The sequence below is a fragment of the Falco cherrug genome, chromosome 1 (genome assembly GCF_023634085.1).
Source record: "Falco cherrug isolate bFalChe1 chromosome 1, bFalChe1.pri, whole genome shotgun sequence".
NCBI classification, from domain to species: domain Eukaryota; kingdom Metazoa; phylum Chordata; class Aves; order Falconiformes; family Falconidae; genus Falco; species Falco cherrug.
Genome location: NC_073697.1, coordinates 35,964,327 through 36,035,873, shown reverse-complemented (window position 1 = coordinate 36,035,873; position 71,547 = coordinate 35,964,327). Strand labels below are relative to the sequence as shown.

Sequence of the window (71,547 nt, the reverse complement as noted above, 5' to 3'; positions counted from 1 at the left end):
AATCCCTCATTTGAAGTAACCTTGGCTGAGATAGCATTAACTTAACCTTAGTTATGTTAACTTTGAGCCTCATGACCAGTAGAAAGGCATCTCTGGAGGGGGGAACTGGGGTTCTGGGTGCCTCTCCCCACTCCTGGTGGAAAGGGTAACAGAACTCAGTGTCTGTGGTTAGGTGGTCTGGCAAGGCGGACCTTACCAGAATTTTATGCTGCTGAGAGGAACAATAATAATTTTAGAGCAAAAAAATTAGTATCTGGCCATCACCTATGTGAATGATGGTGGCCAAAGCATATTTAGGGGACAAATCTGAGAATTAGGAGAGGGACTGTTAAGGTGATACATAAAATCTTAAGTATATAGACCCATTGGCTGAAATTTAATGCTTTCATTTCTGTACTAACTTTACCATACTAACATTACTTTAGAATTAATTAGCACAGCTTGTTAGCCTTTCCCCTTCTTTAAATGATGCACTTTTTCAGAATGTGTTTATTTTTTTCCTAATTCTTACATATATTTTATTAACGCTTTATTGAGAGCTGCCATGTACGTGTTTTGCTAGTGCTAGCAAAGCAAAGAGGAATAATAAGGACTGGAAAAGCTACGGGCCAGATGGCACATGGAGAAATGATGGTGGGAATACACTCTTTGGGTTTGAAATGTGGGTCTTTGGGAGAGGAAGAGCAGGGAAGGGGGAATGCTGGCAAGTGTGCCGTCTCCCTAGAAAGTAGGAAGGACCAGAACATAAGAACATCTGATGCTGCAGCTCCTGCAAATGTAAGAGAGAGCAGTGGGAGATTTCTTCTTATTAGCCTTTAACATGAGATCCGTAGCGCCTGTTCATATAATATCCTTTTCATACAGATACTAAGAATGCAATTTAGATCACTTGGGGTTTATTTAACAAAGGAACAAAGCAAAATAAAAACAAACCTCTCCCAGATTGTGAGGAAAGTGTTTAACTTTCAACAGTTAAGGCATGACCGAAAAGAAGGAACAGAGAAACCCCTCACCTAGCTATTCTGAACCAAGTGTGCACAGCAGCCTCTCCCCAGATGTGTACCCTGTGCAGAACCAGCCTGAGAATGAATTTCATTGTAATCCTCTTTGCTCAGTTCCAGGCTATGATTTGATTTCAAAATTAAACCAAATTAAAAGACTACTCTGCTCAAGTGCCCAGTTATTTCAATGCTTCTCTTCAGATATCTCTGGTCTTTCTACAGCTAGGATTCACAGCTTTTCTGGCCGCTTAAAAATAGTAACAAGTAGATAGTTTCAGATTATGTATGAATTGGCTGGGAAATACTGTTGTTGCTTATACTTGTTCTCATGATCCTGCTGAAATACAACCTTATTTACGTGCAGCTCTCGCTGCAGGCTGAAAGTGTGCTTTTGAAATAGCTCTTGCTCTGTGGCCAAAGTGAGTTGCAGTATTTGCCTTTCTGCTGGGAGAGCTCTACTTAAATATCTGGTACAACCATCCAGTGAATATATTATGCAAAGTAATTGAAAATTAACATGGACAGTGACTTAGAATGTCCAGGCATCAGGTTTGAACAGCAAAAGGATTTAGTTGATCCATTTCAATGTAGAATATTGATTAACCTACTTTTGTTGTTTCTGGTATAAGCCCAGAAGCTGGTATTGCCTTCAGACTCACTACCTGTACATCCATTGCTGATTAGCTGGTGAAAGTAACTGCAGACCCTGTTGAGCAACTACTTATTTGAGATCCTTCTATCTGAGCACATAGCCTGTAACTTACGACAACAGAGACATAGATGTTTGAAATAATGCCCTACAATGTCAGTTTCTTTCATTAAGTATAAAAGATAATCTAGGCAACAGGTTTTGCTGTGTAGGTAACTGTACACATGGCAAGTATTTAAATCTGATCAGATGATTCACATCCTTGTAAGTTAAATTATTAAAATACTTTTTTTTTTTTTATGTCTTATTTTAAACCCAAAGAACTGCAGATGATTTGATGTAATAAGCTCTGGTTAGAAAGTATCCTGTCTCCAGGATAGCAAAATAGCAAAGACTTATTTGTTCTGCCCCAAGAAAATACATGTTTTGTTTTCTGGAATGTACACCAGTAATGGCACAAAATGAATTTGGCTGATGGGCAGGGCCACAGCTTAAATGTCTCCTGTACTTCTCTTTGAGCTGTTACTGAGTGTGGAGGTAACTGCATGTAACTCAGGTATGGGCCAGTAAACAAGGCTTAATAATTTTTACTCTGTCTTTCGTACAAATTCCTTCACCCAAAATAATGTCTATGAATATATAAGCAAAGTTCAGCAATGAGAGCGAGCATGATGACAATGGTAAGCCCACTGTTACTCATGTATGGCCTTGTAAAGCTGAACTATATCTACAGATGTACAGCCTTCCTGCACTTTGTTCCAAAGACAAAATGTCTTGTGACTATATTACTGTGGGGAATAATTTTTTAAACCAAAACCCCAGCCCTGGGAAATACCTTCATGGAAACCTGTAGACATTTCCAAATAAGAAACTTGATGTTCAGGTGCCCTTGCCCTAAAGCATGTAGGATTCTTCAAATTAATCACAGTATCCCCAGAGCTAGTTTGATCAAGTCCAGAGACTGGGCACTTGGCATTGCTCCTTTAAAGATAAAATATGCCTTAATTTATTATTTTTTTTTTGTTAACCAAGGAGGGGTAGGGAGAATATGCTTCTTTATTTTTCTTTTGATTCACTAAGAAAAGAAGCCAGGAGAGGGGACGGTCATGAGAATTAAAGCCAGAGAGCTGGTTCTGTGCTGCACGGCAGTACTATACTGTGGCCCTGCTCCAAGGTGGACCAGGCTGCTGTAGCGAAGGTGACTGTAGGAGTTGTGCCTGATTTATCACAGACGCTGGAAAGAGATTAAAAAATAGGGGGACAGGGAAAAATAGGCTCTCAGTGAATGCTGCCTTGAGATCCCTCTTTTGGGGTGTTTTCACTCCTGTAGATGAGGGAAATGGCAAAGTATGCAAATGCCAGTGCTCTCATTCAGATGTTTATATTCATAATATCTTATGTTAAATAATTTGGAAGACCTGTGGCCAGCTTTCCAGGAGTACTAAGCCCTCATGAGTACTGCTGAAATTGTTCAGTGCTGATTTTCAGAATCTATGTATTTAAGATCCAGTTTTTCACAGAACTATGTATGTTAAGATGGTCTTACAAATTTATGACTGCTCCTGATCTGAATTTTTGGTTTCTCTATAAGGATAAAAATACCAGTAATCTCATGGGTCTTAATAGCAAGGTGGTATGAAAATAAATCTGCAAAGCACTCCATTAAACCGAGTATGAGGGAGAAAGGTGGAAGTGCATATAAAAACATGAAGTTCATACTTCTGTATTCAAAGCAGGGCTTGGGTAACGTGCCTCTGTGTAATACTTAAACATACAATGAATGTTGAAGACATAAAAAATGCAGTATTACAATTTCATCAAATAAGACAGGAGCCGTGTTGAAAATCTAATGTAGGATAATAGAATTAAAGCTGGGTAAAAATAGATTTGCACAGAGAGGCAGGTGATAGGGTAGGTTGCATGAATTCAGGCAATATTATTCTGGCAGTTCCAAGCTTAACCTGGTCAGCCTTAACATTTGTTAAGTATCCTCTGGGGGGATACAATTTATGCAATGTTTTCCTATTTTGCTCAAAGTGCTGTGAAGAGTTAGCTTTGCTTTTAAGTAAAATAATTTGAATGTTTAGATTCAGGAAAGTAAGGGTGCTTTCAAGCAGAAGCTGGTATACATGATAAGAACCCCGTCATTCTTTGGCATACTTTGTAGTTGTAATGAACCATTTTGCAGTTCTGTCACAGATTCTCTAACACCTAAATGCACAAAATCTTTGTTGATGTTGAAATGTATGATACTATCACTAACACTCATAGAACAAATCTATATACCTTTGAAATATCTAACTATCCCTGTATGGTAGTAGGCCCAGAATTCTGAATATGCTGTTTGGATGCCTTAAATTCCACTTTTGCACAGAGGTGCTGAATCTGAGAGATTTGATACCCATAAGGAATAAACAGCAAAGTCTGAATTGGGAAAGCTTCTGAGTTTCTTTGAAAATAACTCCAACCATATCCTAGCTCCGTTTGAAAAGAGGGATCCTCTCAATCCCTCCTCTTTCTGTGTCCTTTTGCCTATGGAGAGAAAACCTATACACAGAATCCAGATGAGAGCTACATTGCCTTCCTTCCAGTCTTCCATTTAGAATGAACAGGGGCACCTTACTGTCCTCACCCATGCACTAGTCTAGACAAAGCCAACATATCTACATCTGGTGTGGCTCTCAAGAAGGAAATTAGGGAAATTGTTCATTTCCCATTCACCAGCATGAATGACTAATATTCAGCGTGGAGAGGGGAGGTGCGTTGTCCTTTATTTGTATTCCTGTAGTGCCTTTAAATTCTAAACATTGGCTGTGAACTAAACTTGTTTGTTGGTCCATAGACACCATGAAAAAGGGTACTGTGTAAAACTACAGGATTTGAGCAATAAATATACTATGATCTTGGAAATTATGTGGGTTTTTTGAGGCTGCACATTTGCCTAAGTTCTTCACTATAGAAATTTTGGCAATTTCTTTTGTCATTTTAGGAATACTATGTCTATATAGAGAAAAGATCCAATTACTCTGCAATGTGTATGGAGTGCTTTCCTGGCTGTGATTTTGGCACATGATATGGGAAGTATAACTCTACAGTTCTCTTGATTCTATGTCCCAGTGAAGTCAATATAAAGCTTTTATTGATTCCAGTGCCTCAGGATCTGGATCAGCGTTTTCAAAATTTAGCTTCAGAAAATTAAACATGTATTCTTACAAATAAAGCTTAGAGGACTGTGGATAGTAGTATTTGTGTAAATCCAGACCATGTTTCATCTCTTTCAGTTTCATTTCCGTGCACAGTGTACGCAGCATATTCCTTGGTAGTTACACACACATAACAGCCTTTTAAATTTGCTGGTATCATTTCACTCTCTCATAAACACAAGTTTCCTTGTGAAAGCAATTAATGAAAGTGACATTACATTGCAGAATCTTAGCTGTTGAAGAGATAAGAAGAAAGCTGCAAGATAGATACGTTAATATCATTCTTGAAGCAGAATGAAAATCTCAGCTTCAGCAATGTCAACAAAAACATGTTTCTTCTCAGATTTAATTTCCATGAGAAACTATGTTAAATTAAAACCTTCCAGTGCAGTGTCCTTCCATTTTTTGCATTTTTACTACCTAGAGATCAAACAGTTTGACACAGCAAAAATTCTAGTGAGTTAGGCAGAAATGCTGATTGGTCTGTTGGCTGGTGGCCGGGGGAATGTTATGACCGAGTAATTATGTGTTCTGGACAGATGTATTAACCAGGCTTCGAGCTGGAGCCACTGGATATTATTTTAGTCATAAGACTAGAGGAACTGAATCATTTTCAAAGAGCTGGCTGGCTGACACTGCTTTAGTGATGCCTGTTCCAATGATTCTTTGGCAACAACTTCCAACACTGCACTTATGACACAGTAAACAAAAACTACATTAAAGGTTTGTTTTTTAATCATAAAGAAGTTGAACATTTCCACTGCACTTTTTTGCTATTTATCAAGAAGCACTGAAGGCTATTGTAAAGCTTCCACCCTTGTTTCTCTTACCAAAGAAGGGGAGCTGTTTAGCAAAACTGTTTTAGATCTGGTGATAGTAAGAATACTTCAGAATTCAAGGTTTTTATCAATTAATTGACTTCTTATCGCTAAACCTTCTGTGTCATATTTGTTTATTCACTCACTTTGTGAGGTGAGAAAGAATGGGGGATTTTTTTGGACTGACAAGTAGAATGAGGGAGGTATTCATTGTCAGCTTCGAGTTAACAAGAGGGTGAGATTTCTCCTGTTCTGGTAAGTAATAACATTATTTTGCAAGATCCTGGAAAATTATATTGATAGGTGCAAAAAGAAGTTGGATGGAAAAAGAAATCTGTATGAAATGCATCTTCACTAAAAAAAAATGTAACTTTTACATGCAAAAGGGCATAATGTGTGCATATTGTAATATTTAATCTGTTCTAAATGTGATACTTGAGATATTTCATCGGGATTTGTCACCTGGTAACCAGCCATTTAAAAGGCCTTTGAGCTTTGAAGAGAAGTTGTTTTATTCATTACTAAGCCACTTGATTCTTGCAACTAATTTGCAAATGCACATTGCCAAGGACGAGGGTTTTTTTGGACGGGTGTTTGATGTTTTTTGTAGTTCTGATTCCTTCACTGGTTCTTTCCCGAGGACACAACATAGAACAAGAGCAGCCCTTCAGAACGAAGCGGGAAAGAGTCTGTTGTTTTGATTTCTTTCTGCAGTGATGGATTATGAATGTAAACTGTTATGTAAGGTCATTTTGAACATTGCCCTGGAGGCAGTATGTCAAGTGAAGCATAGCAAACAAGTCAAAGTTTCTCTTCCTTGGAGTCGAAATGGGTTTAAATGAAGAAGGCTCTTTTCTGCCCTCAGATTCTGAGGGCACGGTATCTGACTGGAAAAATACAGATATGTACCTAGAGCCCTGGAAGCTGGTTATAGGAGTCTTGAGAAGTTTTATTTTTAGGTTTCCTACTTGTTCAGTTGGCTGTGGTAAATGGCAGGCTCTCTGTGCTCCAGGTTCACCCTGCGTAAAACACAGGTGATAAAGTAGTGGGGCTGACAACAGCTACCACGGTGCTAAATGTCTGAGGCTTGTGTTTTGTTTGGTTTGGGAGTGGTATGAACAGATGAACAGTAAAAACTGATGAGAGAAAGTGTGCTATGGAAAAATGCAGAAGAGGAGATCAAAATTCTTCTTTCAGAATTGTGCAGGGGTAAATTCTCCTGTTCCTCGATGATTCATGGTGTCTTTTGATGGTTCTGTGCATGTTGCAGTGCCTTTATAATTTGTAGACCCTGACCAATTATGAAGGAGCAATTTGGCCTGCGTGTTTGTCTTCCACCCAGCTTCTGTTGGCAAAAGAGGGGTTTGTCTGCAAACTCCCTCCCCATATACCTCAACTGCCAAAACTCTGGAGTCAGCTTGCTAAGACAGTGAAAGAGGGAAGAGTGAGACACTGATTATGTATTTGTTCCCTTTCTTCACCGGGGTAGCCTAGTGTTTCAGAAAAGCATAATGTTTCTCTCTGAAAGAGGAAAAGAAAGGGAAAGAGATAGTAAATGGGTTCAATGTGCAAATACTTTATAATTGCTTTTGTTTTCTTAATATTTTTATAAACTGTAACTTGTTGCCAGTGCAACATCAAATATTGCAGAGTTCTACATATTTCCTAGCTTGATGGAAACAGCAAACAGCAGATGAACAGATGCTTCTCCAACAGGGAACCACTGAAGGCAGAATCAAGGGTTCCTTACATGCTTCTGTTACATTGCCAGTTCAGCAATGAACTTGGTCAGTGCTCTGGTTTGGGTCTTTCAAGTACCTTTCTTGTCCTTAAAAGACTTGAAAGAAAGTAATTTTTTTTTTTTCCTTCTCAGAATCATGGAAGGGAATCAGAAAAGCATACATTTAATTTTCTAAATAAGACTTTGTATTTATGTGCATCCATGTATCTCTGTCTGGGTGTGTGCATAATTTATTCAGATTATAATCTGAGAGTGATTCATTGGAAGAACAACAGACAAAAATTAAAGCTCCAAGTGGCACTTCTAAATTTGTTCCAAACTCACAATGTGTCTAGGAGTCTGGCCAAGGTCTGAAAAAGTCTTCAAGAGCTGCTTTCTTCACTGGGCCAATCAAAACCACCCCAAGTCAATAGGAGAGTCTCCTTTTGCATTTGCCTGATTTGGAATGGGCCCAGTGGATCCAACAGGTTGTTGTGGTGAGAAGCTAAATTACTGCATATGCATAAACGAAACCCTGCTGTCATACATGTCTAAATTATGCTCATTTAAATCCCCAGGACATGTATGAACGCTCAACAACCATTAATCCTTATCTGCCATAATGAGCTTAAGTTGTGAGCTAAGGTCTCTGGAAGATTTATGCAAGTTTCTTCTTTTCCTTAACTGAAAAAAATTGGCTTTTTTTTTTTTAAAGAGTAGTAATAATAATAAAAAATTAATCCTTCTGGTTTAGTTGTGATTCAGTTACATCTGAGATATTAACACTGAAGTATACAACCCAGACACTGAGGTCTCATGAGGCAAATACGTTAATGGTTTATAGATTGCAATAGCTATTATCCCATTTACTCTCAGAACAAGCTAAGAGATATAAAAAATGAATGGTACAATGAATAAATCTACTGTAACCTAGACTGAAAGTTTTCTAAAGATGAAAAGTGGAAGGTCATGGGACTTCAGGCTGACACTCTTTTAATAAAGTGTGTTGACAATTGTGTCAGGCAACTATAATCCTTAGACTACAACTATACATGATCCTATAAATTGCTGTAAATGGAAATAAGCAGTGGTGCTTATGGGGATTGGCTTAGTTTACACAAAGCAAAATAACCCACTGAAGGTACAAATGAAGGCCATCAATTTTTCCCTTCAGTTAATTTCTTTAAAGTGTGTATATACTAGTAAAACTATGAAATCAAAATTAGAAATATATTTTGCATTGGATACATGGGCGCACATACAGAAATGAGATAGTTAAATGCTCTCAAGCACTGGGACCAGCAATCCACAATTTTTTTGATTTTGAATGGTAAATGGTCCACTAATATAATCCTAGGAGATGAGAACCAACAGGATATTTAGAGAGAAATCACTGAGAAATGACGTTTCTCCTCTTTGATATTTGGAAATCAGCGGGAGGTAGGAACTGTTACCTTGAAAGAAATGAAATCCTGCTCACCTGCAAATTGGTGCCATCTTTCCTCCTTCATTCACAGCAACTGTTTGATCCTGGCTGGCTTATAATTTTAGTTTTATAAAAATAAATACTACATTCAGTACTGTCCTTAAGAAAAGATGGAGCGTTTTCATCTCGTCCACTGCAGGCGGCTGAAGTAAAGTGTCACCTCTGTTTGCCGTGCTGTGTGTGCTAGCTGTAACACACAGGTTAGTTTGCCATCTGGCTGGTGGTAGGTTGCTTTTGAGTGATTAGATTAGGTGTGTGATTTGTTTTGCCCTGCTATATTGGGACTGGGCATTTTTTATTTTTGTTCTGGTTTTTGGCTGGGGTTTTTATTTGTTCGATTTGGTTGTTTTTGAGTACAAGAACAACTAGGAAGGTCATGCCACTTTTAAATACGTACACAGCAAAAGCAGAGTCTGATTTACAATTTTTGGGAGTATATAAAGTGAGAATAAATTAATTTTCAATGTTGCTACATGGGCACTATATTTATACTCAGAAGGCCACCATGCAAGTATTTGTGTTTTCTCACAAACTGGATCACTTTCATACTGGCAAGACTCCTGATACAAATACATTATGGATACAAAGGAAAGCAGACTTTGAATGCAAATATTTTGTTTTGCTTTCAAAACAAAATAAAAAATACAAATCCTAGCGCTAGTGGGTTGGGGATGAGGATGTTTACAGGATAATTTGAGTGGGGACTAAAACAAAAGGAGTGTTTTCATAATTTCTGATCAATAGATGTTTGTACAGCACCATGAAGATGAGAGCATGTTAAGTATTATTAATTAATATTCTTTCAAGATATTTATAAGATATTTATAATATTTATGTATTTGTGACAACAAAAAAGTTTCAATATAAAAGTGAATTATCCCAGAAAAAATGCCAAGCTTTTGATCTGCTTATACATCACATCACTGCAAGCCTTTTCCTTTCAACCTAGAGTTACATTCAAAAGCAGACAGATATACAGCTGACGTTTCAAACTGAACGACACTACGATAAACTAGGGTTTCTCTAGAAGATAAAATACATCATAAATCGGTGTAACACTTACCTCATTTTAAATATTACTGTCTCCTTTTATCAGGTAACACTATATAACCTCCCCTTACCTCCTTTCTTCCCATATTTTATTTGGTATATTAATTCTGAACAATGATCACAACCAGAATTTTTTTTAATTAAAATCAAATATATGGCTTTAGAGGCTTAGGTTATCTGATAAAAATATTTTAATTAAAAAGATACCAAGTCTTTTGATTCCCTGATGAATTGATAATAATTGAAACGTACAGTGTTAATTTTAATCTGCAGCCAGTTGTTTAAATAAATAATTCTTAGCCTTCTTCAAAGTCAAAAATTAAGAAGTAAAAATAAATCCCTTAAAGGGAAGGGGAATTTCTGGCCCAATGGACTTTTTTATTGTAGATTGTCAAAAAATCACCCATTATTAGAAAAAGCTTGTTATATTTACTTATAAAGTTATTTTGTTTTGTTTTGTTTTTCTAAGGATAAGGAATTACTTGTCTGACTACAGTACCTGAGTTGTTCCTACTTTCATGGCATTCTACAGGAACATTACATCTCTTACAAATATATTTGCTTTACAAAATGCTGGCTCCATCATGATCAACTGGGAACCAGATTTGCCTGAAGTGAGGATTCCCCCCAGGCCTTGCCCAGAGTATGCAGGCAACAAGGACATATTTCAAACCAAGAAAGCTATTTGCATGTCCCAAATAGGGTTGTTGTGTAGCAGCTCTGCAATGCCCTGTTAGAACAATATGGTTTAAGGAGAGGGTAGGAAATAACATTCTAACACCTCAAGAAAAAAATCAAGAGCATACAAAACCAGGAAAGAGAAAGTAAACATTGATTTTTAATTTTTTTAAATTTTTATTATTAATACTGTAAACCACTATCAGAACATTTTTCTCAGGTATTTTTGAGAACTTCTGGGTCAAACTTCTATTTGAAAATATACTTCAGTACAAGCTTTTTAAGATGGATCAGAAGTTTAGGAGTAGTTCATTATTATTTTGAATTGACACCCAGTGTAACATGATTTTGAAAATTGGGACTGAAACCAAAGTATAGCTTTTGAGTGGCAGCTACCATGTAAGAATTTCTATATAAGAAAAGTTGGAAATGCAAGATACATGTGCATAAGTTACTGAAGCATTTTTTTCCCCTTTGAGACTGTTCTATTTAATTAGATATTAATTCCAGGTGGGATGTCACCTGGAATTCTTTCATTTAGAATGATTGATTTTTAAGATCTAATCTATTTTTATAAATCACTGTATTGTGATTTTGAATGGAGCATGACTCTATTCAGGACAGTGATTTAATTCTGTTGTGACTATTTTGACCTTAAATATTAAACACGCATGGGATACTCAGTAACAACTACTAAGGAAGGCTCTTCTGAATAAAAAAAATTCTAGATTTACTTTTTTACAGAAATTTGAGATGTCTTTATTTTTCCAAATCTGATGATGACTAACCAAAATCAACTAACTACAATCAAAATCAACTAAATTCAAATAAACTGTTATGTTTTCTTTGTTGTCAGGGTTTTTGAGGGGTTTTTTTACATAAAAGTTTAGGTTAATCTAAACATGCACTGTCTCCAAACCACTGGTAAAATAAAAAGCTTGGGAACAGGGAGATGCTGTGTGTGCCTTTGAATACTATGTAAGAGTAAAAAAATGTTACTGTGCTTCCCACAGATAAAATAGCACCAACTATGCACGGTAGCAGCCCAAGTACACTGAGAGCGTTTGTGCAGATGTCAGGATATGGAGGGTTATTCCCTCCCTTTAATATGCCTTCTGCCTAACGAGCCACCTTATTTAGGCAGCTCAATAAGTGTTGCAGTTTTCAGAAGTGCAGGACACTTTCCACTAGCATTAGTGGGAATTGTTGGCCAGACTTTATTTGAGGGCCAAATAAGATCCTGAGAGTCCAGCTGTAGGCATATACCTCTAATGCTTTTGTTCAGCAGCCTGACCTTGAAAAATTTCTTACTCTATGCATAGTTGATTACTGTCAGTCTTTCCAGATCTTGCAAATATTCCCAGTGTCAAGATTTTGCCCAATTGCTTTCTTGTGTATCAATTTTCACTTTGCACACATTGTTTTGCCTTGATCCTGTAGTAGGGGAAGGAGTAGTATTAATTTATGCATACTATTTGTTATTTTATATGTTATTTCTGAAAAAGTTTCATAAATTCTAATAAGATTTGCCATTTTTAATATTTTCTGAACATGTGTGTGTGTTTAGGGTATGAGACAGGATGAAACTCAAATTGGTAAATCAATGAAATCGGAAAACAGAATTTAAGAAACAGGTAGTTAACTAATTTAACTCTGACATTAAATTAAAAAATGTTGGTGTCTAAAGTGATGTTGCTATTTTCTCATCATTTAATTGACACTTTTTTCTTCCTTGTATCCACCTGATTACCACCAGGTAACCATAATAACAGAATTAAGGAGGCATTCTGGACAGGTATTTTAAATCAACATTGATCCTTGGTGAGTAGTATTCCCACTTTAAGGTAAAATGGATTTGTTATCAGCCCCACAAAAACATGTTTGGTTGGTACTTTTTAGTCTTTTTTAGCTCTGTAGTAGGAAAAAATAGATGAAGATCAGTGTGCAAAGCTCGCCTTCCCCCTTGGTTGATAGTGTGGTTTAGAAACAGGTTTGCTGCAACCAGACATCCAATGGCTTGTCTTTCATCTCGTGTCTGTGCTGTTTGCTCCACAAGACAATGGGAACAGCCAATATGAAGAAATTTGGGCTGCTTAAAAGTTATGTCAGCCTGTGCTTTTCTTGAGTATAGCTTAAAACAACATATTTCTTCTCCCCTCTGTGATTTTTTTTTCCCTTTAATGAATTGATCTTTTTATTATCTCCCTTCACAGAAGGGCAACATTTGTTTCTTTATTTTTGTTTTGTTACTACAATAGATAACAGGATATTGCAGTCTTTGTGATGATTTAGAACCAAGGGGTGGGGGGGAGGTGTCTGTCTTTCCTTTTTTTTACGTGCTATTTCTTTACCTCCTTTGCTTTTGGTTTTGCTCATCTTGGATTGACCTGCACATGTGCTGTAGACAGTCTTCTGGCTTGCATGCATACACGCACATGTGGTGCATATACCAACAGGATCCACCACGAGAGTCTGCATGCATCCCTGCAAATAAAACTGCTCTCTCTTTTGAAAATGTGGCTTACTGACATGTCTCACAACAAACAAAAAAACCCGAAAACCAACACAACCTCAAATCCAGCATATCCTGAAAGAGGAATGCTCAAAAGCAATGCTAATGTCTGGGGCAGAGGTCTGTGCTCGTGACTGCTTGTAGCTTCCCATTTCTCTACAGGAGAAATCCTAGTACTGTGTGGGTTAGTCTTTCAGCTTTGAAAAAGACACACACACATTGCAGCAACTGCACCCTGAATACGTGCTTAGTGCATGTTTTGATGATGAATCAATTCATGTTAAGAGCGTTTTTCATTTTCTGATGATAAAGCACAAGCAATCATACAGATCACAGAAGAAAATAGTTCTAAAAATTTACATATTCACCAGTTAAAATGTCAGTGGAAAAGTCTTCTAAATAAGTACATTAAATTGTTTACTCTTGATTTTTGAAAATAATGTTATTGTTTTGAAAAAAAAATCGCAAAATTTCAGAGGAAAATGACATCAATTCCTTTGAGATAACGTCTGTCATTCTGGTTATATGTTGAGCAAAACTATAAACTCATGGAGTTATGTCTGCTTACATATTTAGGTCAGAAATTAGTTTTATTTATGAAATTGACTTTTTTTTAAAGCAGAAATAAAGGAAAAAATTTTAAACATCACAAATATTGCTGCCAAGCTTTGCATTTTATAAGTCTCTCTATCATTCTTTAAATAACTTTATTCCCACATCAGGGAAAAAAGACCCGACTTCTGACTGTGCTTTACTGCTAAAGGTATGAAATTTTTTTTTAAAAGGAAGTGTAGGATCAATTTACTGTTAAATGTATTACAGAAGTGAAATATTAAAACACTGCAATGGTATGTTGGAAGCATTTAATTTTGATAGGCATGATGTATAGCTAGGGAAGTAAGTGTACTCAAATAATTATGCTGTCTTTGAAAGACTAGGCAATTTAAAAGTAGATTATCCAATGAGACCGAAGTACTAGTTGTCAAATTTTCAGGAAGTAATTAAACAAGCAGAGGGTCTCTCTTTTTTACTGGCCGTTTCTGGGTTACATAGGGATTATGAAGAGAGACAAGAAAAATGACAGAGCAGGCTAAACAGCACATCAAACTCCCCTTGAAGAAAGCTTTTTTTTTTTTTTTTTTTTTCCGACTTACAAGTAAGCTAGGTAATATTTTGCAATATTTTTTGTGCAGGTATATAAGAAAATGTGCCCTTTGGAAAAGCAGCAGACAGCATGGACATCTTTTTTTTTTTTTTTTTTTTCCATACCTCTCAATGAAATCTGTGTTGCCCCAAAAGACTAGTTCTCTGCTTAGCCGCCTTTTTTTTTTTTTTTTTTTTTTTTTTTTAGGGCTTTTGTTTAGAACTCAGCTCTTCTGGTCGGCTGCCATCTGGCACTCTGCCTTTTCTTTCCAAAAGTAGGGCTGCAATTGTTTCTCCAGCTGCTGTCGGTGCTGCCTGAGCCTTCGCACAACTCCACACCACTCACGGGGAGCCTCAGTCCTCCTCCAGTGTACACAGCTCAGCTTCGTAATGCGCTGGTTTTTCCAGTTCACACACTGCAACACGTAATAGTTGCCTCTGGGTTTCTCAGCAAGATTATGTCAGGTAATGAGCAGATATTTACACGGGTCTTGGTTTGGCTAAGAAATTTTGGTGTCAGACCCTTGGAGCAGAGAGCAAGGGTCCAGCACGGGGATGCAGTTATATGATCAAAAAACACCCACTGGCCAGCGGCAACATGGAGGGCAGGGCTGTGTCTTTAACCCCACCTATTTCCACTTGCCTTGCTTAGGGATGGACAAAATTGCTCAATTTTTAATGATTTGTAAGCCTAAATACTTCATGGAGAAGCAAGATAACTCCATGCATCCTTTGACTTCTACTCAATTTCTTAAATTTCTTTTAAACACAGAAATTGTGGTTTCTCCTTTAACACACACACATACACACACACCAAAAAAAAAAAAGAAAAAAAAAAAAAAAGAAGAAAAGTATTCTAGCCCTTTCAGGTTTTGAAAGGCACTGAGTCTGTCTTCCATTTCCTCGGTGTCTGAGCAACAGTAACACAACCATGTGCAGCTCTTTTTTATTTAGAGTCAATATAATTGCAGTTGATAAGGAACTTGATCCAGCGATTACTAGATGGTATTGTGAGAAGATATCTTTTGGATGAGCCACCTTGGGGAATTTCTGCAGAGAAATCTATGCTTTCTGGATCCTAGGTGGGGTCAGGGTTTAGTTGCAGTTATGCTGAATCAAATTCAAGGTACACAGGAAACTTTAGAATCAGAAAGTACACAGTTACAGAATTTAAGTAATATGAACACCAACTGAAAGCAGAATTAAATACCTGAGTCTAAAACTGTGATTCATAGATCTTAAAGCTTTTAGTGTGCTTAATTCATAGTTGTAGCTTTTCATTCTTGTCCCCATAGTCAGGTTTCAGCAGTCATAAACAAATCACGCAAAATGTAGTGGTTTTGTAAATTCTTCTGTAACCAACCTAGGAATCAACCCTTGAGTATCTAGGTAGTAAGTGCTGTATCAAATCAAGAGGGTTTCTGACTTCAGAAAGCTGAGAAAAAGGCTGATTTATCTGCAGTATGTATTCTGGAGCATGTCTAATAATACAATGTACTCTGAAACTTAATTGCAGGAAAAAAGAAAGGTTCAGTAGTTTGTTCTTGTCTTTACTTGCATGCCAGGGTCCTCTGGTAGTCAGGCTAAAATGACAAGGTCAAGCTATCCCAGGAAAAAGAATAGCCAACTTCAGTGTAGTTATAATGTTTGAATACTTTGAACTATGGTTTAGTTTTGAATTCTCTAAAAACATAAAGAGCCCTGAACAGTAAGTCCAGCTCAAGGCTGGGCTTTGGCACATAGACACTCATATCAATCTCATATCAATTGTTTTTAAGTGAAATAGAGCTGAAATCTGAGGCTCTTCAGAATATACATTAACTTTAATGGTGTTTATGAATTTGTAACAATGAACGATCTAGCTTTTGGCAGTAATGCTGTACTCCTGCTGTTTTCTTAAAAAAACTCAACAACATCCACACAAAAAAAGAAACTCTGATTAATAGAGAGTAACTCCATTTCAGCCGTGCCCTGTTTTGTCCAAATGTCATCTCATCACCAGAGTTATATTCCTAAATTTGTATACACAGAGCTGATCTTCAGGGAGGAAAATAAAGCTCAGCATACCGTTGTGCACTTTTGTGTGTGCATTGCTCCTTTTCTTTCTCTTCTGGACAGGCATGTAGTGACTTTCTAAAAGCAGCCTAGCCGCTGTTTGCAAGATAGCCAAACTATTAAGCATTGCCTGAATAATGAGATGTACTACTTCTACCACAGGGCTCACAAGCTGTTTGGCAGGGTTGTTAACTCAGGCAAATAGAGACATTCTGCTTCTGCATATCTATGCTGACTGTACAAACCAGCTCACATCAGTCTGCACCACCCTCCCAGCTCTTCTTGGTCTAGCACCAGGACAGTTCTTCAGGAGCCCTGGCTCCTTATATGCTCCTTTGGGTAACAGCTCACCATCCATCTCATGACAACACCCATAGAACATATTTCCAAAGTCTGTAAAAGCAGGAATGTAGGAATCTTATACATGAGTGTCCAGCCTCGAAAATGGCTTTCATGCTTATTCTAATATTTCATCCCTCTTTCTCTGTGTACTCCAGTAAAGCAGATGCAAGAGGAGAAATCATCCCAGAAGGTGAGGAAGCAGATCAGATCACTGCAACAGGTTTCTCTGAGAAATGCCCCAGTAAAGGGTCACAGGCAGTAAAAATCCCACTCCCGTCCCTGCAGGAGCCTTTGGGAAACCTCTGGCAGTGTCCTGTGCCCAGATTTGTCGTTGCACTGCCCAACGCAGTAAGCAATACCTGAGACCACTTGGGGGGACTCAAGGTCTGTCTGACAGGACTCTCAGAAAAATAGGATGGGAACCTAAGTATTGTGAATAGCCAGACTGACAGTATAATTGCCTACAAGTAATTGTTTCTCTCTTGACTTGTTCCTGAGGCATGACTCTCCTGTGAGCAAACTGCTGACCCTGCCATTTTCAGTTGCCCAAAGAGCTAATTCTTCCCCCCCTACCAGCCAGCGCTTCTCTCACCTGGTGCTAGGAGTGGTGTGGAAAATTTCCATACTGACAGCCAAGCCAGCAAAGGCTCTCTTCACCTTCTTTTTTACCCTCTTATACGATATGCAGGATTTGTCTCTAAGACATAAGGATTTATAGCTGTTTACCTTACCCATTCAATGCTTTAAACTGCAGGACATAGGCTCCTGATTAATGCTGCTGACTACTGAACAGCTGCTGTGCTCTGTTAGGATGACTGGAAGTTGCCAACATGAGCTCTTGGAGCAAAATTTCCTTTTTAAAAAGTCTATAGCTGCCTGTGCAGCAAATAATCCAACATTTCCATAACAAAACCCTAGAGGTGAACTTGTAAATGAAATGTATGCTTTCACTTTAAAAATGGGAATTTGAGAACCTCAGTAAGAAGATTTTTTTTTTTTTAATTTTGAGGCAATCCCCTTAAATGTTTTCACTTCCACATCTCATGAATGGTTATATATTTTTTAAAAACAAATTACCTTTACTCTTTTTTAATCATCTTTGTATTTCTACATGAAAACTGCATTTTCAAAACACTTTCTGGTAGTTGGAAAATTGAGATGGTAGGACATGATGACTAGAAGATGATAGCTATTTTTCTTAAGACTTTCTGCAGTTAGAGTTGTGATGGCCTGGAGTGAGGTGAGAGGCCATTGCTCTTCTGCAGTTGCACCATCTGATTAGGAATGTGACACTACATAGTGTTGATGACACTAAACAGGCCCTTTTCACCCTCTCCATGCCTGGTAAAGCCAGATATGCACCTGCATATCAAGAATATTATACACTGGTTGTAAAGACACTTATGACTGCATCCATAATATACAGGAGAGGTATCAGAAAAAAATACTACTGATATTTGTTAGGAATATGTATATGTGCGCATCAATTCCATTTTAGGACAGGTCTGTTAACGGACTGATTTTTTTTCTTAACTGAAACAGCTGAATGGAACTGGTTGTACTGTCTGTGGAGTCACCAGCCTGCTGGTTTTAATGGAAATTATGCTGGAATCAGTGTCGTGGGAGAGGCTGACCTGAGAAGAGGCCAAATGATTGCAAACCGGTTTGGGACAGGTGGGGGAGGTCCCCCTTCACGCCCCGGAGAGGGGTACCCTGACAGTCATATTTGAGCAAAGGAGTGTTTGAGAGTGGTTCTGTAGATGGCTGTAACACTGAGATCTGCAGACTGCAGATCATCGGTATATTTTCATGTGGAGGACACTGAGACATTAAATCGAAGCTGTTAATTGCAGTTGTTATCAATTACTGCGGGTGCGGAGGGATTACAGGCAGGAACATGACTGATCTGCAGTCTGAAAGCGTGTGTCCAGAGCATCCTTTGGCATCGTGCATCCTCTCAAGCTGCCGAGCGAGAGTAATTCTTTAAAAAAGAGTGGTGTGAATAACTTCACAGTTCCAGTGAAAGAGTTTGGTCATATGCATCTTCTTCTGCGTTTGGAAAATTATTGGGCGTGATTACAAATGCAGGGAGAAAAACTTGTGGGTTTGTCTGAGAGACGCCGAAAAGCCTTCCCTCGGGGAATCGTTTTCAGCCCTTTGTCGTATTAGCTCAGAGTTAGAAGGCTCTGGATTTTGCCACAAATAATTAAGATACAACTGATTTCGGGGACCTTGTTTGATCCTTTGGTTTCTGTGCAGAGAAACATGAGTACGAGTGCACTGGCCAATACACTTAGTTTAAAAAGAAAACCCAAAAAGCTCTGCCAAAGCTTTTTGGGTTTTTTTTCCTCTTTTCCCTAGCTAAAAGGCCATGTTCTTTCTTTTGCTAGTCCCGCTGCCCTCCTCGAGCAGCACAGGTTATTTGCAGATGGGGGGGCGGGAAGAGGTGTTTCCTTTCATCGGCTTTTATTTGCACGTTTGCAGCCGGGTTGCAGGTTCCCCGCCGCTCCCTGCCCCCGCCTCCCGCTGCACCCTCTCACGTAAAGAAGAAGCCCCTGGGGAAGGTTTTCGTGCCTCTCAGCCTTTCCCCCTGTCTCCCGGACTCCTCCTAATACTTTTTTTTTTTTTTTTTTTTTTTCCTTCTTTGGGGGCGGCTGGGCTGGAGCTGAAGGCGAGGGTAGGTGCCCCGCCGCGGGCTGGGGCAGGCTCCGAGCGCCCCGGCCGCCCTCCCCGGCGGCACCGCCTACACAAAGGGCTCGCTTTTGCTTTGCAATGAGTTCGCTCAGATTTATTTACTTTTGCTCTTTCTGCCGTCCCTACACGTATGTAGTGTTTGTAGCTCCTGTCAGCTTTGGGATTGGGTTGGGGGTTTTGTGGTGGTTTTTTTTCTTCTCCCTCTCCCCAGGTTGTTTATTTGTGTTTCTGTGGAGGCGGTTCTAAGTCAGATGCCGGTGCCGGGGAGGGCTCCGTCCAGCCCGACTCGACGCAGAGCCGGCTCCCCGCCGCGGCGGGCGGGTGGCGGAGCGGGCTGTCATGAGCCGTCGGGACGGGTGAGGGCTCCGGCCGGCGCAACCCCCGCCTGGGCATGGCTGGGGGCTCCCCGCGGCTCTGGGAGTGCCCGAGGAGCCCCAGTTGGGTGGGCGGCTTCTTCCCGACACGTCGGAGGGGGCATGCCGAGCCCAGCCCCAGCAAATCCCCTAAAAAAAACAAACCAACAAACAAAAAACCCCCAAAACCAAACCCAAACAAAAAAACCACACCGAACCCACCAGGGTTTTCTAGGAGAAGAAGGATTTCCCCATGACGGAGGGGCTGAGGCGAAGTGGGGTGACCCGAAGCGGCGGGGACCATGCTTGGCACCGGCGGGTCCTGCGGGACTTTCCCGGAGCGCCTTATATGGCGGCGGGGGGGGGGGGGGGGGGGGGGCGCCCCGGGCACGGCTCCGAACCGCGGGGGAGCTGCTGCGTGTTACACGCACGCGTGTGTCGTTCTAGGTGACAGAGGCAGCGGCTACCGCAGGAGACGGGGGATCTCTGAGGGGAGCCCGTCCCGCCAGAAGGGAGAGTAATGGCATCCCTCCCGGCCGCGGAAGGTAAACCTCATGTGGCCGCTGTGGGTTGGGGGTTGGTTTGTTTGTGGTGGTGGTTTGAGCTTTTTGGTTTGAGTTTCTCGTGGGGTTTATTTTGTTGGTTTATCCCATTTATTCGTTTCTTCTTCTTCTTCTTCTCCCCCCCCCCTTCTCTTTTTCCTTCCTCTCGGCGTTTACTGAATGGCACGGACCTGCCGGGGGAGAGGGGGCTCTGGCCCCGCGCTGGGTGGCGGGGGAGCAGCGCGGGGACGTGGCGCCCGCCCGACGCCCCCTCCTCCCCCCGGCGCCCCCCCGCCCCTCGCTCCTGCCGCGCAGCTTCGCCCCCAGCGCCGCGGCCTCCGAGCGGTACCAACGGGCGGCGGCGACGCGGCGGGAGAGGGCACTTCTCCCCCGGAGCTCCTCCCGTTTCTTCCGTGAAGAAATGGAGGGTCTGGGGGCCCTGGGAGTAAAGCCGAGGGTCTGTCTATGTTGCGTTAAAACGGGGGAAAAAAGAGAAACCTCTCGGAGCGGCCACCTGCTCCTCCCGCGGCTCCCCCCACGCCGGAGCTTTTATGGTCCATACACAGTACAACAGGAGCGGCCGGTCATCGGCTCAGCAAAAAGGAGGCGTTAGAGGCAGCAGCGCTCGGGCACCGCGGGCCGAAAGCCTGGCCGCCCCCGGCGGGCGCGGGCCGCGGTGGTTCCGCAGGTGGCTGAGCCGCGCCTCGCCCCGCCGGCTGGGCACCACCGGCCGCCTGGGGGGCGGCAGCCGCCGGGCGCAGGGCTCCGCGCCGCAGTAACGGGCATTCACCGAGAGAGTTACTGCCAAATGAATGCCGGGATTCAGGCTTCCATTTAATGCCGGATAAACATCTCAGTAACCGTGAAAGCAGGCCAATAACTTTTATAGAGGAAAGAAAAATATTTAAAGTCGGTAACCTCTCCAGTAGCTGAAAACTACCTTCTGACAGCAAACGGGATTTTTCCCTCCTCGTCGAATCAAAGAAACTTCTATACTTACACTTCACCCTGAAAGGTCTACTATTTTAAAAGTAACAACACCCCGCAGGACAATTTTTCAGCTTTAGAAGTACCTTTTGAACCCAACCAAGCCGAAGCGTTGCCTGCGGGCAGCCCTGCAGGCTCAGAGCCGCGGAGAGCGGAGCATCCGCAGGGTGTGCTAGGACTGTCGCCTACCCGGGGGGGCGCAGAAGTGTCACCCTCCACTGCAGGTCCTGAAGCTTTTCCTACAAGTTTTCTTTTTGATCTGCTTGCTGTCAAACGAAGTAATTGCCGAAAGGAGTTACCCGCTCTGGCGCTGTGCCTTCAGGTAGCAGAGGTTTTACAGCTGTAAACTTCGCATTTTCTGAGCGTCTCCGGCTCATCTCCCCCCCCCCCCCCCCCCCCCCCCGCCTCCTCCAAGCAGCACCGCAGCTTCCGAGGGCTTTACAATTCGAATCTGGTTCGGTGTTACTCAGTCGCGAACGGGTGGGTTATGTCGCCGTCTCTGCCCATTTAAAATGAATCGACTGGTTCTAGTGACTTGGCGGCTGTGGGTGGAGGCCGAGCGGGGTTTTCGCAGCGCGGCAGCGCTGCCCCCGCCGCCCCTCACCGGGGTCCCTGCTCGGAAAGGCAGACGCGGCGTCGATGACCGCCGCTGTCGCTGGCTTCGCGAAGGCTGCCGCCTTTTGCCGTTGAAAATCCACTTCGGCAATTTCCCCAGGTGGGCCCCTGTGTATTAATATTCTCTTTAATGTTAACGTTACTTAAAAAAAACTCAAAGAAAGAAAGAAACAAACACAAAAAACAACCCCCCAAAAAGGCGCTTGCGACTTTGAATTTTTACCTCTTCTCGGACATGGTTCTAAGCTCTTCATTTTATCCGTGTGAACGAAAGCCGTAAAGATTGAGGTATGGATTCATAAAGGTAGGTACATCAGTGAACATGCAGCTATATGTGAGTGTGTGCTTATATATATAAGCAGTTTTCTCACTTGTTCATAGCACTTCCCTTGAAAAAGAAAAGAGGCTGAAACGGCTAGCCCTCCTCAGATTAAAATCTGCCTGTTATTTTTAAGTGTTTAAATCCTTTCATCGGGATTACGGTTTTATTCCAAATGAAGAAGTATAGGGATCTCGCTTGTTGCAGGAAAAAAACCCAAACCAAACAAACGAACCAACCTCAAAATATTTTCTCCACCTTCCCACCGCCAAAACAACGAAACAATGAAACCCCTGAGCATCCGAGCATTTTGGGGTTTTCTTTTGCTTTCGTTAGTCAACGCTGAGATTTAACAAACGGTTACAGGTTGGAAAACACATTTGAAAACAGTAGGGTCACGTTACGACAAAGGTCTGGCCAGCATTAATCCAGTGTTTGGAAAACAGTTGACAGTTGTGAGGGTTTCCCCCCTCCCATCCCTCTCCTTCCTTTCCTTTAAAAAAAACCCCCAACCCTTCCACAGGGAATCACAAACCCTGTCTCAGTTGCTCTAGGTGGAATCCCCCCTCCATTTCCACTTGCAACCAGCACGAAGGGGTAAATTAGAAGATCATTTAATTATTTTCATTCTAATCTCTTTAATCCCCCTTATACTAGGAGCAAATGATGATAATGGGATCCACATGGAAAAGACCCCCGGGAGGGCGGGTTAGGGCAGGGGGATCTTCCCAGCCCTACGCCCTGGCAGGTGGAGACCGGGTGGGGCGGAGCAGGGCTCGGCTCGGCTCTAAAATAAATAACGCGTTGGAGTAAGGCTCCTTCATCCCTGGGCAGCTTATTTTATTTTATGCTTTTTTTTTTTTTTTTTTTCCTCCCCTCTAAGTGACGCGGCTGTAAAGTGACCCAGTTGTCGCCCTGTAGTAACAGGGGACCCTCCTGAAACAGGGAGGCAGGGCGGGAGATAAGACCCCGCTGACCCCGCTCGCCCCGCTTCCCCCCGCTCTCTCCATCGCCTCCTCGGAGCCTCAGCAAGGACGAGCTGATTAATTTTCTGCGTTCGCCTCGGTAATCCCCGCGGGCACCCGCGCAGGACCCCGGCTGCAGGGGCTCCGCTCGAGCCCCGGCCGGGGAGGTGGAGAGGAGGAGGAGGAGGAAGGGCAGCTTATCAGCGGTATCAGTAATAACCGCTGCCGTAGTAATACTGCCGTCTGAGGTTGCAGGAATAGAGCCAACAGCAGGATCACCGGACGCTTGGCTTTCTTTGGATGTTTGCAGATCTGTACAAACACGGAACCTGCCGCTTTTTATAAACACGTTGCAGGACGCAGTCAATCAATCATACTGGCAAGCAAGCAGACCAGGAGCCTAGGATATATGCAAGGTAGAAATATACACATATAAACCCTGTCAACTTTGTAGTATTTACACTTTTTAATTTTTTTTTCCTGTAAGCCGTTCTAAGAGAAACTGTATCTAGAAAGATCCCAATAAAGCTAGGAAATCGCAGTGAAAAAGTAGGAGGTGTTGTTAGAAAGTTATGTATTACATTGTATGTTTTAATACCAGCAAGGGAAATGTTAGAAAAGAGAAGGAGAAAATAAGTGTTTAAGCAAGTTGGAGACTTAAAAAAAAATAAAAAAATCCTATTATACCTATGGTCAGGGACACAATTTCAAGAGTATGTGGCTGAAAAATGTGAAACCTGGTCATTTTAAAATACGAGGCAATAGATATATCTGGAAAAGACATGAGTTTACCAGATTTTCTAGTCAGCAAAGTATTCTTCATGTTGCAGTCATTTCTAGTCTTACTTTAATTTGAAACATATTTGTATCCAGGGATAGGTCCCTGCAAATGCACCTCTGCGCTTTTTTTTTTTTTTCTGCTTTTTTTTTTTTTTTTATGATCTTTTGATAATAAGAGCTCTGCACGGCATGGAGTTTGTGCCCTCTCTGACACAGAGTCTTTTGCTTGCAGGAGGACATGTGTGAAGAAGGAATCCATAGCACAAAGAGCATAACAGATCTGTAGCATCCTAGTAATGCAGAAAGAATAGTTACATGCCAAGGTAGGAGAAAATCAAGGTCTGGGATTTAAAAGAGGGGCATATTTTGGGCTGGTGTAAATTAGGAATTTCACTGAAACAGAGAGGTGGCTGATACTGCAGAAATGGTGTGTGGTTGTTCTTATGTTGCCATAGTCTGAAACTGTGGCCCTTTCTTCTGGATAGTGAGCATCAAGGAAAGCCCTGGGCTGCTGTGGCCTGGTGGGAGAATGATGCTCAAGAGAGCAGAAGCTGTGCTTTGACAGGAGTATCAAGGGAAGCTTTTCCCAGCTGGCAAAACCTGCCAAACATGTTTGTAGAACTGGGGACCAGAGTGTTGGTTTTGCTCAGGAAAGACCTTGTGACTGCCTTGCTGCTATAGAGCCATTTTCAAGCATATTTTTCTTTTGTTGCAGTTACTGCATTTGTTGTAATAAAGTTTTCTTTTTGAGAACAAACTTGATATTAAACTCACCTTCATTTCATCGTAATCTGTTAAAACAAATCTTAGAAGGAGCCCGAACCAAATACTACTCATGTCAAGAGAGTGGTTTGTGGTGCTGCCCTTCCAAGCTGGCTGGGTCTTGCAGACATAAATAGGAAAGTTGGTGTCATTGGTTTCTCAGAAATTTGAAAGTATGCGTTTAAAAGGTGTGTATCATCAGCATAATAGGGATTGGGTTATTCATCTGCTTACACATAAAACCCCCTCTGTAAGGACTTGTGTTTAAAACAGATTGAATCACTTGATTGCTTAAAGGCCATTTTCATTTTTGTATAACAATTTATACTTATCACCATGTGAGAGCTTCATCAGTCAAAGCTTTATTCTTGTGAACCTGATATATGATTTTCCATAGCGACGTATTATGGAGTCCTTTCACAGAAACTTGTCTTGAGCTAAGGTAGATAAGACTGACACAGTTGGGGATAAAATTATTAATTGACAATTTTCAGTTAAAATAGTACATGAAATAAAAAATAATAATAACTAATAAAAATAACTAAAAAAAGATTCTGTAAATATTTAATAACTTTGATGTAAGTGATATTTTTGTAAGCACAGTAACACCAGTTCCACGTTCTAACTTTCTGGGGTAGTAATTGTAAGGTGACTCTCTTCTCCTCTCAGATACCAGTGGATCAGTTTGGGCTCACACAAAGTTTACAATCTTTATGCACAAAAATTCCACAGGAATGGTATTTTAATGTTACAGAAAAACTGTGAAAGCTCACACATTTTTTTTTTTTTTTTATACTCAAAGATTCACAGTCTCCCCCCCTCCCCAAGTATAATTGATTGTTAAGAATGATATAAACAAGGTCTTTTGGAAATGAAGAAAGTGAAAAAGGAGGAAAGGGGGAGAGAATAATATAATACACATACCTGGCAGTGTAAAAACCCCACCCAGCCAGCCAGCCTGGTTTTCTTCAGCCTTTGAGCATACCTTCTAAACGTTGTGATATGGCAAGTGTCAAATCTCTTTCTGAAAGATCTTACCTCTGAAGACAACGCTACTGACTCACCAGACTCTGAGAAGTGCCAGCCAGAGCAGACAGGTGCTGTTCATTGGCATATGAACAAATACATTCTCCTTCGCTACGTTATTTGGTATACCTGCACCCTGAGATTTGGCTACAAAGGGGGTGAAACCAAAATGGCACTTTAATCACCACTTAAGAAAATCAGATTATAGTTTACTAAAACTGAGACACCTTTTCTTTTAGACCAATATTCTGCTATGCCTGTACAGGTGGGACTCTGCTATTTATTTTACAGACCTCCTATGCATCATGGGCATTGAATTTCATTATTTCTCTTTTCTCTGAGGTTAAATGCTTTTTGACTACGGCATTGCTTATGTTAAGTACCAGTATTACTTGCACTACTTGTAGTAAGCAGAAAGCCTCCAGAGAGTCAACCTGCTTTTGTTTCTCTGCTTTACTGAGAATAGATTATCCAAAAAGATTTGAGAATACTGCTATGTTGCAGTCGATAACACAGTGACATTTATCAGCTTAAACAGTGTGCTGAAACCATGGGTCTGTCAGAAGGTCAGGGATTAAAGATACTTCTAAGCTTTTGCTTCTTTCAAACCATAGTGACATCTTGACTCTACTCCGTGAGTTACTGATTGGCTTTTGACAGTTGAGGGGCTGGAATTTCACTAGGGTGTATCTTGGAAGTTGTGTGGTAAGGATAATGTTGATAAGGCTCTGCAACTGTTACCTCACAGTCGATGCATAATTATGCTTAGTTCGAGCATGTAGTGAACAACTTCTATAATAGACTAAAGACCACTAATCAGCATTGGTGGAATTAATTTGAGGATGATTTTGGAATAATTATGAGGTTGAAGTTATTGACATAAAGCTGTTTGATTGGCAACATAGGCTTCCTTTTCTGTTTTATTGTTGTTGTTTTGTATAATAGAACAATGTACTTAAAAAACGTTGACTCTCACTGAGAGTACATCTTAACTGCTAACTTCTCATTTCTGTTATTTAACCAGTGTTAAGAAATTGCAGAGAACATTATATGTTTTAAAGATAACAAGACTACACACCACCCATTTACTAATTTGAGGGGAAGAGCAGAGTAGGCTGCAAAGGGAGGCTGCTCAGCCTCACTGGGGACAGCTGTGGAGAGGAGCAGACTTGTCAGAAGGGCAGGAAGGCTGTTAGGTTACCGCAGGAAAGAGGGAGGATGACGTATGAATATGGCTGGGACCAGGTATCCTCTTACAGAAACCACCAATCTCACCTCTCAAAACTTCTGTCTTAATCTGCATTAAAACTAACAAGATATTAGTTTTAATGAAGCCTTTAATGAAAAGAAAATAACTTCCTTTAGCTTTCCTCCCTTTTTACTAATTTCTGTTTTCAGACCCAGGTCATAAATCTTGATTTATGTTTAACAATTTAACTTAATATTACTAAATATTACTCAATTATAGGAATTTCCAATGCATTTCAGGGTCTTCGTGATTATAAATACAATCTTTTATATAGGAAGTCAGCACAATGTCTATCTATGTACCATTTAAATCTTCAAATTAGCCCTTCAAGTGCTGTGATTTTCAGTATATGTTATGCAGCACAATGTACATTGTGAACACTTAATACCAATAAAAGGAAATAATAATATATTTATACATTTATTTTTAAAAAGCTGAAAAAAAGTTTTAGTAAAAGCTGAGTACTAATCATGTCACTTCTGTATTTTATTACACATCTAAACCATATATATAGGGAAAAAAGATTCAAGTGTTTCTTTATCATATTTTTACTGTTATAGATAAATGTTGTATATCTACTGTAAATTTTGCTGCTAAGCCAGAAAAAAACCCCACGCCCAAGAAAACCAGCTTTTGCTAGTACGAAGCAGAAATGGTACTGTCAGACAGAGACAGCATGGAACAGTAAAATATTTGTTGATATAAATTCCTAAGTGGAATTTAGAAATAATATAAATGTTATATATATAACTAACTAATTAAATAAGTTATATGTAATATGAAATGAAGAATGAAAAAACGCATGATCTTGACAGTCACTAAGAAGCACACTGAGAGATGCGCTTCCGTAGCACTTCTAAAGCAGTTCTCTGTTTTCCTTGCTTGTTCTGTCACACAGGTGATCAATGCTGCAGAAGGCAAGTAAGCTTAAGAAGTTCTGCAGTTACAAAAAAATATATTTTGATTCAGTTGCATTACATGTAATATGAGAATTAGTCTGAATTCTGGATATGGAGATGGAAGCAGCAGTTGTGAAAATGCTTTTTTCAACAGGTAAGAAATGGCAAAGATAAAAGTCATGCTAGGAACACCTGTGGCACCATGCTCCATAGGAGTATGTTCTGCCTGGTGTAGCAGAGCAGTACCAAGTCTTTTTCATCATCTACATCTCTGTGAAGCCTCACAGGAGCTTTGGCCTGCTGACTTAGTGGGTAGGACTCATGTGCAAGGGGGTCCACAGGAGCGAATGAGAAGTCAGTTTTTGGATACAGGGCTATGTGACTGCAGAAAGACTTGTGCAGCACAGGCAGATGATATATGTTTTCTTAGAAGGGGAAGGCTGCTTTTGAAATTAAAATCTCCTTTCCTGTTCTTGTTTATTTCATGTGGAAGGAGAGCACAATGCTCAAACGGTGGCCCAACAGATTAAATTTCACCAAGGAAAGTGAAAAAGGCAAATTATAAATAATTATAAATATCTACCAGACATTTCAAAAGAATTGCACATTTTCTTATGTTATGGTTACATACAACTAGTATTGCAAACTTGCTAGGTTTTGGGTATTGGCATCATGCGCACACAGCTGTGCTTGCCTGGAGTCCACCAGAGCATTCCTTGCCACTTGGCAGCCTGTTTGCATGCGTAGGGCTCAGAGGATGAGATCCCCCTAATGGAATACAGCCAGAAATGAGGCAGGTTGCATAGATGGTCTTCGTCCAGAAAAACTTACCGGAATGAGCTTTGATCATCCCTGCCGCCTTTAAAGAATTTCTTGTTTGCATGGATTATAGGATTTTCCAAATGGTTAAATATAAAGGCTATGCCTGCTCTGAAAACTTAAGTTTATACTGGTATCCACTGTCAAAACCAGACTATTGAAATAACAAATGAGGTTCACTTCCTCAGAATGTGTAAATGTCCCAACTTAAGAGTTAAACTTTCAACAGCTGAAAGACAATACCATTGACATGTACCTGGCACTAGTTACTCAGGTTTATTTTTTCCTGGAAAGCTGTTTTGGGCGACAGAGTGGCGTCCGGGTTTCCCAGGTTGTTGTGCTGACAAACTGCAGTGGTGGTAAAGGCAGGGAGTCTGACAAAATCTCATTAATCATTTTAAATTAAATCCAACATTCCTCTCCAACACTGCCAAGAAAAAAGCTAACTTTTACAAATGAATACCCTCTCTGAGAAGAACTGGTATCCTGACCGTGCTGCTTTCACATAAATATGCTTGACTTCCGTTACATACACATACTCAGTAAGCGGTATTTTTAAACTTAAAAAATAATGTATTTGTTGGATTGCTAGAAATCTGAAAAGTGCTTTTTGCTCATTCTCTGTATTAGGTGCTATGAGTGAATTACATAACTAAAAATCAGAACCTCTTCAGTCTTTCAATGAATCATAGGTTTTTGCTTTTTTAAATTATAGAGCAAATACAGAAAGTTCCTTTTCAATGCAAAAAAAATCACATAGGGAATGCAAATATTCTGTGTAAACGTTTTCTAATCCATCTCTTCTTTAAGCTTTTTTTATATGAATAAGAAAGGAAAATGCAAATTTATTAACATCATTGTCAGCAAAAGCACTGAAGTGATGAAGGAGCAACATGATCTCTCTGAAGCTTTTCACATACACATTAATATCTGTAACTAATCCTAACTATCTGGTTATGATTTAATTACACACATTGTATGGTAAATCTTAACTTTTAACATCTGATAAATAATATTAAGACAATCACATAAAATTTTATCTTACTAAAATCACTATTATAGGTAGATTATATAAGTTTGTATATTATTTCTCTTTAAGGCAAAATGAAACCATAATGTGCCTATGGGAGACACAGGAAATCCTTTAAGTCTGTTCTTTGTCCATTTTAATAGTGCTTTTGAGATTAGAGTGGTAGATTTTACAATGGCAGAGAACAAGTCATCAGCCTTAATGTTTATTAGTTTTGATACTTACATGAAATATGTGAAAAGAAAAAAAAAACCAATTCAATATATTGCAAGTAAATCTGACTTTTCTAAATACTTACTGTTGTTATTTTGACGTTTTAACATGATCAAGTAGGTATTCCTCAATTTTGCTTAAACACTTAAAATAATTTAGTACTTGTTTTCTAAAAATAGAACTATAAAAAAAAATCAGATTGCACAATGACAACCTTACACAGAGAAAAAAAAACCTATTACCACTTGAAAACAAGAGCAATTCCTGTTGATAAATTTGTTTATATAAAGAACATTAGTAAACTGCAGTATACTGAAGAGGAAACAGTAATGTTTATTTGCCTAGCTAGACAGTTTATTTTCCTAAAACTGTATTTTGAAACTGTTTATAATTTTTCTTTTTCCATTGAGGGCGAGTGGGAGGGAAAGGTTGAAGAAATTCAGGGTTTTTTTCCCTGAATGCGAATTTCTTGCCCACATCAAAACTGACAAACGTCTCTAACTTACAATTGTTTGGGCTTTCATATGTTGAAGGACCCTTGATTTATTTTAAAAAGCCAAAGCTATATAAATCTATTGTTTAGAGTATGAATGGAAAGTATTCAAGACAGAAGTAGAGTTTTGCGAAAATGTAGATTATCAGACACTGTCTATAACTAAACCACCTGAATATGTAATACATGCCATATTCCTTGAACAAATGCAGCGAGTCTCAGACTTCAATACAGGCAAAAATGAGCTGTATTGTGTGCCCCTTTACAGGGACACAGGTATACTCATTTCCTCTTCATGAACAAAAAACAATTGTCCTTCTGTCACATCTGTGCATGCTAAAGTTAGCAAAATTTCAGAAATGGCCATTCTGAATACTGCTTGAGTGTCTTTTAGGACCAGAATAACTAGTGTTTGCAGGGGGATGGGCTGCAGGCTCATTTTTTCCTTCAGCACTACGTGCAGCCGGTGTGAAGGCAACATCACATAGCCAAAGTTCCAAGGACAGGCAGTGGTGGAATCACTGTAGCTCAGGAATCACTTTGCCGTTATGAGGATGATCATGCTCATAACTTAGAGGTCTGGGATCCTCTAAGTCTCCTGAAGTGCTTCATCAAGTAACTATGCCCACATCATATCATTAATGATGCCTGGATCAATCACTATTTTCTTTTAAAGTACATGGAGACACCAATAGGACACCAATGCACTGAAGACGACACTGTCCAGCACTTCGTTTTTTGAGGGCTTTTAGTGGATGACTAAGAGAATTCAAACTTTACCTTCCACACTTTGTTACTGTTACTTTGCATTGTTACACCTACTTAAGACTTTTTTTTTTTTTCTTTCATGACAGAAATTTGCCTAACTATGAAAAGTCTAGACTCTTAAACCACAAAAAATTACTTCTCTGCCACTCTGGAGAAATACTTCAAAAGAAGAAAGGACAGAAGAAACGTCTATTGTAATTTTTTTGTTTCTTGGTTGCCTCTAATAGAATTCACACTTGGCATGTTGTGTTTGCTGTTTTCTGTTCCAGTCCGCATTAGTAGACTAGTAATTAGTAATGTAGATTAGTAGATTAGTAATGTAGAGCGTGAGCTGGTGCTAACCATCTAACATTGTTCAAAATCCTATTGTAAAGATCAGATGCTGTTATCTGCATGTGATTAGGACTATTTTTTTTTTCTTTTTTTTTTTTTTTCCCCCAGACTTGCGTCTTACGGAAACTTTAACCATACCATCCTGTTTCTGATTTATCTGCTTGGATGTTACACTGGCCTTGAAGCTTTCTAAACCTTGTTAATAGACGTACTCATCTGTTCCAGAAAAAAAGATTCTGTCTGCCTGGAGGCTTTGTTCTGTATCTCTTTGAGGATGGGAACTAAGCATAACTCGAAATTAAGAGAAATGTAGATTAACAATTCATACTCTTGAATCAGTGCAAAATCAAAACCAGCATCACTAATGTCAACATAAGTACAAGTCAGAAGAGAATCAGACCTCACTCTGCATTTGTGGTTTGAGAAGAAAACATCTGATAAATCAGTTGTAATTAAAATCACTGAATTCTTCTTTTTACATGTGTAACTTTTGAGAAGTGTTTTGTGGAAAGCCATATTCTGCAGTCTTCATATAAGATCGCTTTAAGCAGCACAGAGACACATCCTTTATTGTTGGTTTTACAGATTATATTAAATGTTTTTCAACTTTTTTTTTTAATACAGGACCAAATATGTGTGCCTTAAAGTTCCCCAGCGTTCTGTATACTCTTTATTTGCATTTGAGATTACTTGACCACTGTGGAATGCATCCTTGGGCTTTCTGAAATCCATGAAATGACACAGGGTGATGAGAAGTTATCCTGAGAGAAGGGGGTGATATTGCAAAACCTGTCTGGAAGATAGCGGCAATACTGCTGGTTCCTGGCTTGGGTTGTGTATGCTACACGAATACAAATGGCATTTACGCTTGATTAAAGGTAATGTAATCAAACCCACAACTTTTTCTGGGTGCATTTTTGCATATGAACCAGGGCTATAAACAAAATGTACTAAACCCTTGAAATAGGAGCAGTAGCTACATTTCTTTTTCTCCCTGTCATTTATGTAGCCCTTATGTGGACTATCACTGTCATCACTCTTCTCATATCCAAGACAAATGTAACACCCTCTAGGTGCCAAACAGAAAGCAGCACTGTGGTCGAAGTGCATGCCTGTGTAGAGTATGACCTGCATTCAATTCCTGGCTATGCCACAGGCTTCCTACATTAAAAATCAGATTAATTTGTAAAACAGAACACCTTCCTACCTCACCTCATGGTGTGGTAGGGAAAAATGACACATTTACTTGTTACCATGATAAATCCAGATGATAGCAACAGCTGAATAATATGTAAACAAACATAATCAGGAACAGCTCTGATTTCAACTACGTGTTACATCAATTTCAGAAAAGCACTGCTCCACGAGTTATCTGAACAAAAACCTGCAAATTCTCATTCAATTCTTGCACATGCATGGTAGCTGCACTGCTAATATTCTACATACTGCAGAAAATTTGTAAGACACAACCTGACTACAACCATTTTTAGAAGTATTTTCGTAAATCCAGACCTATTTAAAATCTAACTACAATGACAGATTTAGAAAGAGTAATTCAGTCTCTGTGTCTGAAATAGCTCTCCAGTCCTGCACAGTCACTGCTCTAATCTTGCACAGTCAGTTTTTACCAGCTTTAGCAATGAGTCATCTGGTACATATTTGCGTAGGCATTTCCATCATTGACACTTCCAGACTGAGGGAAGCAGTTGAAAGCAGCAACAAGTTAGCTGCCCCTGCCACTTTCCCTGTTGAGATTTTTTCCTTGCTTACCATGCTGAATAGATGATTGTAGTTGTCCTACCTCTCCAGTAACTGGTGTCTGCAATATAGGTCAGCTCTATCTATGCAAACTGCACGACTTCCCTAGGCTATCCCTGTATAACATCAGGGTTCACCTAAAACAGTAGTTGTAATCTTCTTTCAAATTGAGTGAATAGCAGATTGGCAACTTGCTAATTCAAGTTAATCAATATAACATTAAATAACAGCTTAGACATTTTACAAGTCTTCTGTCATCTCCTAGAATAAACTTCACTGCAGTATTCAGACCAGTGTTTCTCTAACTTAAGTAGCTGAGGTAGGCATCACTGTAAAAAAGATGCAGAAGAAAGAAGTACAACACTATTTTAAGAGATAAAAGGAGAAATTTTAGTTAAAATATTTTACAATAAAATAATTATGATTATAAATCTCTTTAGTTAAATATATACACATTACAGGGTATTCTAAAAAGAATGAACTTATTAAAGTTTCAAGCAGATCTAATGCACAAACTCACCACTTTGTCAGCTTAGACTGTAATGTCAGTTTAACATTTGTGAATGGCTGTATCAGACTAACGGTGGTGTTTTGTGCAAACCTAAAAAAATTATGAAAAGCAAATCTCCAAATCCTTCCGTTCCCACAGTAAATAGATAGAAAAAGTAGTTTACACATACACACACTTACACACACAAACTTTGATTGCATACAGAGGTTAGAATGACCAGCACTAAAATAACCCCCATTTCTACAAAATAATTAATTTCTTGATGTAGCTTTTGAAAATTACAAGTTTTAAGTGCTAGCAAATTGTGCTTTTAGGCAGCCACATGGCCAATAAGGTAGATGTTGTCATAAAGGTGCCCTACAAAATCTTCACTAATATTCTGTGCAGCTCGTCTTGTATTTCGGATGAATTCCCGCTTTGACATTTTGTTCTTCACATGAGGGCTTGTTAGATCAATGGAAAGTAGAATCAAAGAGTAACACAGTACATAAACTGCATCTAGACAAGAGAGAATAAATAAAAAAAAATTTAGAAAGGACACTGTGATCATTAATAATACTGTTCCCTGTCCGAGAACCTTACAGTCTTCATCATCTGGGCTTACCATTATATACATCTACACATATGTAACAACCCAAAAGGGTATCCCAGTGAAATATAATATACTAATTTTCAAAGTAATAACAGCAGCGTATCTTTTAATGCTTCTACATTATCCAAAAGTCACTAAGGGCTTTATGCACATGCATTGAAACAGATTCTTGAAGTTTTTGTAAATTAAGGCCAACATCCTGCTAAAGCTTATCTCTAAATATGTAAGCAGTCCAACTGCTGAAAACTGGCTTCCCCCCAATCAATTAGAAATGCTTGTTAACTTGAGCGAGGCCCAGAACTCCCTCTCATTTCTGTGGGACTATCCACAAGGCAAAATGTGAAGTGTCTAAGTCTTTGCAAGAGGGAACTTAGAGATAGTACACAGCTTAAGCACAGACAAAAGTGAAGGAAAGATAACATGAAAATAAAACTCACTTACCATCTGGTTTAAGAAAAGAATCTTTATGGTTTTTTCGTTTATTTTCAACCCAAGTAGAATGATGCCTGTATACTGAACCCTCCCAAGCCACGTTTGTACTTGGAGAAATACTTGTTTAAGCGCTGAATTTAAAACTATCACAAAACAGTATCATCATCCAGAAATATAAAGACTGATCCATTGAATATCGAAGCTCTATTTTGCTTACCAGGGCTAAGGCCAAGCTCTCTCATCAAATCAGGGTTACAAGCACAGAATCTGTGAGAGAACTTTGTTATGAGAGTCTCAAGGTACTCCCCACGCTCCTCAGGAGCATGAATGTGTCTGAAGAACTCTCTCAGTGCATTTGGCAAGAACTGATTTCTGAAGTTGTGCAGCGTCACAAGGTCATCCAAAACATCTCGCCTGGTAGAATAAAATCCCATGTAATTAGAGAAGTTTCTTTTAACTGTTTAAATATGAAAATGTAGGTTTTAAAAATAAAAAAGCTTTATAGTACTTTATGATCTTTGTCTCTTGCTGAAAGACAAAGGAAATTATCACTAACAGCACAAAGATAATATAAACACATGTTCTTCATACACTTACAATAGTAGCCAAATACTATAAAATTATACATTCATCAGGATTCTAAGTTTCTTTATACGTATATTCAATCACAGTCTACATAGATGCTTCACTTCCTTTAAACTGTCTGACAAAGCCATTAAAAAGATAGTAAGGGGAATAGATTCATGTGTGTCACACATTTTGGGGCCTAAGTAGAAGCCGTTACAGGAGTATCTTGTTAAAACCAGGCTTAAGTTAGATAAAATTCGGTCACAAAACCCCTTTGAAGTCTAAGTCCATCAGGGTGTGATGCTCTCAAGTGTTTTCCACTGAACACAGAAATATCTAAAGGATTCAGACTAGCCTACATGTGCAAAAAACATCTGAAGGAAATTTGGAAGCAAATTTGAAGTGAACCAAAGAATATTCTCGTATGTTTATCCTTTCTATTACACATTTCAGTACTAAAAGGAGTTTCAACATTTAGAAACCTAGTTATTTTTAGTGCCTGATTACACTCTGTTTATGAAGAGAAGATGAATGGCAGTAGTGTTGCTAATATAAACTTGCAATCTCATCTGCTAAACGGTTCTGTATTTTTTTTCTGTTGCCAAAAAATTGGTAATACGAAGTTTTACAGCACAGAACTGTCAGCAGTGATAACGCTACAGAATGACTTCTTTTATTCCTTTAGTGGTACAGGCTGAGGTAGATGAGAAGCAGGAGAGGATTCCTGCTGGAAGTGCTGCTGTCCCTCTGCTCTTCCTGTTTAGGTCCAGTTATTACTCTCCTCCTCTTTCAACCTCTCCTGAACGTTTGGGTACTCCTTTTTCTTGATACTGCACTACCCCAACCTGAAGATATCTTGGAGGGCAAGAGAAAACATTGTGGAGGTAGAAGAGCATGCTACAGCAGGCAGTGTTCCCTACTGCAGCTCATGCTGCCTCCAAGAGGATACTCCATTGCATCTTAGGAGGTGGGTGTGACTTCTGTCCGAGAAGTATCAGATAACCAAACAATGGCTAAAAGAGTTAACATTAGTTAGAAAGCTATCATCACTTGGTAAAGTGGTAACTGCTTTTGCTGATTAACACTCATACTAGACAGGAAAAAAAGAAAACTCAAGTGAAAAAACCCAACAAAATCGCTATAATCTTCATGCTCTATGACATCCAGATTTTATCCTGCACAATTTAAATGCTCACTGCAACTTCAAAAACATTTTATGCCCAGAAATGCAAAAACACAGAAGCAGCACAGGATGTGAGATTTGCTAGTGTTATCCGTGGTATTTTCAGTGATTCTTATAAAGTGTTACAGTCACTTAAATCCTTGTTAACTGTTCATATTTAGCAGCAGCGTTACTTAGTTGCATTTTCTTGATCTTTAAAATTACATCCGTACAAGCAAAATATTGTTGAATGGTGCTGTACATGGAAAATGAATAGGAAATGTCTGAAGAGAAATTCAAATTACCTTTCATCAAGGTAGATTCTCAGCTTCTTCCAATTTAGCGTTCTTGTGCAAAAGATAAACTTAGCTATTTCTTTTGGCGAATCATCTAGTATGCCCTTTGACATAAAGTAGTTGACTCCCTGAGATAAAATACATGTATGTATAAATATATTTACTCTTCATAATGTGTTTATTGTACTTGGCAATGTAGGAACATAATCCTACTAATTAGTTGGTTTGTTTTTCAGAATTATTCTTCTTCCTCTAAATCACATTTCAACATGCATAATACACTCTAAAATTATAAATCAAATGCAAAGAAACAATTTATTGTTATGGTTGAGATTTTACACATACTCACAGCAGGAAATTTAAAATTATGAACCCCATAACAAGCATGATAGTTCTTTAATAATTTCTTCACAGTGTGCACTAGTATTTTGATATTCATACTTTTGTAATTGTATTTAAAATGCTGTGGGGACCATAACTTCTAATTTCTTAACTTCTGTAAATAAGAAAATCTTAGCCATAATGTGTTTAATCTTTAATATCTTTCTGTAAAACACTGATGTTCTCACATGTATACAATGTATCACATTCAAATAGATGCAGTAAATGCATTTGTTTAAATGTGTAATAATGTAAATAAACACAAGCACACTGATTTCAAAGCATAGGTAAATATCAACATATATAAATATGCATACACATAAATAAGAACACTGTACCTAACAAAAAAAGTTTTTAAAGATAGGACAATTGTATATATCTTATATTAATATTATGATTTCCAGAATTTTCCACACTTTGCCAAGCACACATTTCTTATAGATTCCACATGCCAAATTTAATCTAAAAATATTTCAGTGATATTCTGGATTCTCTCTGTTCATTGAAATGTCTCAAAGCATAAAATTATTTTCCTTATGATCTCAGAAATCAAAACCAACCTAAATGGATTTTAAAATGTTCACATTTTTCAACAACAAAAATCTAAATCTGAGAATAACTATAAACAATTATTTTCAATTCAATTTTGCAGGGGCTGGGAGTAGTTCTGACCATTTGTTACAAAGACGTGTTACTTAAGTACAACATTTCTTGACTATACCATAATGTTGAAATAATGTAAAAATGTGCAGGACAGTGCATTTCTGCAAAGGATAATGTACTAAGGCCACAACCTAAATAACTTTTAAAATACTTATGAAATCTTTTTTCATAAATCTTCTGATATCAGACTTCACAATATTTTGCAAGTCTGCCCTTTTAGATTACATCACATCAGGGGCAACCTGTCATTCAGTGTATAAACTAACTTCCCAGGGCTCTTCAATTTTGGTTAAAAAAGAAATAAAGGGCTGAGTGCAGGTTTGGAAAGTTGTTTTATGAAGTCGCTTAGTAAAGCAAACTCTCAATTATATTAATCAAAAAATAAACTACAATATATGTTTAAGATATTGATAACACAAGTAAAAAGGCAACCAACAGCTGTAATATTACCTAGCTGTTTTCACCAGTCCATAATTGCTTACATACTTACAAGACAATAGCAGCTAATCAGCATACCTTTTTTTGTTAAAGGGATGTTTTATAAAATGAATAAGAAGGTTTTATATAGGTAAGACAGAAAAAAACCTCTACCAATTTTAGACCCCAATTTTAAGAAGAATCTTTATTTAAGACTGTAATGAAATGTGTTACACTATAAGATTACATATAAGTCCAAATTAGATCATATTTAAGTTTGACCATAATACGGGTGGACAACATAAGGTTAAGTATTTTCTTGAATTAGAGCTAAATAGTAAACTAAAAATGGGAGATCAAAGTTAACATCAACTGTGTATTAATTCCTCAAGCATTATGGCAATTTATGCAAGACTAGCAGAAGAACATCTTCACATATATCCTGACTTAATGAGACTTACACATTTGCTTTAGTAATAAGTGTTAGCTTAAGGTAATATGAACTGAAGTCTGGCAACAAAGACTCAGTAGTATTCCTGCTGCATTTATTTAACAAACACTGCACCATATCCAGAAAATACCTGGCACGTCACAGATGAGGCAGGATGAAAATAACACCTTCTTTAAGACAGACAATGGGTTGGTTTCTCTGTGACAGTAAATACCGTAAGTAATTTCTTTCATGCACTATATTTCAACTCAATGTAGGATCTTCCCCTGATAAGCTACCAATTCCTTGCAAAGCATTTTTATTCCGTCTTTAATTCCCTCTCTCTCCTTCCACCCCCTCATCCCCCATCATGCTTGATGGTATCTTCCCGTGAATGTCGTTACTAATTTTCCTCATCTCCACAAATAAACAGGGTATAAATAAAATATACTTCAGCACATGCCATCATTTTTAGTTGCTTTTTATTTCTTCCTAAGTAACCACAACTACTTTGCAACAATAGAAACCTGATTTCTCTTTAAAGTTCTTAAATTTTGACTCACAGCAAATGAAATTTATTTACAAGATTTACGGCATGCCATTGAATCTGCTTTTTGTAACACTGTAAACACTGCCTTGAATTCCTCCCTGAAGCCACACTTCAAATAAATCACTTTTGGTAGCTAAAATGGTCACTCCTGGCAGGTATACTGCCTGATATAAGTAGCTCTACACATTATTAAAATGTATGCTAAGATTATTTATCAGTCATCTGGTGATTCTCTTCGGAAACGTTTGACTGAAGTCAGGTAGGCAGATCTGTGCCACTATCTACCAGGTCTGAAAAGGTCTTTTTAACACTCAGGAAACACTGCAGGATCAGCGCACACGGTTATGTTCTTCTAATTCTGATTTAGTGGAAGAGTAGTTAGGTGAACAGTACAACAGCAAAGATTTCCAGTAGCCTTGTCTGCCTAACTTAGACGAGGAACCTGCTTGTCACCATAATGTTCTTAACATTAGAGAATTAGGAAAGATGCCTTAAGAATATTTTGCCTTTGTGACAAGAATGGTGCCACTGAGTTTCAGACAGCCCTCGATAAAATCTTAATGTATGAAAGTGCTGATTTAAATTATATATGGAAATAACAATCATAACTATACACTAGTTGTAACAACAAAAGCCATTCATTGTATTTCAATGTTATTTTCTACATAGGTTGCTCCTTTTTGTACAGTCAAAAAATGCTTCTTTTATCAAGCTATTCTATTACTGCACTGACACTCCCTGCTTGCTTTCTACCTGTTCCCAAGAGCCTTTCCATTCATTTATATCCATACAGGGTATTGAAAATTGAGAAGCTTTCTTTTTCAGTATTGGTTTCATTTCTGCATTGATTTTCTTCTCTGCTAAGAGTACTTTCAGAACATTTCAGTACAGCAGTCAACACTAGAACTTTTGCAGTTGCCTTTGACATCTCTGTTTAGATATGCATACAAAACAAACCAGGCATGTTCTAAGGTAATGGCATAGAAATTTTGGAATCAGTATTTTTCTACACATATATGTGATTTCTCTTTAAAATATTTAAATGGAATTGTTTGCAAAGTCAGAGTTGGAAGACAATGAAGCATTTTACCCAATGCTTATTTAAAAGTAGTGCAAGAAAATACATGACAAATACATTTGTCAATAAAAACAAGTTCCACTTAATATTTGAAATTTCAAATTTAACATAAATGGTTGTACATATGCTCTATTTGTTTAGCTTAAATAGTTTTGAAAGGTGACTAAATCACTAGTAGCAGACTGACAGTAACATTTTTAGGTGATTTATAATTCTGTGAGTTATATGCTTTTACATTTTGGTAGGATTACATGAGTATCAACAAAAAATGCTGATTTCTTTGTAATATGTACTGTATTAGAAAAAGACGATTTTGATCACTGACCAAATTCAAGTATCCTTAAGTAAAAGCTGAAGAAATACATGAATTCAAGTTTAAATACTAGCTTAACCATTTAGATAAATTCTTTGGGGGCCGTGACTGTAATTTTATTCTGTACATACAGTGTCTGGTGTAATAGGACCTCAATTTCTAACTGGGGCTTCTAAGTAACACTAACATTATTAGTAAATAATAATTAGACATGTATGGTATTATTCTGATTTTTCCAGGGAAATGCAGTATCTTAATATATTTCATGGTGCCTCCTCTAGAACAAAATGCACAGTACTGATGCTATATTTTCTAATAGAAACTTTTAAGATTCTTTTCCTAAGTTACAAATCATTTGGTGACAAATGAGGACACAATATAGAACATACACTTCAAACAGTGTCTCTTTCACTGTGTGTCTTTAAAATATAGTCTCAGTGATACACACTTATGATGGCAAAAATCACAAGCACAACGTAGAAATACTTCTCATGTTACATGGAATCTATAACTAATAACTTACAAGATTAAATTTCTCTGCCTTTAACGTACAGTTTTAATAAGGTTTCAGCTGTCTGGTCCATTTCAACTTTTTAGATAAATCCCACAAAAGAACTTTTTCCTTCTACAACAGGGGTCCTCAAACTTTTTAAACAGGGGCCGGCGCGCGGATGCAGTGGCAGGCAGCCATCTGTGGCTGCTTGGTTTCCCCCCCAACCGCTGGCGGGGGGGGGGGGGGGGGGGGGGGGGGGGGCAGGGGGGTCTGTAAATACCGGGGGCCAGATTGAGGACCCTGGGGGGGCCGTATCCAGCCCGTGGGCTGTAGTTTGAGGACCCCTGTTCTACAACATACACATACTTCTAATAATCTCAGGGCGAATAAATCAATGCATCCCAAAATTGGCTTGCTTAGTAGATCACTAAATTGGGTAAGTTTAAAAAAAAATTGGTTAGAAACATACAGCATGGAAACATTCCATGATTTATAGGCTATCAATAATTAAAAGTCAGGTAAGGTAGCTTTATGCAAGTGGCTAACAATTCTTTTATAATTAAGAAAAGGTCAGAAAATTGACCCCCCTAACAAAAACTAAAGCTAGTTGGTAATGAGTGAGACATTCAGAAGAGTGGAAATCCAGCCTTACTATAAGCACTGTCTTACTGTACTTTATTGTTATTATGCTACATAAGGGAAATCCTGATCTCTATTAAAGTGTGAGAGTTTAGATATAGTCCAGATTGCAACAGATCCATAAAAACACATGCTATTAAACAGAATCAGTTAGAATAATTATTATTAAGAATGAAACAAAAATTAGATCTTCTTTCCTGACAAAGGATTCTCTTTTCCACCTTCAGTTCCAATTTTAACTACATAAATAGGTCCATGTAATAAATGTGACAAAATATTTTGTAGGGAGTTAGAAACACCATACAAAACAGTGGGAAATAACTCCTGGTTGCTTACAAATTCTGAGTCATAAGCATATGAGCTATGAAATGAGCACTGCGTGAGAAACATTTCACATACACATACAGTCTTTAGAATAGAATACAGCAGAGACCACGTAGGCAGATTAAACAACATAATATTCATATTGAAGTGTTAATACTAACACTAAACCACCCCCTTTCCCCATAGAAACAAAAAACAAGTTCCAAAATCTTGGCTACAATGGTGCTGCCATATGAAAAAATATCCCCAAACCAACAAACAAAAAAAATAATGAGATACCAAACATGCACTGGAGTTTTTTTTCAGATTACGTGTAATGTGATTAGGCACATCCTTCCAGCAGAATGTGAGCACCTGCTATGAATTATGCAAGCTCATGCACACAATCAATACATTAAATTACGGCAGATACCACAACACCATGCACACAACAATGGCTAACCAGAGAATCCTACCACAAAGTGTGTAGATGCTCTTCCCTACCCCGTGAGCCACCGCTAGCTCTGGAGCTGTTGCTGTGGAGCCTGGTTACCCATTTTCATGACATGGGCGGTGTCCTTTGGAGAATCTTGCTCCTGTGGCTGTAAGTATTCCTATTTTTATAGTAATTTGATCAGGTCTGTTATCAAATGTAAAGCAGAGTTTGGCAGGAAACTCAGAGATGCAATTTGTAATAGTGGAATGTCATATCATATATTCCAGTCACAGTGTCCTTATAATAATAATTCTGCCAATATCACAGTTGTAAACAATAAACGCAATGGTATCTGTGAATTCTCCTGAAACTCAGGTCCTCAATGATTCCTACCAGGCTATGGTGCTCCACAGGGAGAGAGGAACAGAAGCCCTTAGGAGATACCCTGAGGTTCTCATCTCTTACTAGGCCTGAAGCAGACTGTTTGTACTACTATTGTACAATATAAGCAAAATGAACCCAGAAGAAGTAAGTGTAGTATAATAAATTTAATACCTAATTTAGGTATACTATATGGTAGTTCTAATTTGCTTCATTTCCTTTAGTGTTTTTTTTACTCAGTGCCTTTTGCAAAGGCTCCAAATACTTTAAAACTACCAAGGATACTTTAAATTAGTTTGGAATATAACAGCATATTATAAACTAAGATAGTAAGTGAAAAATTACATTAAAACAAATCAAAAGACAAAAAATTGGGTAGACAAAGATGCTACCAATTAAAACGATATATTCTTGAACATAGATTTTTGTTACCTAAATATTGCGTTTCATTTATGTAAAGCTTTACATTTATTATTATCATCATCACTAAACTCCTGCTGAAAATCAAGGCTAATCACTAAAGTGGCAAGGTGCTGGTAAGATGTCTTGGCCCTGCAAATTACAGTTCAAGGCAGCATTCTACCAGAAAAAAGAAAAAATACTGTAATTTGTAACTAATAAAAGCAGTGGGTTTCTTCATTTAACAGAATATGAGATAAAGCAAGAATTTAAACAAAATCACATTATTGTAATGATGCATGTGACTGCTTTATTTACTTCACCTCGTGTCCACAAGTTCATGTTTTCTGTATTCTATCAGAGTGAATGATTTGCTCCTAGAAGTCTATCTTTTCATGTTCCTTTAACCTATTTCCTACTTTGATTTATCCAATCACCACTTCCTTGTGTATGAATAAATACATGCAGGAAGTTAACACTACTTTTTGTTCTGTACTGTGTACCTTCTTTTCCTAGGAAACATGAAGCAGGAGTATGGTTTTGTACATAAAAGACTCCCTGTCACTTGGGTGTCAATTGCGTATCTCCCAGGCAAAAGCTGCCTACTCTCACTCTTTTCTTCTTTGAAAGGTGACAGTGAAAGCAGAAACTGACTTTTCCAGGTAGTTAACAAACTAATAAATAGAAACCTTTTAGTCTGACATGAGGTTATTTTTTGAAAAGGAATATATTTTGTTATATAACACAAAGAAATATTATGTTTGTGCATAACAAACATCTACAGAAATCAAATCAAACTAATGTTTAGGATAGTTTAGCAGTACATCTTTTTCATATTTCAAATTTGCTCCTTGACAGTGGAAATATTTAAAAATCCCTTACAGGAACAGTAACTGTCATAAAGTAATTCGTGTTACTTTATATCTCATCCTGCCTTAAGTGAAGCTGGATCAAACTCATACTCTGCAGAAGCATTTTAACATTTAAAATTATGTAAGCATATTTTAATCCTTTTCAAATTCACCATATTCTCTTCAGTTAGGATATCTGTCTCATTCCTAAGTCAATACGTAGCTATGAACTTCTGGCATCCATAGGTCAGACCACTGTACAGAGAGCTCAAGAGGCAAGCCACGTAAATGACGTGCACATATACCATATGCAATAAAATATCAGGATAGGGCTGTAATTTAGTATTAATCATTCCTACAGTAAAACAAGCACCTATTAAAACTTGGCCTTTAATATGGCTATAACTACAAAACAATCACAATTATTTTAACTGTTTATCACTGTCAGCAACAGTTCACTTACCTCATCAGGGTTGGCATTAAAGGTGAGACTGCCCTCATCTAGCTGCATATACAATTTTCTAAAAGAAAATCCTAGAGGCGGATTCTTATTGTATATAGAACAGTGACCCCAAGTGGATTTGCACAACCTATGAAAATAGAATTAAGTCTATTATCAAAATTCCTTTCTGTATTTCATGTATGTTACAGAAGCAAAATGAAAACACTACAAAGCCAAATATTCAAACTATTGGAAAAGTTAGAAACAGGTTGATCGTAACACTTAGTTGTTAAGCTTTCTGCATGTGTGTTCCTGAAGTCTTCAATTCGATGATTATTGTTTTCTGCTCTCATAGGTTTTGCTGTAGTTAAGTACAATCTCAAAACATATCCCAGTAGGTGGCATCATAGCAACGTCCACACAGCTGAGATCTCTGGCATTCCTAGTGTCTGAACACTGGGTAACCGTGACAAGTTGCCCTTCCTGCTGCAGTATGACCGATTAAAACATTGTTTCTTTTCTTGTGCCCCAGTTGTGCAGTGAGACACCACATCTGACCAAAATTATGCCATTAACTCACTGCTTTCCCTGTCTGCCCTTTTTCCAGTCTTGACTAGTCCTAATTGCTTGATCCAGCCCCATCCCAATCTTCCATCACTTCTCAGTTTCTCTCCCTGCTATCCCACCCTGACTCTGTATTCATGTTTCTGTCTCTCATCTCAGTCTCCTTGATGACACTATCTGAAATTGTTGAACTTTCACTTTCTAGGCACTCTGCTACCTAGATTCCTTCCTGAACTGGTAGCTCTGCTTCAACACATGTGTTTTGTAAATAATTATGAGGCACAATGCTTAGGACCCAACAGGTAATCACTGAGACATGGGAGACACTTCGTTTTCAGTTCAGGAACACTTACTCTTTGGACTGAGTTCAGAACTGCAGCCTCAGGGCTTGCCAATACCGAAACTCAAACACATCCAATACATGTGGAATATGGAAGACTTAAGTTGTCTATAGACATTAAGCAAACTGAGATTTTTATTTATAGCTAAATCAGGATATATTTTTCACTACCAAAGCCTATACTTTGAACTGGGTATTTTTTTGGGAAGATTTCACTAAAAAGCTATTGCCCGGGATGAACTCTGAGGAAAATATGTATTTCCCCCCTTCCCTGTATGTTAAGAATATACACTGCTTGTAGTTAAGTAGCTCTAGTATCTTCAAGCTTTGGTCCAGGGAATATATTTGTATTTAATGTGGTTTTGATACTAAGAACTGAGTACAGTACAAGGCATACTGATATACATAAACTTAGAAGCTTAGCAGGATCTTCACTAGAATTCCTGTTTCCTGCCAAGACAACAGTCCCCAACAACAGAACTGTGACTAAGAAGTTATAACTGCACTGTGCTACTGCTGAGTTCACAAAGTATGATAGGAAGGGAAGCTGCTTAATTCAAATGCAGAGGGGAAGAGATAGATGAGGGAAGGAAGAGATGTAGAGCACAATAAGGAAATTGCACCTGAAAAGCTGCCCAACTATTACAGAAATACTACTTAACTGTCTGTGCAGTTAAAGGGTAAGAATACGTTGTGAAAGAAGATACAAGCTCTGCTGACCATCTACTCTAAAGATAAGCACGATTTCATGAGTCTTTCCTAGTCTTGCAAAACATAAAATATCAAAGAAAATACTTTTAATTAAATTTTGATCTTATTCTGTTTGACAGAACATTCCTTTATCTCCTGGACATATGAACTCTGCCTATATTATATAGATGTGTTTCATTTGTTAGACTGCAGAAATTTCACTTGATGCATGTAAAGAACCAACCTTTTCTTTCCCCCTTCCATCACCGTCTCCCAAAAACCATGCACTTAAGTTGCTTTAAGACAAGTATAATAGATGAGTTCTCATCCTTTTCCACCTGGACTTTCAGCTGAATACTTTTGCTTGCTAAACCTAGATATTTTTTTGAGGTTCAGAGAAGCAATACAAACATTTGAGATGTGTTTTGAGCTAATAAAAAGGTGAAGACAAGTCCTTGTTTTTTTTCCCCACGATATATTAAACAACAGGTGTGTAATAATACACATGTACTTGCACCAAGCACACTTGTATATGTAGTCATCTCCAGTAATCCTGGACAGTAATTGGAAATCCAGAATAACATTTTTAAACTATATTCATGTTTCCCCATGTCAAATCTCATTTAACTTAGGAAACCTTTGCTAAGGTTAGAATGACAAAAAGCATAGACCGAGCCAAATTTAAAATGTAATAGTTTGGTTTTGTTTTTTTTTTTTGCTTACCCTTGCCAGAGAAGCTCATCATTAGCAAGATCCTGCCAGACGCATGAAGCTAGACAGAGATCAGTTGCATTCAGGTACGACAAAATAGTAAAACTAAGCTCTGGTGGCAACATTTCCAGGTTAATGAATCCTTCTTGTTCTTTAGATTTTCTTGTCTTCAAGAGGTGGTAGATGTCAATGCCTCCTTGGGCTTGCTTGCGATGACTTGTGTTGGAAACACTGTTAGTAGCTATCCTCCTACCATGTTCTCTGGTAAGATAGCCTTGACTGCTGTATCCTTGGTGTTGCAGTTGCTGGCTCCTAGCAACTCTCCAGAGTCCCTGACCCATCTGCGAGCCTGCTGGACATAAAATCCAAGTTAAATGTTGACAGCTATTTATAAATATATGTAAGACAAACTCAGCACACACTGGAAAAATAAAATTGTAGGACTCATCTGAATAGGAAAAAAGTGAGTTTTGTCAAAGTTATGCTGATGATGTAATCAGTCTCCAATGGAGCAACTGAATAAACACTGAAAACAAACACCATAAAAAACTAGATTTTTTAAAAAAATTTCTATGCTTGAAGAGTTAGAAAATTAACAACGAGCTTCTGCAAACAGCACCAAACTTAACTTGTATCTTATGCAAGTTAAGAAGCCTTAATCATCAGAACATTTGGAATTATTATCTTTAGTCTTCCTTTAAAATTTAACAAAAATAGCTTATTTAGAGTCAATGAAGTGCTATGGAATGTAAGGAGAAACAAAAATGTTGTGACATTAAGACAAAGTTTAATGTCTTCAATGACAATGTGTTAAGGATTCAGTTTCTTGGCTTTGAGCACCCAAAGTATCTTTTCAAGCTTTCTTGCATAGTAGCATAAAAACTTCAGGTTAGGGCTTCTTATAACTGTGTTTGTTATTTTTTGTCAAACTTTGCTGCAGATAGTAATAATAATAAGAGATCCTGCATGTTAGTCAGTTATTAAGACTTCTGAATGCCACAACTCAAATTTCAGTAACCAACTGTATTTACCAAGAGGGAAAATTAAAGTACAATAAATCATACCAATTCAGTATGCGAATGTTGTCTTAATACTATCACAAGCAGTGTATATATGGTGATTATCTTATTAATTTTTGCCATGATGACTGATCACTAAAGTGATCATACTAGTAATCTGCATGTTCCTGATGCCGACTTACAAAAACAAGAAACACTTACAGCCTGGCCTGGTAGGATCTCACATGTATTTGAAATTATGTATATTCCATTAGCATGGGGAATTAAAAATGAGATTTTAACACAAAGACTGGACATGAATGCAAACTGTTCTACATAAGCAGAAGAAAACAACCCATGCTGAGTGATTATGGGAGAAAAATGGAGAAATTACAGGAAAAAAAAGCATAACCAAGATGGAAGTAGACAACAGACAGGTTCAGCTGGCTGGTGAAGCAGTTCTCTACAACAGCAGCCATTCAGAGGAAGTTCAAGAATTCATTTCTAGATGAGGCCACAGTTGTGAAGAAACTGTAGCCACATGTATTATATTCAGTTTGGTAATAACGCAAGTTTTTACATAACTTCATCTTTATTTTTATTCTCATGTCCTGTACAGTTACACATTTGGCTTAATTTTGTCTTACAGGGGTAGGTTAAACCATGACTAACTGCTACAAATTATCAGGCAAGTTCAAGAAAACAAAAGCTTACTGAGTCACAGCATAAACAGAATATACAACTGCCTGCAAGAATGTATGCATAAAGAAGGTAATCTCATTTTCTTGAGACCAGCATATAACTTAGGGCTTAGGTCTTAAGTCCTTAGGGCTACTGGTAAAGCTGCTTCTCAAGAGGAAGCTATACCACAATCTGCCATGTGAATTAGCCCTGTGAATAAATTGAACACTGCCAACAAGGTATTACACTTTCAAATAGACAGATGCCAAGTTTAGAGGCAGTGTTAACTCTCAGAAGATACCAGATGATCTGAATGACTGAATAATAATGATCTTTCGATTCAATTATGTGAGAAAGTTGAGGTTTTGAAAAAGATAAACGTATACATACACATGTAGATGTAACTCACATACAATCTACATGCTTTCTCAGTGTACCTCTTCATGTAAAAACCAAAACAAAATCTGCCTGAACAATATAGCATTGACTCCATAAACAAAATGATAAAATAGCCAGTCAGCAAAGTACTAGTTTCAGGGACAGACAGAACCAGGAGTGAGGGCCTGCAATTCCTCATCGCTGTTTCAAATCCTTAACCACTAAGGCAACAAAAATCAGAAGAAAAAAGTATGTCAACATTACAATGTTAAACCTTGCCTTTTACAAAAGATGAAACAAGAGAACCTATTCTATGTAAAGTGTGTATGTCAAGTAGAGAGAAAGTTCTGCCAAATGCAGAAATTGTTTGCTGAGGTAACTTTTTGCAAGACACATTAATGAATTTGTTTTGCTAGTATTTTTGCCATCTTTCCTGACATTAGTTTATATCATTATAACAAAGCCACATTTCTATACCCATTTGTTAACCTCCAACTGTTAAAAATTGTCTGAAAATACTTATTATTTGGGCACTGTTAAATAAACAAACAAAGGAGTAACAGGAAATTCAAGGCTCTAAAGATTCATTAGGAATTATATTGTGACAAGTCTCATAATCATAATACACCAGGAAGACAAGAGAGACCAGCAGCATTATCAAGAAACTACTTCATAGAAAGGCCTTCTATTTCATAGAAAGGCTGTGCCCAGTCAATTATCAAGTGAACTTTATGCTATCAGGTAAGCATCTGGCAACTTTATAATAGCTTTCAGACCTCTTCAAAGTCACATTATCTTTCTGTTTTACATGCACTACTAGTAGCGGTCACAGAGGACCAAGGTTTCCTACCTAGCCCTAAATCAAATATCCAAATTTTATTTGCTAGTTTAATAACTTTATTGCAATACTCAGCTAGAAGTTCCTGTCCACAAAATACGTTCTATTGAGGAATACTGAGCTAGCAAGAATATCAACAGCTCTTGTTGGTGCTCACAGAGTTTTTCTCCCCACACAGAAGTTAACTACTATACATCACCAACAACATAATCAAATCTGAATTATTTAAAAAATACTGTCATTCAAGAAACTAGCCTTCTTATAATGCATTCACATATTTAAACAGAAAATATCACTGCAGAAATAATTTTAAGTCTTTTTAAATGTAAAATATATTTTGAAAAATATGTATTTGCTATTTTAGGTACCATCTGAAGAAATTTCAGAGAAGAAACAGTGAGCCACAATTTAACCCATTCCAGAACCAGGTGCAAAAAATCCATAAGCTTTCACATGTGTGTAGCAGCTCATGTGCAGTTTGTTAGATCACTTCTTATCTTCCTCATTGGGCAATTACTTTCAACTTTGTAGTAATTCAGGAGGAATGCTTTGAGAACTCACTCGTAAAACAAGAAAACCCATTGTTATTATAAAGACTTTTAACTAATGGTGTCCAGAACTATGTTTTTAAATTACTTTGAACATACACTTTCAATTTCCAGATTCAATAGGCGACTCAATTGTATGTTTCCAAACTTCCAATTAAGTAACTTTGATTATCTAATCATTAAAACCTCTTGATAGCTTGGCTGTAATAACTACCACAGTAAAAATGACATCTAGCTTGTTTATAAATTGCTGATACTCTGCTGGCTCTGTCTGATTCCGATTTTACTCATGTTTTCTTCATGTTACTTTCTTACTGCATAATAAATCTTTTGCAGTGTTGATGAGCATGATAGGATACTAAAAGCTAAATGTAATCTAGATGAATGCTGTATGGGTGTCAGCCTCTGCTTTATTAAATTAAATAAAAGCCCAACATACACTCTCGATATGAATCCCCTTCCACTTTATGATAACCGAACCCCACAGGTGCTGCTTTGCGACCACAACTATCCGCACAGGAATTCGTTCCTTCCTTCTACGCTATCGAAGCTGAGGCTTCGCTCACGCAGCAGCATCCGTGGCCGAGGCCTGCTGAGCCCCGCACCGTTAGAGCCCTTCCAACCCGGCTCCAGGCCGTTACGCCGGCAGCTCCGAGGCTCAGCCAGTCCCCCCCCACCCAAGGAAGCCCCTCGGCCGAAGGCCGCGGCTGCCCTCCCGCCGCCCCGATTTGCTCCGCAGCCGCCCTACTCGCCACCTCCCCAGCGCCACACCGGGCTGCGCCTCCCCCGCCCCGGGGAGCCGGGGCCTCAGCCGGGGCAGGGCCGCCTCCTTCCCGGCGGACGCCGCCGAGCCCGGCCCCCGCGCGCCATTGGGCCGCCCCACGGGCCGCGGCTCCGGATTGGATGCGCCGCCTGCCCATCCGCGCCCGCCTGCCCGGCTGAGGGAGCCCCGCGGGGCCTGTACCTGTGCGAGCTCGGGTCCCAACCGCCGCCGCGACGAGCCCGGCCTGAGTCGGTGCGTGAGCCTCGCCGGGCAGGAAGGGACTGAGCGGGCCCCGGCGGCGGGGAGAGGCGGCGAGAGCCGAGGAAGCCCCTCCAGCACGCAGGGAGACCGCCGTCACCCCGTCTCCTCGCCCGGCGGGTTTGACGTTCGCTGTTGTTGCCGGAAGTGACGTCACGGCGGAGGCACGCGCGGGAAGCGGAAGCGGCCGCTGGGTCTGACGGCGGCAGATTCGGTTGGGAGCTGCGGCGGGCCGGCGGGCTCCTGAGCGGAGACGGTGGGGCACCCACTGGCCCGGGCGGCGGCTGGCGCGGGTGAGCGTCAGGATCTTTCTTGGGGCAGGGGCTTGTTCCCCCTTAGGGGCGGGCTGTGCGGGACGGCCCCGAGCCCAGGGCCCTCCCTCGCCTCAAGGACGGCGAGCCCTGCGGCCGAGCGGGGGAGGCCCGGTCTCCGCCTGGCATAGGTGGGGGCAAGGAAGGGCGGGCAGGGAGCTGGGCCCGGTCCTGCTTTTGCCAGTTCTCCTCAGGTCGCTGGTGCGGCTCTGGGAGTGCAGCCGGCCTTGCCCCTGGCAGGGCCGCGGATTTTTCTTCTGTTTCGGTGGCGCCCAGGGCAACCGGCCTGCGACGCGCAATTCCTTCGCGGGCTTCGCGAACTTGTGGTTCAGTTGTTCGCAAGTACCTTGTGTGCTTCTGGTGTGTCTGTTGCAGCTGGCACGACAGCGAAACGCAGTATTTGTCCTTGACGTTTTTGTATCTCTGCATAATGCGTGACTTCCTCTCCTGCTCCCTACCTCATGTAACAGAAGAGTCATATAATACCATTAGAAAAAATCAAGTCTCTTTTTGTTAGACATTTCAAAGACAGGGTTTACAGTGTTAAGATACTTTGTAAATTGCATGGGTTTGAGATTGTTTTTTTTACATTCATTAGTTCTTTGAATACCGTATGCAATTTTGAGAGTTGTTCTTTAAACTGCTTGCAGTTCTATGTTATCATCTCTTAAAACTTAATTATATATGATTTTATTTTGGATAGCCAATGTTCTGTAACTGTTCTGTCATCCCTGAATTCCTACAGGCAAAAGCTATGTGCAACTTACTACTGTTCACCTCCCTAAGATGTTAAAAGTATTTTCTACTTACTTTGTTATTTTTTTGATCTCTTGACCTATTCTGTTTGTATTGACAGTAGTTGCCAGTTTTTACATCCAGAGGTCTGGTGTAGAAAGGATTGTTGATACTTTGGGAAGCAGCCTGTATGATTAGATTAATTCCTATGAGAGAGTCTTCTGTAAGTATTTGCGTTGCAGATTAGAGCTTCAGTTTTATGTCAGACTCCTTGAGACTTGTCTTTGAGATCTGATTAAATTGGCAAAACCATAGGATGGATCCTCTGTAAGGTAATGCAGGAAGAATAGCTGCTTCAGTGTCTAATACTTGAGGTTAAATTTTCCCAGCCTTTAATGCTGAGTGTTGTGTACTTATAACTAGCATGACTAATAACCCGTAGTAATAATTAAAGAGGAAGAACCTGATAATTAAATAGGAAGAAAATACTTTAACAAGGACAGAACACAAGTGAAGATCTTCATCTTTTGAAGACTTCTGATTTAAATACCAGAGGCACAAGGAGAAAAAAACCCAGACCATTGTGAGTGCAAGCTTTAACTGTTGGTGTTTTTTTGTTGTTTTGGATTATTTTTTTTTAATTACTCTAAGTGAAGTGTGTGGTCAAGAAGTTCCTTTCAAGAAGACTCGTTGCTTTAGTGAGTAGGACCAAATAACAAAGCTCAAACTGGAGTACCCATTGGAATTGATTTCTGACAAGGCTAGGCATAATCTCTTTGGAGTATTTGGTCTTTTGGTCTGAATCTCATATGTCAGCAAGAGAAATGATAAAAAGTTCCGTATTTTGAGGGTATCTTTTCATGTATGGCAATGCCTGTTTACTGCTCAGGTTGGTAGGCTTCAAATTATTTGTTCTCTGGCAAGAAAAATTCAGTGAAGACAGTGACAGGCAATTATCTTCCAGGTTCTTTCTGTTCTAGGGCTTTATACTGGAATAATTACTTTTACTGGGGCTTTTGGGGAAGTACTGTAGAGGATTATGCCAGTCACAAGCAGTTCTCAAGGATGTGTGAGGAAGGAGAACTGTTTGTGTGAAGTGTCAACTTTATGTACTTCTGTACTTCAACTTTGTCTATGCCCCCCCCTCCTTTTTTTCATTGTGTTTTCTCAAAACCATTCAAAAACCTGAGTTTGGCAGTTTTCTAATACACTTTCTCAAGTTCTGTCAGTCTGTCCAGATTGCTAAGATGCAAGTAATTTGTTTTCCATTGTGACCTAAGAAGCTGGGCTATCATCCTGTCTGGGTTGTAGAAGAGCTTATATTGGTTGCTTATAAAAAACGGTTGCAAGATACAGTAAACAGTACTTGTATGCTCTCTTTAAATATAAATGTATTTTGAAGCAATGGAGTGAGGGACAAGGTTCTTTAAGGTAATTAGTAGTACTGATACTTGAAGGTACAGCTTCAGGTGTTTCATTTTCATGAGCCAGGTGGAGTTGCCAGTATTTTTAGAGCTTTTATGGCAATCCCCCATCCCCCACCCCCATTTGAGAACTGACTAATCAGTTCTGTTTGGTAAAATGTATTAAAAGTGTGAGTTTCCTGTACTTACCCCTTTGACAGATCTAAAACCTGATTTGAATGGTGATTTCATGCTTTACTGACTCCTTTTTGTTACCTTTTTTTCCTCTCTTTTTTTCCCCCTTCCTATAGTTTTTTTTCTTGCAGTCTTCAGTGTCCCTGTGGGATAGTCCTGCAGAGCAAAAGGCACCTTTTTGTAGTTTGCACAGTCATTAGATGAATCCCTTTATTCTGTGAAGCAAAGCCCACAGCAAATTAAAAGCAGATTCTCAACTTGTGTGTTACAATGTAGAAGTTAAACTGGGATCTTTTTGTTATAATCTCAATAAACTTGCATCTGTTTTGAAGTATCTAGGCAGTCTGTTACCCCCTTCCCCCTGAACAATTTTAGGTGTATTTAATGGATCATCTAAATAGGGAAGTATTGTCTGTGATGAGTTGCTAGTCCTGTCTTCTGATGTTTACACGTCCAAACATTGTTCTTTTGGCCAGTGAGCTTGGGGCCAGGTGAATAAAAGAATAAGAAGCATTCTAAGCTGAAGAATGCAAAAGGTTTTCACTTCTGGTGGGGTTTCTGCTCCTTTGAAACAGCAAAGTAACTTTTTTTCACTCAGTGGATTTGGCCAGTCCTAAATTCTTATTATGCTTTCAGGTATCTTTATCTTCAGAGGTCTTTGATGGTTGATCAGATTGAGGATTACTATTTGATTCTATTTAGAATGAATGAAGATGATGACTGATATCAGTTGGTATGGAGCCGTAGCTCTGTGCTGTATTGTAACACTTAAGGAATAGTAGTGTCTAGAAAAGAAGAGCAAATCCCTTTGAATTTCAGTGATAATTCTATTGCATTTTATAATTTTTGTGTACATTTTTTTTTATTTTTAAGGAGGACAGTGTGTACTATATGACATTTATTTCATAATCTGAAAGAAGAATAGCATTTGGAATAATGGCAACAGGAGACCTAAAAGGAAGTTTAAGAAAAATTGAACAAGGACTTCGCTTGTTAAATTATCCAAGAGATGTGGATTACACAGTGTAAGTGGCAGTGTGAATAGATTTGTCCTAATACATGATGACAGCAAGATGTGTAAAGATATGTATAAATATTAGTGTTGCACCTAGTGATGAGCAAGCAGACCGTATGTCTGGGGGAAGTTGAGGTTCGATACGTGTGAACTGGAAGATAAAAGGATACAGTTTTGCTGTTCTGAGCAATCCTTAGAGTAATCCTGAAGTGTACCATTATCTTGCTCTTTCTTCTGCTTTTTTTTCTTTGATTAATCTCTCATCTCTCAACTTTCTAATTTCTTTGAAAGTACTAGCAAAAGAAAATTTCATTCTGTAAAGATTAAAAAATGTTGAATGTTGAGGTGGAAATACTGGTGGGCTTTAGACCTGACTTAAAATTATATGATGGTCACAAAAACGTTGTTTTGAGCGTTTTACATGCTGAAAGATATGTCTGGGGGAAAAAATGCCTTAAAATGAAGGAGATACTTGGTTGTAACTTGCTGACTATGTTAAAACACCTTTCAAGTTAAATGTGTGAATTCAGGTAATGAAAGGCTTTTGTTATCTTCTGCTGTGTAAAATACTTTTGTTTTTCAATAGGTTAGTAAAGGGTGATGCAGCTGCATTTTTACCTATCATCAGCTATTGTTTTACATCTTTTTCAACTTACATAGCAGAGCTTTTGGTAAAGTGCAATGTGGAACTCACAGCAAAGAGTGACTTGCGTTTTATTGAAGCTATTTATAAGGTATTTATCTTTATGTTCTTTGCAGAAGAGATAGAGTTTTGAATATGGCCTCATAAAAATGAAACATCTGAGTTTTACTATGAAGCGAAAATTTTTGGCAATGAATGTGAATTGTGATTCTATTAGAATTGAAGATGAGTAGTAAGTCATTGTGTGGCAAGTCTTCATTTAGATTTTCATGAAAATAAGTTTGGGTGTTATTAGCCAAATCTCAGATTTGAGGCAGTTGCAGAAAAAGTAATATTGTTTCATGTAGTTTTGCAGAATATCGAAATACCTATTATATAATAGGTTTTATAGTAGTGGCATTAGAAGAAATCATAACCAGCAAAAAATCACATAATTATGATGAAAGCACAATTAAGAAATACAGCTATTTTAAAACACCATGCCATATTAATATATAAAGTCCAATACTTAATTTATAAGTTGGAATAAAATTATTAATGGAATGAAAATAATTTTGAGCTATCCTAAAAAATATACATAAGTACATTTTTGTAATTGTGGCTTGATGTATTAATGAATACTATCTTATTCAGGCTAGTTTTTCATCTGAGGACAGAGGCTTTTCTACAAAGAGACTTTGTGGGAGCCTTACTTAGCACTCTGACGCATTTGCCAAAATTGATAAACTTTTTATTGTGTGTTCGTTTTAAAAAGTTTTTGTTTAACTTTTTTCATATTAATGTCTACAGTCATGTATTTAATGAATCTCAAGACTGAGTTAAATTTTACAAGAGTGATGTGAATGAAATGTTTCTGGAAGAGGCATGTTTCAGGTCTAGTTAGAAGAAACAGCTGAGAATATATAAAACAAATGAGAAAAAGTTTAACTGCTGAAGTGCAGAATGAAATAAACAATTGTAGAAAATAAGAATCTGAGCATGCCATTTCTACAGCAAATTGCGCAATCGTTTTGAAAGTGAAATAAAATCTTATTTTATTGCAGCTTCTTCGAGATCAATTTCAATATAAACCAATTTTAACAAAACAACAGTTTCTTCAGTTTGGCTTTGCGGAAAGAAAGATGCAGATTGTTTGTGACATTATCAACTGTGTGGTGAAAAAACATAAGGAATTAAGTAACTCAAATAAGGTACTGATTAAATGGTAACTTTATTGTAAGGTTTCTTTTGACATACTTGATGCTGCAGGTAGAAGATGAAGACCAGTTTGTTTGAAGATGCAGCATTGCTGATGGTCAAAATTGGGGGAAAATTAGTATGAAGTTCCATTGTAAGATGCTGGAGTGCTATCAGGTATACAAAAGACATGAAGCTGCTGATGCTTTGTAGTATTAAAACAGAAAACATTAGAATGAAGATAAAGCTGGTACTTGGTATCTTTACAGTAAGTGATGCTTTTTCTTTTACACTTCTCAACACAGTGAATGTGTAACTCAATAGACTTAGCAGGTAGATGTAAAAACAAAGCAAAACTGATGTTGAAATTCTGGTAACATCTAATTTAAACATGACACGTTTCAGTGGTGTACGATTTAAATCATTATTTTCAGTAGTCAAATTTGTTTTACATTAAAGCATAATTTTTTCAGTGTATGCTGTGTATCTGTGCTTTAATAAAAGGAATTTTCAGTTCATATTTAACATAATTTTGTTTCATTTGCATTTATAATTGTAATTTCTGTGTTTGTCACTTTTGGGGGCATAGCTACATTTTTTGGGGTGTGTTTGCTTGTCATTTAACTCTGCTGCAAGTTGTCTTTTCTGTTTATGACCGACTTTGATGCAGCCTTGCATAGGCATTAATGAGTGTATGAATATGGCGTTCACTTCCAAATATTTTCTCTGTAAATTTGGGTTGTACTTATTTTTTTATTTAGACATCACTGTACTGCAGAGGTTTAAATGTGTTTGTGTGTGTGCCATGTAATCTTCCTGCTTGTTAGTGATGTCAGATAATGGAGTGTGTCATCCCATTCCCATGTTCTGTGTGTGTCCTGGAAAATATTCCGGTGTTAGAAGCATAATATTTTCTCCTTTTCACTTCAAAGGTTAAATTGCAAACGAGGAAGAAACTCAGATCTGTTAAATGTGAAGTATGGTCAAATTATGGTAATGTCCTTGCTGATCCTAGTGGCAGTGGTCTGAATTCCAAACAGGTACAATCATAGTTTTATGTTGTATTATGTCTAAAGGTTAATCTAATCTGCAGCAAGTCAGGTTCTTTCTGGAATGTGTTTTCATTTAGGTTTTTATGCTTGTTCAGACCAGAGTTGTTGTTTGTTAGTTTTTGGTTTTCTTTAATTTACTTTTTTCCCCAAAGTGTGGTTGACTGAAATAAGCGCTCAAACAGAGAGGATGTTGCTTCTTTGTTTACTGAGTAGTTGATCTCAAAAGTTTTGGTGGTAATGATCTAGTACCGTTGTTTGCCATTAGAATTCTACCAAGTTGAGGAACAGCAATGATGATGCAATTGGAAAAAGGATATGCATCTAGTTTGGAGACTGAAGTGTGTTTGGCCTAACATTGCACTGTTTTCAACATAGCTTTGTATGTATGTAACATTCCTCTTGGCTTCAGTTTTATGAGAGTAACACTTCATCCTATGCATTATGCTACTTTTTGCCTGTGGAGGAGACACCTCTCCTAATATTTTATGCTAAAAGAGTGTAAAGCAAAGTTGTACAAAACTTATAGGACTGTGACTGCCCATAAAATGTTGGTGATTTCTATTTAGAAGGAAAATACTGCCTTTAGCAGTGAAGAAAACTTCACAGAAAAGGTATTTGGAATGACTTATCTGGCACTTCTGGTTGTGGAGTGGTAGAACCAAATGGGGATATATGTGAGCATATTAAGAATTCCCTAGAAAGACAAGTGTTTCAGCTTCACTAAAGTGTCTGGGAATCTGTAAATATTAAGATGTCGCACAAATCTAGCAATTGTGGGTTCATAATCATTAGGTAATATATTTTGTTTTGTGGCAGGTAGTGATCATAGGACTTGATCCACCTGGAAGGAAAGGCAAAATTTGTCTGTTTTCTCTAAGGGAAACATTCAAAGGAAACAAAATGTGTAGCTAGTAGTGCTATTTTGCTGACAGTTGTCAAGGAAAAAGAGTTCTGATCTTCCTAGTTAAACTTCTTTTTCTAAACATTCAAGTGGTGATTTTGATGTTGGAACTGTCTATACATATGTTAATACATACAGCGAGATTCATACCTCCTAATCAACACTTTGCATCCAGTTGGTATAATTTAGTCAGATTTAAATAAATAAATAAATGCATACTAAAATGATAGGTCTTTTGTGTCAGTTACTTGGCAGATGAATTGAAATGTTCTTGTAATAATAACACTGGTAACTTATTTTTTTTTAACATACTCAAAAAGAAGCCTCAAGTAGAACGGCACTCAGGAAATGAAGTTAATTGTGACCTTAACCCACTACCCCTTCCAGCACAGGGATGTAATGAAGAAGAATCGTACCTTGATAACGATGTTGTGGAAGTCAAATGTGAACAAGTAAGAACTTTTATTTTAAGATGCTGTCTGTATGTATTAACTTTTCTTACAGGACTTTTCTAAAGGGATAAAGGTTTTGACAAGGTATCTGGATGGTCTTGAAGTATAACGAGTAGATATCTATCAAATAGATGGAAAAAGTTAAAGTCAGTTAAATTGTACTGTCCTTTCAAGAGCCAATACTGTGAATAGTTTCTTTTAAAAGCTGAGTTCCATGAATGGGCATATTGTGGCAATTCTGAAAGAAAAATAATTTTCTAATGTAGCAGCACATGGTTACTGAACTTGAGGAAGATTCTGCTTAATTTTATTGATCAAATCATGAATTATATCTGTTTTGAAATTAGAGGACGTGTGTTCCATATTTTCAGGTAATAGAAGATAATACTCAGATTGAGTTCCTGAAGAGTCAGCTTGCTGATTGCCAGGAAAAACTTCATAAGCTAGATTGGATGGAAGGTAAACTACATGTTTTAGAAGAGAAACTGAAAGGAAAGGTGATCATAGATGAGAAGGACTGGAATAACTTGTTGAGTCGAGTTTTGCTTCTTGAAACAGAATTGTTGTTGCAATCCAAAAAGGTATGTTAACTTCCGTTTTTCTTCTATAACAAAAATTGCTCAACACAATGTTGTCAGCCTGTTTCTGCTCTTCCTGCCTCCTGATGTGTGCTTCTTCATTATTTTCAAAGACGTCATATGAAGGGGCTGTTTATGGAGTTGGTATTTTTTTCTTAACTGTTGTGTTGCTTTCTCATGCTCTATGAAGCAAAGCCGTCCATTGGAAATTGTTTTCTTGCAGGAACAGAAGGTATAGCTAAACCTGTTTTCATTAGTAATGACTGTGTGTGTTTTTATTTCTCAGTGAATTTGTAGAAGGAAGCTTTTGAAGAGTCATAATCATGCTGTCTTTGAAAGCTTAATATTTTTGTAGCTAAGAGTTTCATCATGCTAGTGACACATTTAAGGGTTTTCTTATTCTGGTCTACATTATTCTGGCCTGCATTATTCTGTTTTTCTTTTAATGGCCTGCAAATGGTTGCTGTTGATACAGCTGAATATCTATTTGTTAATTCTCCAAACTCTAATCAGGTACAGATACTCCCTTTGGAAGATTGTCTTCAGTCTGTATAACTCATGTTGACAAAAGTAGATGGCTTGCTCGATGGAATATACGAGGTTAATGGAGAAGTTAATTCTTGATTTAGTTTGTGGCTCTTTGAAATGTCTAGCCTGATTGATGGTCTTTCTCCTTTTTGCACCCCCACTCCCTACTTTTTATTTCTTGTCCATGGTGTTCACTGCATTTTTAAATGTGTGAAAGTGCTATAGTTGTGATGTGGCTATGTTTGGCATATTTGTCAGAGTAAATCAAGTATTTTGTTGTGTTAAGACTTATTTTTTGTGCTGTTGAAAGGTCCCTGTATGCACATTATATAATTTCATATAGGTACGCATGTAAGTACATGAGTACTTGAGATGCAGTGAACCATAGCATCAATTTTGTGATCACATGCTTAATTGCAAAGTGTATTTGCATATGTATCTCCTGTATCCTTCAGACACTGTCAGATGCTTTCCAGAAGCTAAAAACCCATGTGGAAAATAGTTGATCAGTGTTGCATTTTTATTTGTAGTTGCAAAAATGTTAAATTTACTTGTAAGCAGGAGTTCTGTGTGCATTGCTGGCCCTGCAAATTTGAAAATGTTGCTAATACTTATATAAAGACATGTTTTTGTTTTTTGTTTTTCCTGTGTGCCTTGAAAGTGTGCTAGTTACGCGAAGTCTTGAAGAAGTGTTTGGATTGATCACTAGGTTGTTTCTAAAGGCTGTAGCTCAAACTGTAAGGACCTACATTCTCAGTTGCTTTTTTTCTTTTTTTCAAACACACTTTGAGGTCAGTAATGGCTCAAGTGATTTACCCTTTGAAATCAATTTCTTATGGATATTGTAATTTAACTATCAGTAGACATATGTCCAAATAACACCACCAATGATAATGTTTTCTTCTGCTAGTATTCAGCTGAACAGCCACAGACAGTTTTGGTCCTGTTTCAAGTGTATTCTCTTTAAAAGGTGTTGCATTTATGCTGGTAGCAGCATGGGAAAGCTTATGTTTCAGCCTAGGCTTGTTCTTTTATTTCTGTAAATCTGTTTTATTATCACTTCAGTAACATGTTTATTGCATAAGCTTTGGAATAGTATTTGGGTAATATTTGGAAAATACTTAACATTAATATTACTAAAGAATTTCCAGTAAGATAATTATATTTCTGTACTGCATGTTACTGAAATAAGTAATCTGCAGAAACATATTTGAATGTAATTTGTGTGTGGCATTGTTGCTTGTCTCTTTCTCAAAGCAAATAAGCTCTCTTTTATCCTTAAAATAATCTTGAAAACCCTAATTTTTTTCCAATAGGCATTTGAAAATTGCCGAGAAATAACCCTTTGGGCCAGAGAATTGCTGTTTTTTTGTTTCATGAAATTCGATCCAAGTTGTGCTTCACAGATATAGAAGCAATTCAGAATTACTCTTGGAATTTTTCAGGGAACTTTTGACATCTAGCCAGCGTAGCAGGAACATGCTTTGAGATGTGTCTTGCACTGCTGCCAAAGTAGCAGTAGTTGTGCATTTAGCTCTGCGAAAGTCTGAAAGCTACCAAATCCATTTTAATGAAAGGAACCGAGCAGAAGTAGTCAGTGCAGGTATCTGTTTCTGTATTAATTTTTTTAGAGGTATTAATTACTACAGTTTTTTCCAGCTTCTTCCCACATAATATGTGTTTCTCCCTCATTCACTTGTTTGGGCATAATATTCCCCGTTAACTGATACAGTTACTCCAGTATATAAAGTGCTATAATTTACCAAAGGCTGAGATTCAAATCATAATGATGACTAGTTGGCGAAAAATGTCTAGGTGTTAAGTGTTGGATTTCTTTTATTTTGAAATTAGGAGATTGTACTAGAAAACATTATTGTTAGTACAATGTTAATTCTGATTCCTGGTTTATGAACAACCTTCTATAAGCTAGATGGAGTTAAACGGAGAACTTTTCTTAAAAGAGCCCCGTCTCATTTAGAAGCCTCAGAAACTAGCTTAAAATAGACTCTTGAATTCTATGCATTTAAGTGGAATGAATTTCAGTTCATTTATAGGCTGATTTTTTTAGGACTGAGGAGCTGCATTTCTGAGTATCAACCAGAAGTAGAAGGTACAATTATTTTGCTAAGGTAACGGCAGTCAATGTCAAGATGTAAGTGTTAGCCCAGCCAAGAACAGTCTGATTGTTCATTCTACTCATACTGACGTTATATGTACTGTCCTTGGACCTGGTTTTGGCCTGTTCATGAACAGCAATATTGATGCTTGTTGAAAAAGCGCCCGTGAATTAGACTAGGTTTTTAATGCAGTGTATGTGTGTACATGTTGGATGTTTTAGTCCTATAAAGACACTTGTGCGGTGCCAACATATCTGGATGGTGTAGCAAATACACGCATAGCTAGTACTTAAATATACTTTTGTTCAGTCAAAAGATGACTTAGGGTATATGGCTAAAATGCAGTAAACTTATATTTCAGAGAGACTTACCTACAGAGGTCAGCAACATCGGCCAAGAATGTACTGCTGGTAGGATTCCAGTTTCTGCTGGTGAGTATTATTGGTTTTCTTTAATTGACATCATATATTAAAAATTCTTGCAGATGTTGACTAAAATAGTGTTTTTTAAGTAGACAATTGCAATTTTGTGACTTAGGAATTTAAATGCATGCTGCAAATTAGAAGTTAACCTGCTAGTCACTTCATGTTTGTAATTTATTCTTCGGAAGCTTTATTTACTGAAATAGTTTTTAAAGCATTAGTGAAAATATAGTGTAGTAATTAATGTTTACAAATAACTACTAAAAATCTCAAAGATGCGAATTTAAAGTACTTTAGCTAAAGCTGTGAAAAAGCAATGTTATCTGTGCTTTAAAGTAGCTATAATGCTTTAAAAATAAGCTGCTTATTTGTAAGCACAAAAAATTATATTGCTGCAATGGGTTTGTTATAATTCAAATAGTGTCATATTTATGATTTTTTTTTGCTTTTATAATGGGGCTCAGGACGAATCAGGTCTTTCTCATTCATAATCCATGTTATTTTTCAAATCACTGCTGAATATTCTCTATAGTTTCATCCCTTTTGAAGCAGTTAGCAGGCATCCAACTAGCATGTTTACTAAACTTTCTTATTTTGAAGAGCAAGACAAAATCTTTTTTTTTCTATTTCCAACTTCATTTTGATAATGTACAAGAAGTAAATAGGACAGCCTTAAGTGGGAAAGAAATTAAAAATATTCCCCAGGCCATAAGTAATTCTGTCTTTCTCAGTCGGTGGTAGCTCTTTAGCCCTTGCGTTGCATCATTCTCTTTAGTAATTTGGCCTGTTTTCCCTATGGCAGCTGTTATTCCTACCACCAGTAGTAAGGAGGGTATTCAGTTTCCCATTCTCACTTACTAGGTTCGTCCAGTGCTGGGCTCTTGCATTGACATTAAAAGGGAATCTCAGTAATGCAGTTTCTGTGGAAATTAGGAAGGTAGTTTCTCGGTTATGTTGAAGTTTGGTTTAATTATGAAGTCTCAGAAATGGGACCTTTTTACAGACCTTAGACAGCTTGCTGCATGTTTACTTCCTTTCATATATTTAGTGGTATGTTACTGACACTTGAGGACTTTATAGTTAGCAAGGAGGCTGGTGGTATTTAATAGAATTTTCATATTTTCAGACTTCTAGAATTCTGAATTTGTTACTCCTATTTTTCTAAAATATGATTCAGGAAATTTTAGGCCGGTCTTAACTTTTCTGTCTGAGACGTACAGTACTTGGAATGCTTTGGTGCTTATTTTGGTTGTAGTGCTCTTCAGGAGTGACAGCTATACAGAAGAAACATTTTTTAATTGTATTTTATTAAAAATAATTTAATATTATTTTAATTAGAGTAGTGTAGCTAAACATGTTCCACAGGTATGATCTGTATATGATGGCCTTACTAAAAATAAGCGTAAGGGAACACTTTTTTTCCTAAATACTGATTTCTCTTCCTGACAATAGTATTCTAAAATTGCAGAGTATCAAAACCTTCGCAATGTAAAAGAAAAGTTTTTCCGCTGAATGGATGCTAAACCTATACCAACAGGAAGAAAGCTAGGGAAACAGCAAGAGGCTGGTACAAATTTTAAGCTAAGCAAGGAGGTGATTTTGTTTATATTTCTACTGCTTATAAGATGGGTTACTTAGCACAAATTAAAGACATGTTTGAACTGCAATAAATATAATATAAACTATTCAAAATTACTATTAAATGTTTGACCCAGTAATTAGGCTTAAGTCTTAAGTGTTGGTTTTACTGTAATCAGGATAAAGGTAGAATTCCTAGTAATCTTTTTTTGAGTTTGTCTGTGTGTTATACACAGTATACTGCACTTACCTTGTTTTAAGAAAATGAGAAACTTATTTTGGATCCTCACCAGTGGCTTTTTTTTTCCCCCCTTTCTAAACAATACATTCTCTTCCATTATTACATACTGTAAATCAAGCTATTTGATAGCTGACCTTGCAATAAGAGAGTGAAAAGACAAAGGTGACATGAAAATGAGTATTTCTCCATAGATACAGAGAGGAAGGAGGACATGCCAGAGAGCCTTCATCAGTTGCCTGGATACAGTTCACTGTTATCCCCAAGCCCATCTCCCAAAGCCATGACCATTAATTCTCAATGTCTGACAATTTCAAAGGTAAGTAAAATGCTTAGCTGATTTCGTTTGTGAGGTCAAGAGAACAAGTAAGCATTAGTTTTAATTGTATATGCTAGTGAAAAACAAGGAAACTGTGCAAAACTACATCTAGGTCTGTCTCATAAAAATCCTTTTGATATGTAAACAGTGCTTAAAGTCACATTTTCTCTATGGATTTTTGGGCTGAAAGTCCATTTGAAGAATGTTAGCTTTGAAGAATTCACTAACTTTGTTGCTTTTAAATTGCAGGAGACAACAAGACAAAGAATGGAAAGGATAAGTAAAATGTAAGTAATAGGAAAGGGCAGCAGGAATTCATTTCCCAGGAGGGAGTTGTACTGGACTGAGGCATTATAGAGAACATACATATGTGTTCCAAACCTCAAAGGTCTCTACATCAGGTGTGGCATTTCCTTATGACTCCACTGGATAATAAATCCACTTACAGTTCTGTATTTGTGGGATGAGTCACTGTTTTGGTTTCTAAAAAGCAATAGAAAGCATTCTTAATTATTAACTAGATATTAAAGAGTGTTTAGAATCTGGTTGGTAAGGAATAGGAGTATTATTTACTTTCTGATAGGAATTCCCTGGAACTTCCAACTTTTCATCCTGAAAAATAACTACAATATCTTAACTCTCTTTTTTAGTATTTAAGGAAAAGTAAAACCAATTTCAGCCTAAGCATTGTGATAACTGTATTAAGGTATATTTGATGCTAGTTCTGAGATCCGTTACAAAAATTTTTTTTTTGTTTGAAATCTTTTTATTATACTTGAAGAGAAAACATTGCTGTGTAATGTTTCTTTAGCAAGAGATTTCTATAAGTGCCTGAACTGAAAAAAGCTGTAGCCTTTTTTGTGATGAAATTTTATTGTATGGGTTAGTTCTTTATGTATATTTAAGGTTTGTTGATATGTGGTAGGCATTTAAAATACAAAACCAATTGCAGAGGAAAAGGGGAGATGAGAGGAAACTTCAGGTTTCTTGCTGCTTGGTAGTATTTTGGATTCATTTGAGAGTTAAAGGCAGGTCAGTTATTTCCTACCACATTTTAGTAAGTGTGTGTGTAAACAAAATTTATTTTCAGAATTGAAGAAACCTCAGAATTGTTGAAAACATCAAGCAACACCACTTGAGAAGACCTGAAAGCACAGGTCTTCAGACCTGGTCTCTGTAGACTTGTGGATATCAGAACTAATATGTATGTTTGTACAGCATTAAATTTTTAAGATGTCAAATTTGTAATAAATTTTGAACAAATATTTTTCTAATGCATCTGTGTGTTGATTTTCCTCCCCTGGCCCCAATTTTTGGTTTCAAAAATTGTTCAAATAGCTTCCTCCCTGCACATCCCCCCCCGCCCCCCCTCCACCTTTGTAAAGTGAAGTCATTACAGCAGTGTATTTTTGTGTTGACATTTGTTAGCAGTGTGCTAAGCAATACGTTTTTTAGAGTGCAGGCTTGAGGACCGTGGTTTACATCCTGTTGGAAACGTTCCAGCTGGGACTTGCATATTACACCCAAGAGGCATTCTTACATACCATCCTACCATCTGTACTGTTGAATAAGTCTTAATGAAAACTTAAATACACAATTTCAAATATGTATCTTTTTTTGCTGTTTTTTTTTTTTAAAAAAAAAAAACAAACAAAAAACAAATCTAAGGTTTCTTGCTGAGCTGGAGTGCACCAGTGCATTATGGCTTCCATTAACACTGGCAAAGTGAGGGTCAGTTTGATCCTAAACACTAAAATGTGCAAGTAAGTCCACAGACTTTGACTGCAAGAGATGTGTTGAGTGTTTTAGTGCTCTTACCCAATGCATTTTAAGACCAGCAGCACAGATGGAGACCATCCAGTATACAAAGAGATGCAACATTTTAATGATTTTAAGCTGTATTAAAATTTCTCTTTAGAGACGTAGGTAGATGTAAGACTCCCGTAAACATTACATAATGAAATCAAAGATGTGTGAAGTTTGATAAGATTTATTTATTACTCTTAAGTAAATTGTTACCCTATTGTATCAAGGTGTCTTTGTGCTATAATATTCCACTTATAAAGTTTTTTTGAGTTTGATTTTGCAAAACCAGTGGATTTTTTTTGGCAGGGTTTGTAAATGAAGGTAAAAGCAGCTGTTTGACATTATGCTGTAAAAAGTGATTTATATGTTTTAACTAATTATGATTTTTCTATAACCATATGGAATATAAATTGACTATTTTACATACAAACAGAAGAACATAGTGATCCATTATGTTATATAAACTAGCTGAGGTTTTTTTTACTTTTGCAATAGAATTTACTTTCCCAGTTGTTTAAAAAAAATAAATTATAAAGTTGGAAAGTTAGATGATGTGAACATGTTTTGCTCCTTAATTGTAAATAGACATTGGAAATCACTGTTCATTATCCTAACAATGAAATGAGGTTTTCTTCTGAATTTTAGACCATTTCAACAGAAAATAGGTGAAGTTTTTCTCAAATAGGACTACAGCACCATCTTGTGGAAATCCTTATACAAAGTAATTACCAAAGGAGGAAAAAAGTATTTTCTTAAACAGTTAAAGTTATTGCTTTAAACCAGTAATGATCATATATTTTGAAATATTACCTCTCTTTAATTTTTCTGCTTTGCCTTGGAATCAAAGAGGATTTTATGTTTTTATATTCTTATAATTATAATCTGCATGATAATTAGTATGTATGATATCTGATAATCATGGCAGGAACCAGGAGAAAGAATCTGTTGTTTGTTGAAGTTACGGCAAGGATGGGATGTGTTAGTCAATATAAATTATTCAAGTTACAGGGATTTATCATTGAATGCATCTGATTAATGCAGCGAAAGTTAGAAAAAGGTCTTTCAGTAGGTATGCAATTTAATATGTAGTGCTGCAAAACTGAAAATCCAGAATTGTTGAAACTGTTTCCTTCTTCTGGAAACTTAAATGCAGTACTACGCAATGGTTCAGCCTTTGTACATAAAGGCTTTGTTTCTCCTGTTTTCAGGACCAAGCAGGAGCTCACTTTGATCAAACTGAAGCCACGGTTGTTTTACTGTTAGGGCAACAGAGTGAATTTGCTAAAGGTGGTCTTCTCACATTTGCTTTCTTTTTTAAAAAATGAAATTTGGTTTTGGAAGACAGTACCATGTTCTGAAAAAGAAAAAAAAATATTAAAAAAACCCTCAACCATGTAAGGAGGGTTTGAATGCACTATTAATATTTAAGTCAGTTCTATCAGTGGAAACAATTAGTACTAGTGATGCTGTAAGTCACAGTAAAACCACCAAAGCAGTGCAATGCTGGGGAATACATGTAATGACTGAAAATAGCAACAGTCTTTGAGTAATTGCTGATGCAATGCTACTTCAAGCATTGTCACAACAGTTGAAGAGTTGACATTCTACATGTGTGAACAGTTGGGTGGGAGGATCTTGCTGAGTGCCAGGAGATGTTAGATACCTTCTGAAACATAATTTTAAAAAAAATCCTGAGACTATTCCTCCTGATAGTTTGTCACGCCTAGTTCTCTCCAATGAAGAAAAAAATTCCTGTTGTTCAAGATACATGTTCTATGGTTATAAATCATTAATCGAACCAGTGCTGTTTCTTAAAGTTACTGAATTTAATTTAGTTTAACTATAAAATCAGTAGTATAGATATATAAGAATTGTTCCGACAACTCTGTTTCCTTAAATATAAATAGAATAATTCCACCTTATGTAACAAAATATTTATGCATTATGTGGGATAGTGAAGCATAATTGCATTAAAGTAGAATGCTAAAACTGAAGCTTCTACAAAAAAAAATACTTTCTAACCTAATTTTTTAAAGCAGGTTTATGAATCTATTCAAACTTATGGGATTACCATTGAGATCTTTTTTTTTTTTTTCTACTCTTTCTTATCCAATATGACTATGCACTTACTGAAATTAAAACATGCTATGGAAAACATAGTAAGAATCCTCTCACCCCAAATCTGTAATACTGAAAAGCAGTCTGATAACCTCTCAGTTATATTTTCCATCTGTGTATATACTACTACATGTTGTGGAATGCTAGTGCTCTGGGTCATAAGTACTAAGAAAATTATTGTAGTTATGACCCTAGAATATATTCTTTATGATGTTACTTTTGATGTTCAAGATCTGATACTTGTGTTGTAGATCACTCAAGTCTGGTTGTACCTAAGTATGAGACAGGCTCAGTTCAGTTATATCCTGGTGTTTATACCTAACTTGGAGTTGGTTTGCATCTCCACAAGTGTATTCAAAGCTCAAAGCCTTAATTACTAAGTGTGTTCTATTTTCTTATAAGTATGTCCAGTTTTCTTATGCTTATTCTTGCAGTTTTTTTATGTGTTTCTGCTCTGGTTTAGTCTCATGTCCCACATCAGGCTCGATTCAGTTTCTAGTCCCAACAGCAAACGCGGTGCAGAAGAAACCTGGACTGAAAATGTTTTTGAAAGTTTTACATTCTTTTAAATTTGCCTGTTACAGAATACTTGTTGTCTTGAAATCAGTTCGATTAAGGAGAAAATCTCTCATGGAATTTGCAGAACTGTAATCTAGACTGTGAGGAGGGCGGTTACTTGTTTTTCCTTCCTTGTAAGTCTAGCAGCGATGAGTAGAGCCACCTTGTTTGAATTCTAATATAAAAGTAATTTTGTTGCTTTTTTTTCTGGTAATGTGGTATATTTATTGTAGAGTTTTGAAGAAATATTCCAATGTGAAAAATATTGTACATATATATATTTATGTATATAATTATTTTTTATAGCTTGAGCTGCTAGTAGCATGTAGTGTTGTGACAGTTTATACATGATGAGAGTGGCAGTTTTCCTCTCTCCCTGTGAATTATCAAATAGGTGATAGCTCTTTCAAATGAGGTACTCTTTCTAATTTTTTTTTTAAACAAGAGTATCTGTTGCGTTGTGGGGATGGCTGTCTGGTGCCCATACGGCTTCACAGCAAAGTTTGTGTTGCTAAAGTTGCTATTACAGCCTGTGGTAGAACCAGCCTATCAGCCTATTGCTCATACTAAACCCAATTTTTTGCTTACAGCTATTTGTTTTTCCTCTTCTCTTGCACATTTTTTTTTTTGTTTGATCTATTGTATCTATTTTTATTTTATTATTATAATAAAAAGCTAAAATCAAGGCTATAGATACACTGAAGTTTGAGAAGTACATTCTTGTGTTGTAAAGGTTAGTTTTTCTGGAGAAAGAAAAGAAAGATGGTCAAAATATATGAGAAGCTACTAATATTCGTGGAATTTACTTAGTTACTTTTCATTAGAGGTGGTTAAAATTCTTTACTAATCATCAATGAACAAGGGCTAAACCAGCTTTTTCTATTAGCTGCTTGTTTTGATATGGGAACTTAGCCTTCATTTTGAAAGTTGCAGTTGTAATTTAATCTGCTTTTAAAATTATTTATTTTACACTACCTTTCTTTCCAAACACTTATAGTTCCTTTGCAGTTTCTTTCTAGAATCTGATTTTAACCCTGTGTGGTGAAAATCTTCCTGAGACAGCAAAATGCACTTCTTCAGGAAAGCTATTAAATCTGCAAAAATTGTTGAATGATAGTATGTTGCTTCTGTGGTATCTAGGCAGATTTCTGTGCTATAGAGGCCTGTATTGTGTTCTTTGTAGGATACCTAGGATGATGCAGTCTGTCAGCTGTGAGATGAGCAATCAATACAAGGGTACTAGTTAAAACACTTGTGACTTCAGTGTTTCAAATGGGGAAAAGAAGTCATACTAAAAGTGTGATATTCCTTCACTTGAGCATCCTACAGCTGATGTCATGAGGTGTAGGAAATTTAGTATACCTGTTTATGCAATGTGACCTTATCTTAAGAGAGAAAGATGCTATATCTGTGGTTACAAACCTCATCCTCTTTGGAAGCAGTGAGTTTTTTTACTATCTGGGAGAAAACCCTTATTATAGGTTAAAAACAATAAGCAGTAGTGTGAGGCACTGTTGTTCTAATACAGCGATGTGTGTTGGTTTTCCCCTCCCCTTTACCTTTCCAGTTATTGTAAAGGAAGCTTCGTATGCTGTAAAGCAAGATAATTTTTGATGGTAGGCTCTGGAATCAGCAGAAATATAATTGTTCCCATTAGGTTTATAAAGATTAATTTTTAGTGTAAGTGATATCAAAGAATATTATGCCTCAGGGTATTTTAATCAAAGACATAATTATGTTTCTAAAACATACTGCAAGATCTTCACAAACTTTCACGCTTGTATGCTCATTTTACCTGGTGTTGCTGCGCTTCGTTGAGTGCATGTTGAAATATGAACTGGGATTAAGAGAACTGCAGTTAGTCCTGAATACTTTCCATGAATGCTGAGAATAGTTTCACAGAGCTGAAGTGTTTGGCAGCTTAAGGGATTTCCTCCCACTGCTGCTCATTCCCATCTGACTATTCTGTGAACTGCATTTTGTAACTGATGTGACTTAAGCATACTCTTCTGAAAATACATTGTGAGGGATATCG

General features: G+C 37.8%; 2 protein-coding genes and 2 long non-coding RNA genes across 7 annotated transcripts; 3 read left to right on the top strand and 1 right to left on the bottom strand.

Annotated features, from left to right (window-relative positions):
• Positions 1-20,124: 20,124 nt before the first annotated feature.
• Positions 20,125-32,396, top strand: LOC114014836 (uncharacterized). Its single transcript, XR_003558506.2, has 3 exons — positions 20,125-20,249; positions 24,145-24,235; positions 32,129-32,396. It is a non-coding gene; the product is annotated as an uncharacterized LOC114014836 (long non-coding RNA).
• Positions 32,397-33,628: 1,232 nt separating this feature from the next.
• On the bottom strand, positions 33,629-51,511 carry FBXO8 (F-box protein 8). 2 transcript variants are annotated; one of them, XM_055713544.1, is made up of 6 exons: positions 51,311-51,511; positions 46,916-47,252; positions 44,620-44,746; positions 36,832-36,950; positions 35,015-35,211; positions 33,629-34,271 (listed from the first exon to the last, which is right to left on the bottom strand). In XM_055713544.1, the coding sequence occupies exons 2-6, from the start codon at positions 47,242-47,244 to the stop codon at positions 34,084-34,086; spliced, it is 960 nt and encodes a 319-aa protein (XP_055569519.1). In that variant the 5' UTR covers positions 47,245-47,252; positions 51,311-51,511; the 3' UTR covers positions 33,629-34,083. The 2 variants fall into 2 exon arrangements, with proteins under 2 accessions (XP_055569519.1, XP_055569595.1); XM_055713620.1 differs by having other exon boundaries at positions 46,916-47,255; positions 51,311-51,497.
• On the top strand, positions 46,918-50,791 carry LOC129736327 (uncharacterized). The gene is made up of 3 exons (XR_008732788.1): positions 46,918-46,989; positions 48,551-48,672; positions 50,163-50,791. It is a non-coding gene; the product is annotated as an uncharacterized LOC129736327 (long non-coding RNA).
• Positions 51,512-51,563: 52 nt separating the features above from the next.
• Positions 51,564-66,295, top strand: CEP44 (centrosomal protein 44). Of its 3 annotated transcripts, XM_055713378.1 has the most exons (11): positions 51,564-51,660; positions 54,885-55,036; positions 55,613-55,760; positions 56,713-56,859; positions 57,778-57,885; positions 59,119-59,250; positions 59,622-59,831; positions 62,835-62,904; positions 64,906-65,030; positions 65,280-65,317; positions 66,121-66,295. In XM_055713378.1, exons 2-11 carry the CDS (start codon positions 54,948-54,950, stop codon positions 66,167-66,169), a joined length of 1,116 nt encoding a protein of 371 aa, XP_055569353.1. In that variant the 5' UTR covers positions 51,564-51,660; positions 54,885-54,947; the 3' UTR covers positions 66,170-66,295. The 3 variants fall into 3 exon arrangements, with proteins under 3 accessions (XP_055569353.1, XP_027655691.1, XP_005435449.2); XM_027799890.2 differs by lacking the exon at positions 51,564-51,660 and having other exon boundaries at positions 52,645-55,036; positions 55,618-55,760; XM_005435392.4 differs by lacking the exon at positions 51,564-51,660 and having other exon boundaries at positions 52,648-55,036.
• The last annotated feature ends 5,252 nt before the right edge of the window (positions 66,296-71,547 follow it).

What these genes read in the sequence shown, in the direction of transcription:
- FBXO8 (XM_055713544.1), bottom strand. Translation starts at nt 47,244, where the DNA reads ATGGGTCAGGGACTCTGGAGAGTTGCTAGGAGCCAGCAACTGCAACAC. An exon ending in GATGAGCTTCTCTGGCAAGG is followed by an intron (nt 44,747 to 46,915) that starts GTAAGCAAAAAA and finishes CTATTTTCATAG; the next exon opens with GTTGTGCAAATCCACTTGGG. An exon ending in TTAATGCCAACCCTGATGAG is followed by an intron (nt 36,951 to 44,619) that starts GTAAGTGAACTG and finishes ATTTTATCTCAG; the next exon opens with GGAGTCAACTACTTTATGTC.
- CEP44 (XM_055713378.1), top strand. Translation starts at nt 54,948, where the DNA reads ATGGCAACAGGAGACCTAAAAGGAAGTTTAAGAAAAATTGAACAAGGA. An exon ending in AGAGATGTGGATTACACAGT is followed by an intron (nt 55,037 to 55,612) that starts GTAAGTGGCAGT and finishes GTTTTTCAATAG; the next exon opens with GTTAGTAAAGGGTGATGCAG. An exon ending in TTATTGAAGCTATTTATAAG is followed by an intron (nt 55,761 to 56,712) that starts GTATTTATCTTT and finishes ATTTTATTGCAG; the next exon opens with CTTCTTCGAGATCAATTTCA.